This window comes from Triticum aestivum, chromosome 3D (assembly GCF_018294505.1).
Source record: "Triticum aestivum cultivar Chinese Spring chromosome 3D, IWGSC CS RefSeq v2.1, whole genome shotgun sequence".
Lineage (NCBI taxonomy): Eukaryota > Viridiplantae > Streptophyta > Magnoliopsida > Poales > Poaceae > Triticum > Triticum aestivum.
This window is the reverse complement of record NC_057802.1, coordinates 226,320,107-226,392,195: the sequence shown is the minus strand read 5'-3', so window position 1 is coordinate 226,392,195 and position 72,089 is coordinate 226,320,107. Positions and strand designations below refer to the sequence as shown.

At 46.7% G+C, this 72,089-nt stretch overlaps 1 protein-coding gene across 1 annotated transcript; it reads left to right on the top strand.

The window, feature by feature from the left end:
• The first annotated feature begins 35,879 nt into the window (after positions 1 to 35,879).
• Positions 35,880 to 52,496, top strand: LOC123078284 (gamma carbonic anhydrase 1, mitochondrial). Its single transcript, XM_044500740.1, has 5 exons — positions 35,880 to 36,183; positions 38,506 to 38,649; positions 48,263 to 48,388; positions 51,398 to 51,549; positions 51,901 to 52,496. The coding sequence occupies exons 1-5, from the start codon at positions 36,078 to 36,080 to the stop codon at positions 52,159 to 52,161; spliced, it is 789 nt and encodes a 262-aa protein (XP_044356675.1). The 5' UTR covers positions 35,880 to 36,077; the 3' UTR covers positions 52,162 to 52,496.
• Positions 52,497 to 72,089: the final 19,593 nt, after the last annotated feature.

Sequence of the window (72,089 nt, the reverse complement as noted above, 5' to 3'; positions counted from 1 at the left end):
CTTGATGAAACATAAAGTCTGAAACATTTGAAAAGTTCATATAATTTCAGAGTGAAGTGGAAAATCATCGTAACAAGAAAATAAAGTTTCTACGATCTGATCGTGGAGGAGAATATTTGAGTTACGAGTTTGGTCTTCATTTGAAACAATGCGGAATAGTTTCGCAACTCACGCCACCTGGAACACCACAGCGTAATGGTGTGTCCGGACGTCATAACCGTACTTTATTAGATATGGTGCGATCTATGATGTTTCTTACCAATCTACCACTATCGTTTTGGGGTTATGCATTAGAGACAGCTGCATTCACGTTAAAAAGGGCACCATCTAAATCCGTTGAGATGACACCTTATGAACTGTGGTTTGGCAAGAAACCAAAGTTGTCGTTTCTTAAAGTTTGGGGTTGCGATGCTTATGTGAAAAAGTTTCAACATGATAAGCTTGAACCCAAATCGGAGAAATGCGTCTTCATAGGATACCCAAAGGAGACTATTGGGTATATCTTCTATCACAGATCCGAAGGCAAATTCGTTGCTAAGAATGGATCCTTTCTAGAGAAGGAGTTTCTCTCGAAAGAAGTGAGTGGGAGGAAAGTAGAACTTGATGAGGTAACTGTACCTGCTCCCTTATTGGAAAGTAGTTCATCACAGAAACCGGTTCCTGTGACACCTACACCAATTAGTGAGGAAGCTAATGATAATGATCATGAAACTTCAGATCAAGTTAATACCGAACCTCGTAGGTCAACCAGAGTAAGATCCGCACCAGAGTGGTACGGTAATCCTGTTCTGGAGGTCATGTTACTTGACCATGACGAACCTACGAACTATGAGGAAGCGATGATGAGCCCAGATTCCGCAAATGGCTTGAGGCCATGAAATCTGAGATGGGATCCATGTATTGCCCGATGATTGGTGAGCCATTGAGATTAAATGGATCCTCAAGAGGAAGACGAACGCTGATAGTAGTGTTACTATCTACAAAGCTAGAATTGTCACAAAAAGGTTTTCGACAAGTTCAAGGTGTTGACTACGATGAGAGTTTCTCATTCGTATCTATGCTTAAGTCTGTCTGAATCATGTTAGCAATTGCCGCATTTTATGAAATCTGGCAAATGGATAAACAAAAGTGCATTCCTTAATGGATTTATTAAAGAAGAGTTGTATATGATGCAACAAGAAGGTTTTGTCAATCCTAAAGGTGCTAACAAAATATGCAAGCTCCAGCGATCCATCTATGGACTAGGGCAAGCATCTCAGAGTTGGAATATACGCTTTGATAAATTGATCAAAGCATATAGTTTTATACAGACTTGAGGTGAAGCCTGTATTTACAAGAAAGTGAGTGGGAGCACTACAACATTTCTGATAAGTATGTGTGAATGACATATTGTTGATCGGAAATACTGTAGAATTATTCTGCAAAGCATAAAGGAGTGTTTGAAAGGAGTTTTTCAAAGAAAGACCTCGGTGAAGCTGCTTACATATTGAGCATCAAGATCTATAGAGATAGATCAAGACGCTTGATAAGTTTTTTCAATGAGTACATACCTTGACAAGATTTTGAAGTAGTTCAAAATAGAACAGTCAAAGAAAGAGTTCTTGCCTTTGTTACAAGGTGTGAAATTGAGTAAGACTCAAAGCCCGACCACGGCAGAAGATAGAAAGAGAATGAAAGTCATTCCCTATGCCTCAGCCATAGGTTCTATAAAGTATGCCATGTTGTGTACCAGATCTATTGTATACCCTACACTGATTTTAGCAAGGGAGTACAATAGTGATCAAGGAGTAGATCACTGAACAGCGGTCAAAATTATCCTTAGTGGAATAAGGATATGTTTCTCGATTATGGAGGTGACAAAAGGTTCGTCGTAAAGGGTTACGTCGATACAAGTTTTGGCACTGACCCAGATGACTCTAAGTCTTAATCTGGATACATATTGAAAGTGGGAGCAATTAGCTAAAGTAGCTCCGTGCAGAGCATTGTAGACATAGAAATTTGCAAAATACATACGGATCTGAATATGGCAGACCCGTTGACTAAACTTCTCTCACAAGCAAAACATGATCACACCTTAGTACTCTTTGGGTGTTAATCACAAAGCGATGTGAACTAGATTATTAACTCTAGTAAACCCTTTAGGTATTGGTCACATGACGATGTGAACTATGGGTGTTAATCACATGGTGATGTGAACTATTGATGTTAAATCACATGGCGATGTGATCTAGATTATTGACTCTAGTGCAAGTGGGAGACTGAAGGAAATATGCCCTAGAGGCAATAATAAAGTTATTATTTATTTCCTTATTTCATGATAAATGTTTATTATTCATGCTAGAATTGTATTAACCGGAAACATAATACATGTGTGAGTACATAGACAAACAGAGTGTCACTAGTATGCCTCTACTTGACTAGCTCGTTGATCAAAGATGGTTATGTTTCCTAGCCATAGACATGAGTTGTCATTTGATTAACGGGGTCACATCATTAGGAGAATGATGTGATTGACTTGACCCATTCCGTTAGCTTAGCACTTGATCGTTTAGTATGTTGCTATTGCTTTCTTCATGACTTATACATGTTCCTATGACTATGAGATTATGCAACTCCCGTTTACCGGAGGAACACTTTGTGTGCTACCAAACGTCACAACGTAACTGGGTGATTATAAAGGTGCTCTACAGGTGTCTCCGAAGGTACTTGTTGGGTTGGCGTATTTCGAGATTAGGATTTGTCACTCCGATTGTCGGAGAGGTATCTCTGGGCCCTCTCGGTAATGCACATCACTATAAGCCTTGCAAGCATTGTGACTAATGAGTTAGTTGCGAGATGATGTATTACGGAACGAGTAAAGAGACTTGCCGGTAACGAGATTGAACTAGGTATTGAGATACCGACGATCAAATCTCGGGCAAGTAACATACCGATGACAAAGGGAACAACGTATGTTGTTATGCGGTTTGACCGATAAAGATCTTCGTAGAATATGTAGGAGCCAATATGAGCATCCAGGTTCCGCTATTGGTTATTGACCGGAGACGTGTCTCGGTCATGTCTACATAGTTCTCGAACCCGTAGGGTCCGCACGCTTAAAGTTCGGTGACGATTTGTATTATGAGTTTATGTGTTTTGATGTACCGAAGGTAGTTCGGAGTCCCGGATGAGATCGGGGACATGACGAGGAGTCTCGAAATGGTCGAGATGTAAAGATTGATATATTGGACGACTATATTCGGACATCGGAAAGGTTCCGAGTGATTCGGGTATTTTCGGAGTACCGGGGAGTTACGGGAATTCACCGGGAGAAGTATTGGGCCTTATTGGGCCATACGGGAATAGAGGAGAGAGGCCAAAAGGAAGGAGGCGCCCCCCCCCCCTCTGGTCCGAATTGGACAAGGGGTGCAGCCCCCTTTTCCTTCTCCCTCTCCTCCTCTTTCCTTCTCTCCTACTCCGGAAAGGAAAGGGGAATCCTACTAGGACTTGGGAGTCCTAGTAGGAATCCCCACACTTGGCGCGCCCCCTCTAGGGCCGGCCTTCCCTCCCTCCTTTATATACGGGGGCTGGGGGGCACCTCTAGAGACAACAATTGATCTCTTGATCTCTTAGCCGTGTGCGGTGCCCCCCTCCACCATATTCCACCTCGATCATATCGTAGCGGTGCTTAGGCGAAGCCCTGCGTCGGTAGCATCATCATCACCGTCACCACGCCATCGTGCTGATGGTGTTGGGAACGTAGTAATTTCAAAAAAATTCCTACGCACACGCAAGATCATGGTGATGCATAGCAACGAGAGGGGAGAGTGTTGTCTACGTACCCTCGTAGATCGTAAGCGGAAGCGTTATATCAACGCGGTTGATGTAGTCGTACGTCTTCACGATCCGACTGATCCAAGTACCGAAAGCACGACACCTCCGAGTTCTGCACACGTTCGGCTCGGTGACGTCCTCGCCTTCTTGATCCAGCAAGAGGGGCGAAGTAGTAGATGAGTTCCGGCAGCACGACGGCGTGGTGACGGTGTTGGTGAAGAACAATCTTCGCAGGGCTTCGCCTAAGCACTATGAAAACTATGAAGGAGGATAAACTAGAGGAGACGGGGTTGCCGGCACATGGCTTGGTGTTTCTTGATATGTCTTGGGTGCTAGCCCTACCCCTCTATTTATATGTTGAGCCTTGGGGTCGAAACTTGGAGTAAAAGCCTCCACAAAGTCGGTTTCACCCGAAAGGCAAGAGTCCTTCTCGGACTCCAGGGCCAGACGCCAGGGTTCCCGGCGTCTGGACCCAGACGCCAGGGACCCTGGCGTCTGGCCCCTGGACTCCGCAAAACTTCCTTTTGCGCTTTCCAAAAACCTCGTGGGCTTTCCCCTTTGGCCCAGATAAAGTGTTCTTGTGCCCAAACATTTCGCGAAACATCCGGAACCCCTTCCGATGGATTCCGGAACCTTTCCGGAGATCAAACACTACTATCCACATATCAATCTTTACTTCCGGACCATTCCGGAGTTCCTCGTCATATCCGTGATCTCATCCAAAACTCCGAACAACATTCGGTCGCCAACATACATAACTCATAGTACTATATCGTCAACGAACGTTAAGCGTGCGGACCCTACGGGTTCGAGAACTATGTAGACATGACCGAGACACCTCTCTGGTCAATAACCAATAGCGGTACCTGGATGCCCATATTGGCTCCTACATATTCTACGAAGATCTTTATCGGTCAGACCGCATAACAACATATGTTGTTCCCTTTGTCATCGGTATGTTACTTGCCCGAGATTCGATCGTCGGTATCTCAATACCTAGTTCAATCTCGTTACCGGCAAGTCTCTTTACTCGTTCTGTAATACATCATCCCGCAACTAACTCATTTGTTGCAATGCTTGCAAGGCTTATAGTGATGTGCATTACCGAGTGGGCCCAGAGATACCTCTCCGACATCGGAGTGACAAATCCTAATCTCGAAATACGCCAACCCAACAAGTACCTTCGGAAACACCTGTAGAGCACCTTTATAATCGCCCAGTTACGTTGTGACGTTTGGTAGCACACAAAGTGTTCCTCCGGTAAACGGGAGTTGCATAATCTCATAGTCATAGGAACATGTATAAGTCATGAAGAAAGCAATAGCAACATACTAAACGATCGAGTGCTAAGCTAACGGAATGGGTCAAGTCAATCACATCATTCTCCTAATGATGTGATCCCGTTAATCAAATGACAACTCATGTCTATGGCTAGGAAACATAACCATCTTTGATCAACGAGCTAGTCAAGTAGAGGCATACTAGTGACACTCTGTTTGTCTATGTATTCACACAAGTATTATGTTTCCAGTTAATACAATTCTAGCATGAATAATAAACATTTATCATGAAATAAGGAAATAAATAATAACTTTATTATTGCCTCTAGGGCATATTTCCTTCAGATGGAACTCTCCCTCAAAGCTCGGCTTGATCGGAGTTCGAGGGACGTCATCGAGTTGAACGTGTGCTGAACTCGGAGGTGCCGTACGTTCGGTACTTGGATCGGTCGGATTGTAAACACGTATGACTACATCAACCGCGTTGTGCTAATGCTTCCGCTTTCGGTCTACGAGGGTATGTGGACAACAATCTCCCCTCTCGTTGCTATGCATCACCATGATCTTGCGTGTGCGTAGGAATTTTTTTAAAATTACTACGTTCCCGAACAGGTGCTGCTCACCCCGCAAGCGAGGTGTTCGACGAAATGGCCGGAAGGTATGCGTCTTCGGTCATGGCGATTTCCTTTCATTTTCGCCATTATTCTCGATAGCTCATGACTTGTTATCGTTCACTATAGCGGTGGTTCGAACAATGCAACTACCGAGTTCGTGAACTTGTTGGACACCAACGCGGTTGACATTGATCAAGGCCCCTTCGCCGCATTCGACTACAATGAAACAGAGGGCGGCGTGGATGATCATTGTTGTGAGGAAGAATTGGAGGAGATCGAAGCGGAAGCGTATGTGCAATCGCAAACAAGAACTGGGAAAAGCCAAAGATCGAAGAACTACACGATCTTGGAAGATCAAGCTTTGATCAAAGCATGGAGTGCGGTGTCTCTTGATGCATGCACGGGTACTTCTCAAACCACCAAGAGATATTGGCAAAGGATCGAAGATCAATACTTCCGCATTGTCAAGGTCAAGATACGGTATAGCCGGATCATCAAGGTCAAGATCCAGCAAATCGATAGTTATCCCCACTCTCATCGAAAGATCAGGTCCGTCGTCACATCAAAGAGGATCGAATCAACTTGACGAGAAATGCACCGGATGAAAAGAGTTGACAACAAACAAAAACACCAGCATGATCCTAAAGAAAATTTGAAGGGGAAGAGCACTAGGATCAAAACACCTACGTCAAAATTCCTTACCAGAGCGACGAAGGGGATGAGGAGTAAAAACAATTCCTACTCTCTGATATAACTAGACTAAAAATAGTTTTCTTCTAGACTTGACAACGGCCATGCTACGAACAAAAAGGGGGCTCCTATGGTCGGTCGAGACTCTGATACCAACTTGTCATGCCCAATATGCGATCCAATCCGAGAGGAACTCGAAGGTCCCACCAAGGATAGAACCGCATATCGAAGACGCTTTGCAAGGTGGATATCATTACACCGTACCATTACACTACTAGGGAAAACCTTATACACAGAACTTCAGCAGTAGCGCTTGTTAAAAAAGCGCGCTACTGCTACACAGCAGTAGCGCGCGCGGAATAACCGCGCTGCAGATACATATATAGCAGTAGCGCGTCCCATTGTAAAAGCGCTACTACTAAAATTCCCACCACTAAGCCGATAGGCTACACATAGTAGTAGCGCTCTTTTAGAAACAGCGCTGCCGCTAATATTGTTGTAGCAGCGCGTTTATGTGTAAGGCGCTACTGCTAACGAAAATAAAATAAAATGAAAAAGAAGTAGAAAAGTAAATGAAAATGAAAGAAATAGAAAAAGGAGATAGGGAAAAAATAGAATGTAAAGAAAAATAAATGAAAAAGGGGAAAAAAGGAGAAAGGCATAGCAGTAGCGCGTTTCTGAAAACGCGCTATAGCTAACTTAGCTATAGCGCGTTTTCAGAAACGCGCTACCGTTATGTTTCACTTAACTAGCGCTTTCCCTCCCCCCCACCACTTCTCCCCCAAATCCCTCGCCCCACTTCGCCGCCGTCTCCCCAATTCGCCGTCGCCCCACTTCGTCGCCGTCTCCTGCCGGCGTGGACGCCCGCAACCTCACCGTCTCCCCCCGAGGCCGCCCTCATCCTCACCGCCGCCGCCCGAGGCCGCCCTCGACCTCACCCTCGCCGTCCTCGACCTCACCGCCGCCCGAGCCCGCCCAGGACCGCCGCTGCCCGTGCCCGAGCCCGCCCTCCTCGCCCCTGCCTCCGTCACCGAGCACCTCCCCGCCATCGTCTCTCCCCTCTCTGTAAGCCCCCCACCACTCCTCTCTCTCTCTGCATTTTAGAGCAAAAATTAGTAGAGCAAAAGTTAGTTTATAGCAAAAAATTTAGTTTAGAGCAAAAGATGTTAAGTAGTAGATGTTAGAGCAAAAATTAGTTTAGAGCAAAAAATTTGGTTTACAGCAAAAGTTATTTAGGGCAGTAGGGTTTAATTAGGGTTTTTGTTTTCATAGATGTTTTTTTAAGAAAAAAATGAGGAAAATGTTGTAGCAGTGCTGCTTGTAGTATATAGTGATACTAGTAGATGTTAATTAGGTTAGGGTAGTAGTGGTACTAGTAGATGTTAATTAGATGTTTTTTAGTTAGGGCAGTAGGGTTTTGCTAGGATAATTAGGTTAGTAGTGCTGCTAGTAGTAGTGGTACAGTAGGTTAATTAGGTGAAGTTAAATGAATAACCTAAATGAATGAAATTAGTAGTTAACTGAATTTTTTTCCTTTCATCATTATAGAGCACTAAAGTTAACTGAATTTTGTTCTATTAGTAGTTAAATGAATTTTCTTCTACACTTAGTTTTTGAATTAGCTTGTGAAATTTGGACATGTATATTTGGACATGTGGTTGCTCGTGTATATTTGGACATGTGTTGCGGTGTCGAAGATGGATATTTGAACACTGTTTCCAGGGAATGAAGCCGAGTGGCCTATGTTTTGCCGGAATGTTGATTCATTTCTGTTTTGGCAAATTTCAGGTTCTCGATTTGTCCACTTTTTAGCAAAAGTCATGCCAAAATTTTCCGTGAATTTCGGCATGACTTGTGCTACAAACTAGGACATATCGAGTGCCCGGGATTTGCCGCACCGGGAAGGAGTCAACGTTCCTGCAAAGCATAGGCCTTTTTTTATGTAATTATTCATTTTATTAGGTCTAGAATTAATCATAGGAAACATGGCTAGCAACGATGAAGGACAGGGTTTTGGTGACTGCGACAACGTCTACCTGGTGGCAGAAGAATTTTTTAGGGAAGCCGACGATCAAGAGTTGATGTTGTTGGGTCCACCTGTCACATCGGAGATTGAGACCGACATCGAGACCGGCGCTGATACTGAGACCGGCATCGAGACCGGCGCTGAGACTGAGACCGGCGCCGAGACTAGCGGAGCCGGTATAGAACCGAAAGCAATGAGGCAACAGCTTCCTAACAAGCTCAGGACTACAAGACTGGTGGTCACGGAGGTGGACGACGGCAATTTTGAGCCAAACGCGCCCGAGGAAGCGTGCGCGTGCTACGGCAATCAAATAGGCTGCATCATACGGACAACCGCCACCATCAACGATGAGAAACTAAAGAAGATAGATAATAAGAGGCCCTCCCTCCTAAAGAAGCTGCACCAGATATTCTTGTTCCCGGGCCGGAATGAAAAGGATTATAAAGATCCAGATAAGGACCCGGCAATGAAGAAGATAAAAACACGCCATGACCAAGTTTAGCGACGCGTTGACCGCCTGGAAATCAAGGGTGAAATATCGGATCGTCAACAAAAAGGAACCCTACTCCGAGATTGTAAAGGATAATCCGACAATCACGGCAGAGCACTTTCAAATATTCAAGGCGGCTTGCGAGGCCTAAGCTGCCAAAAAAAGTCGAAGTACATGAAGGAGCTTCAACAGAGGAACATTGGGTGCCACCACCTCGGAAGCCGTGGTTACGGCGGGAAGAGGTCCATATGGGCCGAGGACGCGGAAGCTGCGAGTCTGGGCATCCCAGACCCCTTGGCAGAGTTCACTGTCCCGCAGGAGCGTGACTGATAATCCCCAAGTGCAAGGAATCATCATAGCAATTTCCAAAGGTGGAAGTGATAAGTACGGAGTGTCGAACCCACAAGGAGCTAAAGGTAAGATCAATATTCTCTCAAGCCCTATCTGCCACTGATACGACTCTACGTACACCGAGCGTTTGCTTCCAACTAGCAACGAGAAATAGAACTATGTTGTGGGTATGAAGAGGATAACTTTGTATGATATCGGAGAGCTAAAATATAAAAGTAGGTGTTGTTATCATAAAGTTAGAATATATTACTAAAGATTATAAATAGCGAGTGTGGAATAATGGTGGGTCGATGTGCAGAATTGTCCTAGGCAATTGTTAACAAGACCGATAGTCGTCATTGCAATTTCATATGAGAGAGAGGCATAAGCTAACATACTTTCTCTACTTGGATCATATGCACTTATGATTGGAACTCTAGCAAGCATCCGCAACTACTAAAGATCATTAAGGTAAAACCCAACCATAGCATTAAAGCATCAAGTCCCCTTTTATCCCATACGCAACAACTCCCTTACTCGGGTTTAAGCTTCTGTCACTCTAGCAACCCACTATAAGCGAATCATGAACGTATTGCAACACCCTACAGCGGGGATCCCTCACGTTTGCGCGACACGGAGGGCACCATAGGACAGCACCAAAATAAAACATACAACTCGTACCAATCTAGATCATCAATCAACCCAAGGACAAAAGATATCTACTCAAAACATCATAGGATGGCAACACATCATTGGATCATAATATGTGGCATAAAGCACCATGTTCAAGTAGGGATTACAGCGGGGTGCGGGAGAGTGGACCGCGTAAAATAGATGAGGATGGTGATGATGATGGTGATGTTGATGAAGACGATCACCGCAGCGATGATTCCCCTCCCAATGGCACTCCGGTGGCACCGAGAGAGAGGAGGAGAGGTTCTCCCCCTTGTGCTTCCCTCCTCCATGGCCTCCCCCTAGATGGGGAAAGGTTCTCCATCTGGTCCTTGGCCTTCATGGCGATGATGGCCTCTCCGGGATACTCCTCCATGGCCACCGATGATGGTGGCCCCCTCCGGCAGGGTGCCAGAGAGGGCCTAGATTGATTTCTCGTGGCTACAGAGCCTTGCGGCGGCGGAACTTCCGATCTAGGTTAATTTTCCGAGGTTTCTGTATTTATAGGAATTTTTGGCGTCGGTCTCACATCAAGGAGGTGCCCGAGCTGTCCATGAGGCAGGCCCACGCGCCCAGGGGGTGGGCGCACCCCCCACCCTCGTGGGCAGCTCGGGACTATTCTGGCCCAACTTCGATGCTTCGTGGTCTTCTTTTGGTCCATAAAAAATCATCAAAAATTGGCACGTCAATTGGACTCCGTTTGGTATTCCTTTTCTGCAAAACTCAAAAACAAGGAGAAAACAGAAACTGGCACTGGGCTCTAGGTTAATAGGTTAGTCCCAAAAATCATATAAAATAGCATATAAATGCATATCAAACATCTAAGATGGATAATATAATAGCATGAATACTTCATAAATTATAGATACGTTGGAGACGTATCAGCATCCCCAAGCTTAATTCCTGCTCGTCCTCGAGTAGGTAAATGATAAAAGAAATAATTTATGAAGTGTGAATGCTAGCAGGTGCACAAGTTTGATCAATGATAATTTCAATCACCTTTTCTAGCATCATTATACGTCATAACAGTAGCTCATTTTCATAAAACTTTTCATGATCAAGTAACAAGCTATTCACATGTTAAAGTATAGATCATCAACTTTCTTCAAAACTAACAAACAATGTTCTTAGTCATCAAACAATTACAATTCATCTTATTTTCAGGAAGAGTCTATGTCAGAGCTTTGATTTAGCAAACTCCACATACTCAACTATCATGTAGTCTTTCACAATTGCTAACACTCACGTGATATTTATGGGTTCAAAGTTTTAATCAGACACAGAGAAAGATAGGGGCTTATAGATTCGCCTCCCAACCTTTTACCTCAAGGGTAATGTCAACAATAATAGTTCATGATGCCTTACATCCAATTGGATATATATATATATCAGAATCTTTCCAACACAATGTGCTTGCCAAAGGATAAAATGTAAAAAGAAAAGGTGAAAAATCACCATGACTCTTGCATAAGAGTAAGAGATAAAAGTAAAAGATAGGCCCTTCGCAGAGGGAAGCAGAGGTTGCCATGCGCTTTCAGGGTTGGATGCACAAAATCTTAATGCGAAAGAACGTCACTTTATATTGCCACTTGTGATATGGACCTTTATTATGCAGTCTGTCCCTTTTATTTCTTCCACATCACAAGATCGTATAAAGCTTATTTCCTCCACACTAATCAATCATACATATTTAGAGAGCAATTTTTATTGCTTGCACCGATGACAACTTACTTGAAGGATCTTACTCAATCCATAGGTAGGTATGGTGGACTCTCATGGCAAAACCAGGTTTAAGGGTATTTGGAAGCACAAGTAGTATCTCTACTTAGTGCAAAGAATTTGGCTAGCATGAGGGGGAAAGGCAAGCTCAACGTGTTGGGCGATCCATGACAATATACTTTATTTTAGATATAAGAAAACATAACCCATTACGTTGTCTTCCTTGTCCAACATCAACCTTTTAGCATGTCGTATTTTAATGAGTGCTCACAATTACAAAAGATGTCCAAGATAGTATATTTATATGTGAAATACCTCTTCCTTCAATATTCTTTCATGAATTGTTCAAGTGACCAATTCTACGTTTGCTAACTTTCAATAAGTTTACTACCTATACTTATTATGTGTGAAGTCATTACTCCCCATGTTGTAAGCATATAAAACATATATAAATTCAGATTTATGACATTCAATTTATTCAACCTTTTACTCATAGGATATACGTGAAGCACGTGAGTTATTAACAAACTACTCCCAACAGATACGAGTGAAGAACACTGAGTAGTCAAATAATTAGCTAGCCATGGGAGGATTCTTTTTCATTCAATAATTCAGATCCAATGATTTTATTCAAACAGCAAGTAAAATTGAAAATACGCTCCAAGCAAAACACATATCATGTGACGAATAAAAATATAGCTCCGCGTAAGGTATACCGATAGTTTTGAAGACGAAAAAGGGGATGCCTTCCGGGGCATCCCCAAGCTTAGGCGCTTGAGTCTTCCTTGAATATTACCTTGGGGTGCCTTGGGAATCCCCAAGCTTAGGGTCTTTCCTCTCCTTATTCTCCTCATATCGATATCTCACCCAAAGCTTGAAAACTTCAATCACACAAAACTTAGCAAAACTTCGTGAGATAGGTTAGTATGATAAAGAGTGAACCATCCACTTTGGTACTGTCTAAGACAAGGTTAATAATAGTTCTCACACAATGTCTACTGTACCATATCATTTCTACAATTTATATTGAGAAGTATAAGTCATAGAAACTAGAAAACAAGCAAACTATGCAATGAAAACAGAATCTGTCAGAAACAGAACAGTCTGTAATGATCTGAACATAAACCATACTTCTGCTACTCCAAAAATTATGAAATAAATTGGTGGACGTTAGGAATTTGTCTATTAAACTTCGGCAAAAAATAATCAACTCAAAAGCACTCTTCTGTAAAAAATGACAGCTAATCTCGTGAGCGCAAAGTTTCTGTTTTTTTACAGCTAGATCACATTAATCTTTCTCCCAAATCCTCCCAAAGGTCTTACTTGGCACTTTATTGAAACAAAAGCTATAAAACATGTTTAATAAAGTAGCTTAATCATGTAAACACACAAAAACAGTAAGGATAAATATTGGGTTGTCTCCCAACAAGCGCTTTTCTTTAGTGCCTTTTAGCTAGGCATGATGATTTCAATGATGCTCACATAATAGACAAGAATTGAAACACAAAGAGAGCATCTTGAAGAATATGACTAGCACATTTAAATCTAACCCACTTCCTATGCCTAGGGATTTTGTGAGCACACAACTTATGGGAACAAGAATCAACTAGCATAGGAAGGCAAAACAAGTATAACTTCAAAACTTTAAGCACATAGAGAGGAAACTTGATATTATTGCAACTCCTACAAGCATGTATTCCTCCCGCATAACAATTTTCAGTAGCATCATGAATAGAAGCTTTGTTCTCATAATCAATTGGAACCTCTTCCGAAATAGTGGAATCATTACTAGCTAAAGTTGACACTCTTCCAAATCCACTTTCATAAATATCACACTAAGATTCAACACCCTCCAAAATAGTGGGATCACTAATTCCTAAAGTTGACACTCTTCCAAACCCACTTTAAATGATGGTATTATTCATACTCCAAAATATATAAGTGAAGTTCATGGAGCATTCTACAATTAATATAGACTAACCAATATCCAAGCTCAAAATGTATAAGTGAAGCACATGAAGCATTCTATAAAACCATACTCAAAAGATTTAAGTGAAGCACAAAGAGCAATTCTATAAGATCATACTTAAAAGATTTAAGTGAATCACATGAATTATTCTATAAATAAATGAAGGTCTATCTCATGCTAGCATGGTTCTTAAAGGAAAAACAAAAACACAAAAGACACAAATCATGTGAACAAAGAAAAAACCGAGGTATACCGATATATATTGAAGAAGAAAGATGGGATGCCAACCGGGGCATCCCCAAGCTTAGATGCTTGAGTATCCTTTGAAATATTTACTTGGGGTGCCTTGGGCATGCCCAAGCTTGAACTCTTGCCTCTCTTTATTCTTCTCATATTTATAGCTCCTCGACCTTCGGGCACTTCATCCACACAAACTTTAACAAAAACTTGTGAGATCCGTTAGTGTAATAAAGCAAATCACTACCTTTAGGTACTGTAATGAACTCATTTTTTATTTATATTGGTGTTAAAACTACTGTATTCCAACTTCTCTATGGTTCATACTCCCTGATACTAGCCATAGATTCATCGAAATAAGCAAACAACACACGCAAAACAGAATCTGTTAAAAACAGAACAGTCTGTAGTAATCTGGAAGTTTGGTAAACTTATGTAACTCCTAAAATTATGAAATAAATATGAAAATTTGAAAAATCTGTACATAAGTAATGTGCAAAAAATTTCATACCCATTTTACTTTCCAGTAAAAAATTAAATTCACGCACTACAGCCAAAGTTTCTGTTTTTGTTCTGCACATAGTAAACAAGCAATCTAATCATCCTAAAACCAAAGCTTGGCACATTATTTTTATAATACAATGGATATATACATGGGGATAATTATTTACAGAGAAACTTCCATGAAAAATTCTATATTGTTTCCGTGAGCATGAACACAAGTGCTCAAGGTCGACCCTCACTTCTTCAATGCATAACTTTCCAATCACTTCTCTTTTTGAAAAACTTTTTAGGCATGAGAGGCAAGTAATTTTTTTTTGTATTTTCATTCTTTTAAAAAAATGTATGTTTCACCCACAACTAAACAGAAACAAAAAAGGTAAAACAAAATCTACTTAGTGAAGAAAGCAAACAAGCACACACGAGAATATCAACCCCACGCTATTGCTCCCCGACAACGGCGCCAGAAAAGAGCTTGATAATCCCCAAGTGCAAGGAATCATCATAGCAATTTCAAAAGGTGGAAGTGATAAGTATGGAGTGTCGAACCCACAAGGAGCTAAAGGTAAGATCAATATTCTCTCAAGCCCTATCTGCCACTGATACGACTCTACATACACCGAACGTTTGCTTCCAACTAGCAACGAGAAATAGAACTATGTTGTGGGTACGAAGAGGATAACTTTGTATGATATCGGAGAGATAAAATATAAAAGTAGGTGCTATTATCATAAATTTAGAATATATTACTAAAGATTATAAATAGCGAGTGTGGAATAATGGTGGATCGATGTGCAGAATTGTCCTAGGCAATTGTTAACAAGACCGATAGTCGTCATTGCAATTTCATATGAGGGAGAGGCATAAGCTAACATACTTTCTCTACTTGGATCATGTGCACTTATGATTGGAACTCTAGCAAGCATCCGCAACTACTAAAGATCATTAAGGTAAAACCCAACCATAGCATTAAAGCATCAAGTCCCCTTTTATCCCATACGCAACAACTCCCTTACTCGGGTTTAAGCTTCTATCGCTCTAGCAACCCACTATAAGCGAATCATGAACGTATTGCAACACCCTACAGCGGGAATCCCTCTCGTTTGCGCGACACGGAGGGCACCATAGGACAGCACAAAAATAAAACATACAACTCGTACCAATCTAGATCATCAATCAACCCAAGGACAAAAGATATCTACTCAAAACATCATAGGATGGCAACACATCATTGGATCATAATATGTGGCATAAAGCACCATGTTCAAGTAGGGATTTCAGCGGGGTGCGGGAGAGTGGACCGCGTAAAATAGATGAGGATGGTGATGATGATGGTGATGTTGATGAAGACGATCACCGCGGCGATGATTCCCCTCCCGATGGCACTCTGGCGCCACCGAGAGAGAGGAGGAGAGGTTCTCCCCCTTGTGCTTCCTCCTCCATGGCCTCCCCCTAGATGGGGAAAGGTTCTCCCTCTGGTCCTTGGCCTTCATGGCGATGATGGCCTCTCCGGGATACTCCTCCATGGCCACCGGTGATGGTGGCCCCCTCCGGCAGGGTGCCAGAGAGGGCCTAGATTGATTTCTCGTGGCTACAGAGGCTTGCGGCGGTGGAACTTCCGATCTAGGTTAATTTTCCGAGGTTTCTGTATTTATTGGAATTTTTGGCGTCGGTCTCACGTCAAGGAGGTGCCCGAGCTGTCCACGAGGCAGACCCACGCGCCCAGGGGGGTGGGCGCGCCCCCCACCCTCGTGGGCAGCTCGGGACTCTTCTAGCCCAATTCCGATGCTCCGTGGTCTTCTTTTGGTCCATAAAAAATCATCAAAATTGGCACGTCAATTGGACTCCGTTTGGTATTCCTTTTCTGCAAAACTCAAAAACAAGGAGAAAACAAAAACTGGCACTAGGCTCTAGGTTAACAGGTTAGTCCCAAAAATAATATAAAATAACATATAAACTCATATAAAACATCTAAGATGGATAATATAATAGCATGAATACTTCATAAATTATAGATACGTTGGAGACATATCAGTGACGTCCTCAGGGCCCGGCACCGTTGGGACCCAGTGAAGAAGGTTTTCGAGACGAACGTGGTCACGATGGAGTTCATGAGACTGCTGGTAATTTTAGTTTCTGATCAATTCGACTGCACATTAGTCATATTTGTAAACGATCCTTGTGCCTTTTGCAGAGAGAGCAGCACAGGATTGCGGCTGAAAGTGACTCGCCGTCTGAGGCGTTGGCGAGGCCCAAGTGGGACACTCCATTCAACCGGGCATTGAACATATTGAAAGGACTCCCGGTGGAGACTCGACCGTCATATGGACGCGTGCACGGTGTTGGAGACGGCGCCACGTGGAAGAAGTACTACCGTGAGACCACGGAGGAGAGAAAGGAAAGACGGAGGTTAACTGAAGAAAACATCGACAAGAAGGTTGAGATTGCGGTTGAGAAGAAATCATCTGAGACAGTCGCAACAGCGGTAGCTGCCGCAAAACAGGTGCTTGTAGATATGTCTACTACCTTGGTTCTGGCCGTTTTCAATTGGAGCAGGCAAAATCCAGAAAAAAAATGCAGCGGACTTTCCCCTTGCTGACTTCTTGGGGAGCAGCTCGACTAGCGTTGCACCAGCACCTGCTCCCGCACCGGCTCCTGCAGCTGCTCCCGCACTGGCTCCCGCACCTGCTCCGGCACCGGCTCTGGCACCGGACGTGCTCGGCGGTGCTTCGTCTTTGGCTGAGCTCGACGCCCTCACGGTATCTGTCACACCGGCCCCCTTCAATGAATGTATAATCTCACGTCTTCGTTACCTTTCGGATGTCTCACGTCGCAGACTTTTCTTTGCAGGCCGACGAAACACCGTGCACCATATTGTACACCATCGGCGACCAGAAGGTGGACGTGGGGAAGGCGACGATAATGGAGCCGAAGGAACCATTGTTCCACAGCCGGCCGATCCCCCCGGACATCTTCAAGGTTTCCGTGGCCAGTGTCAAACCGGGCCACGAGAATTTGGCTCCTCTGGTACTAGTGGGGGATGACGACGAGACCTCGCGGCGGCTTGGTGATTGTTGCAATGGGTGGGTCTTGTTGTGGCCAAAGAGTCTGCTTCGTCTGGAGGCGGCCGGGAGCACACCCACGAGCATGCAGTTAGGTATGAACATCAACACCTCACCTACCCAATTAGCGTCGGCTGTTGTCGTGGAATTGTCACGACAGATGTCCTAGTGCGAGGACTTAGTCGTGAGGCCAACGCATCTATGTGGTAGCTTGAGAGGGGTTGAGTGGAATCAAGGGACACAACACAAGACAAGAGTTTAGACAGCTTCGGGCCCCGGGAAACATCATCTGGTAACAACCCTACATGCTGTTTGTGGCTAGGTCTCATTATCATCACGAGGGAGTCGCCGTAAACCGGTTCTCCTAGTTATGTCTGGCCCTAAGATTATTTCTCTCTCCCTCTCGGGGTGCCCCGCCCCTCCTTATATAAGTGGAAGGGGCGGGTTACATGACTAGTCCTAATAGGATTAGGATTACTCAGTTACAAGTGGAGTCCTAGTCTTGTTTCCTTTGTAAGGGAATATTCCTTACGCTTTCCTCTTAAACCGGCCCGCCATATGAGCCGGCCTTCTGGGCCTTGGGCCTTGTTGTCCATCTGACCCGCCCGCCGGGTTACTAATGAGCTGCCAAGATCAGGTGGGTTATCTGTGAATCGCCAAGCTCCGGGCAGGTCACCAGTGAGTCGCCACGCTCCAGCCGGGTCATTCATCTAGCCGGGTTACACCGCGGGGTATATCCCCGACATTAGCCCCCAGTTTAATTTGGATTTATCCATGTTAAACTAATCTGCAATATAAACACAAGAACAAATTTGACAGGTTGTGCTCTGGGTTAAATATTTTGTAAGCCGGCACCTGATCATCCTTAAGTCCTTGTCATTTCCTCCTTCTAGAAAATCCAAGTTAATAGACCGGATTCATAATCAACTTGCTTGTAGAAGAAATATTATAAATAAAGAATCCATTAGTCGGCCTTCAATACTCTGACTTGACAAAAATATTGGTCTTCAAATATGCAACTGATATTCAGCCGGCTTTAAAATGTAGAACTTATCGAGCTATGATCTCCAAAATTGTCGGGTTATAATAACTGATGATTCCGGGTCATGATTGTTGCCGACGCCGGGTCATCATTATTGGTGACGCCGGGTTATGATTGTTGCAAACACCGGGTCAATCTGGTTTGCTCAAAACTGAAAATTTGAAGATATTTCTCCCTTATATCCATATTACTCGTAGCCCCCAAGTCTTGAGCAGAACAAAGTGATGACTTAAGACTTGCTTCAATATAAATGTTGCAACCTTTGAAGAAATCCAGGTTGTTCATCTCAATCACTAGTCAAAAACTGAATATTCCACATATGTAGCCCCCAAGTGCCGGGTTGTCATGCTTGCAACAGCCTCGGACTTGTAATTGTCTTATGCTCACAAAAACTTCAACCGGTGTAGCCCCCAAGGGCCGGGCCATTATGCAATAATGAGCAGGGACTTTATAGATGTAGATTTGAGCGGCAACGTGTAGCCCCCAAGGGCCGACTTAGTAAGATAATATTGAGCTGGGACTTTATATATACTTCTTTGAAAATAACATCATATGATGTAACCCCCATCATGGGGCTTGAACTCACGTCCACAAGGTTAAGAGCTTTGTGCTTTACCAACTAAGCAATAAACCTTTCAATATAATGGATTAAAGCTTGTGTACCTTAAATTTTCGACAGGAGCAATTGGTAGCCCCCAAGGGCCGGCTCATTACGATGTGATGAGTCGGGTCTTCAATAAGGCCAGTAAAAATGACTTTGCATTAGCCCCCAAGTGTCATGGTGCATGCTTGCCGCAACATGAGACTTGCATATTTGATATAATCTCAACTTGAATAATGTAGCCCCCAAGTGCCGGGTCGTAAGCCTGCAGCGACTCGGGACTATTCCCTCCATTGTAGAATAAATCATATCCATTCATAAAATAATAGCCATTGCGCTAAAGCGACTTTGAAAACCTCAATCATAATACTGGTTATTGATAACCATAATAAAAATCCAGCCATGTTGGCTATTAAAGATTTGAATAATATAACCCGGTTTGAAAACCGGTTCCTGTGATATTTGATCACACTGTTGGTTTACCAACCCAGTAGAATAAGGGTGATAACCCAAAACTTGAGCACTGGTAATTATCATATATTGCCGGCTTATGAATAAAGCCAGGCCGGGTTAATAAACACCGGATTTATCTCATACTGGCGACTTGTAGTCAAAAGCTAGGCCGGGTTAATAAACACCGGCGTATTGTGATGTATGATTCATAAGGCATTATAAGCCTTACTGGTTTTCAACCATGTATGACGATGTCATAAGAGAAAACGCAAAAAAGACTTTCAAATCAAATCAACATTAAATTTTTGAGGCTTTCATCGGCCGCCAAGCCAAAATTTCCTTCTTCAATGAAACTAGCATTAGCCACTGGAAGGTACGCGCTTTCTGTGAGCCGGCCCTCATTTACCCAATCGACATTTTAACCCGGATAAGTTCAGTTCTTTTTTAAGATAGACTTATCATGAGTACGCGGGGTTAGAGCGGCATCGTGCATCACAGGCCGATTTATCCAAGTTTCAAGGAAGGCGGCTTTATCAGCATGAGCTTCTCCTTGCTATCCGTAAGCCGTGCCCTCACATGACAAACCGGCGTTTTAACCATAACAAGTCCAGGGTCTTGTTGAGAAGATTGACTGTTAAGAGTTCGTTGGGTCAATCAGGATTACCTAATGGAGAAGCATCTGGCATACATGCAGGATAACCCGGGGTTTTAGGTGAATACACCTGGCTTCCAAGCCTGGTTTTTAAGCCTATCACAAGGGTTATAGCAACTCTTGTTCTTTAGAACAAAATAGCCCCCAAGCAATATTTCTGAGCTATGCTCAATGGGCACCTATGTTTGAGTTGTGCTTTTGCAACAGACTCTCTTTGGTCCCTTTAACCTGGGTAGCAAGCCCCCAAGTGTTTTGTAAGAATGGCATATAAGCCGGATTAAAGGGTAATCATAGCTTCGCTTCAATGAGCAGGAAGCCCCCATGTGATCAATAATATGATAAGCCAATAAGGCAGGATACCCATGTTTGAACCGCGCATCATGGCGACAGGTCCTCTTCGGCAACCTTTAACTTTTTGCAAGAGATAAATTCTTCTTGAACCAGGATTTTGAACCGGAAATTGAGAGCGTCAGAGCTTTGTAAGAGATAGATTTCCCTTGAGCCAGATTTTAAACCAGACATTTTGAGAGCTTCGGTGAGACTGATTTCCCTTGAGCCGGATATTAAACCAGTTATTGAGAGCTTCAACGCTTTGTGAAAAACAAATTTCTCTTGAACCGGATTTTGAACCGAAATCTTCATTTTGAGCCAGAAATTCTCTGGCGGCTTTTAAATTTTTCACCAATATGGTAGTAGCCTCCGGGACCGGGTTATCTTTTCCTCCAACGTCCCGGGGTTCTTGAATTCACTGAAAACCGGCAACATTTGCTGAATCATATCATTGTAGCCCCCGAGTCTCAAGGCGACTCGAGGAGTTTGTTTGAGATTCTCCATATTTGACCGTGATATAAACCGGCATATAGCTGAACAGCAGAATGTTGTAATATGTTAAAGTTGGAAGCAAGGTGGCGAGTTAACAATCTTCGTGACACTCATTATATATCCTTTGACGTTGATAACGCGATGTGAATCCACAGAAACTTGAGGTCGACCGTGGCGGGTTATAAATGACCCCGCATGATTTGTGTCAGTAATCCGGCCAGCGGTTCATCCCAGCTGGTTGTTTAACCAAAACGCAGTGATAGTGATTTGTACGCCTATCCAATGAACCATCTGGTGGAGGCAGAGGCTGACACTCTGACCTTCTTCAAAATCGTTGTAATAGACCGGGCAGCAGGAGCGGTGACTTGCACACACTTGTTAAGCAAACTTGTGCACATAGGTGCGGCCCGGTGTGTTGATGTAGACCAGACCGCGAGGGATGGACGGTAAAGACAACCGTAGCATCAGAGGCAGCACGGACAGATGAGTCGGCCGCGACATTATAAGCCGGTGCGGACGGGCAAGTCAATCGCAGGCGCAATTCCAGCGAGCTGATGTAGATTAAGCTGCACGGGCGGCGGCTTGCGCACACCCGTACAACAACAAGTGGGTGCGGATGCTAGCGCATGATGATGCTAACACATACTCCATCGGCATAGCCTGGCACCACCTTTATCATGAATCATTGTCCTGCACAAAATATATTGTGGACCAAAGTAATTGTTCTTTGATAAAAAACAATGTGTCGAGAAAATATACTTAGATGAATATCACCTGATTTATCCGCACGACCGATGATCCATAAGTAGCGTCGGGAGATAACCTTTGAGAATTTTGATCATTGTAATTTGATAACTGAATCTCTGAAGGTGCAGTTGAAAGTCTTGAAACCTCTTCTCTGTTCTCACACTTGGAGTCAAAGGAGACTTTGAGAAGGTTGACCATACACAATCTGCACTCCTTTTCTGATCATCTCACACAACCTACGTAACTCATGGATTTCCGTACTGCTTGCAAAAACTGAAAGGCCTTGCACGCAGCCATGTCATACAGTGCTTCAAACACCTCCAGCAATTGTAGAGACTCGTCAACAGCTGTAGCGTCGAAAAAATCAGTAGGCCGGCTCAATGTGCCCCCGCGGATACAGCAAGGGCGGTTCAAAGCATGGCAATAGGGGTGGCGGCTCTGTAGTTGTAGGCCGGTTCACCAGCGGACGAAATCGCGGTCGCAACAGCGAGGCCCGGCGGCGGTTTGGAGCGAGGCCAGGTGCGGTTTGGCGTTGACCCGCCATAGAGGAGGCGGCTCGTCGGCGGTTTGCTCGCTGCGGGCAACTCGGTCGGGGCGGCTCGTAGCGCTCGGAGGCCGGCGGTTTGGGAGGCTCGGCGGCCGGCGGCTCAAAAGTGCAGTGTTGGCGACAGCAAGGCCCATGGCTCGGAGATGCGAGACCGCGGCAGATGCGGGGACCGCAGCGGCAACACCGGCGGCGGTAGTGACTGGGTGTGAAGGACGGGAGCCGCTGGCCGGCGACTTGAAACAGGGCCGTCTTGCGGCAAAACTGCGGCAGCTCAAGGTGTAACCAGGCCGAACTTAAACAGGGCCGTCTTGCAGCAAAGCTGTGGCGGCTCAAGGCGGAGCCAAGGCGAGGATAGAGAACCGACGCGAGCGACTTGGCAGGCGAGCAGTTCAGCTTTGAAGACGACCGGCAGAGACGGCGACGTTCCGCGATTCAATAGGGTGGCTCGGATGGCTGTAGCAGAAGTGGAGGCAAGCAGGCCCATGGGGGTAGCTCCAGCAATTCAGAGCAATGGCGGAGCGAGGCGGGTCACAGCGTGGCGACTCAAAAGATGAACCTCAACAGTGGAAAAAGATTGCCACGATGACTTAAAAACAGTAGCTCAAAGGCGGTTCTGCTCCATGGAAACGAGTGGTGGACACTCAAGTGTGATAGCAGCACGTGAGAAGTACTGTTTGAACTAGTACTTTGACTGAGTCTTCTCATCAGGAAGCGGAGTAGCTAGAATTGATGGTGTAGCAGCAGCGTCACGACCGATCAATTGTCCTTGGGAGTTGTAGCGAACCCGGATACAGAAATCAGTTGACGCATCTAATTGGTGAAACAGTCTACAGCGGTTCGTACATCTAACACTCGGATACGCCGAGGAATCACCAAACTCGATCTCGGCGGCTTCCATCTTCTGTTGACCTCAGAGTAGAAAACGCCATAAATAAATTGTCTTGGACTCAGCGTATCCAAACGTCGGCGGACAGATCGCGTGCCAGAGCAACAGCACAGCGTGTAACATGGTTGATGTGAAATTTTCCACGCCGGCTTTTTGTCGAACCGGAAAATTGCAAACTTCTCAAACCCTAGAAAAGACCCCTCCAAGAACTCAACACCACCGTGTGCAGGCCCCACGGTGGGCACCAACTGTCGTTCCGCGATTCAACAGGGGGTGAGGAAAAGGCTCCATTAGTCGCTGGTGATGTCGCCATAGATGAGGATGAGGATGAGGATGACACTCAACAGTATGTCAATACTGGCGCCTACTTAGGGTTTGAGCGTCATGAGTCGGTGCCTGAATTGCCGTCTCCGGAGGCTGAACGTATTATGGACGACCTTCCGATAGTAAAGAAGTCTAGGAAGAGACCAAGGAAAGGCAAAAAAGCTGCTTCTATGATCCAGCCACCTCAGCAGCCTCGGGTTCAAGACCGTATAGATATCCCCGGTGCGGCAAAATGGCATATCCCCGATCAACCAATCCTACCTGAAGCAGCGCTAGGGCCAGATTCGGCGATCTAAGGAGACTTCATGACGATGTGCTGCGGATAGAGAAAGGCCTCATCGCCTCGAAAGATCCAGGATACCCACTCTACGTGGTTAACGTTCCGCGGCAATTGTCGTGCGTCGACACATTCCCCGCGGAGAAGTTCTTCCTTCAATTCGATTACATATTCGACATGTTTCACGTGAAGAAGCTGGATTTTACGTTTGTCTGCCTTTATGCCTTGCACATGAACTACCTCATCGGGGTTGAGCAGATACCTCATATCTGTGTCGCTGACCCGTACTTCATGCACGAGGGCTTCTTGCGAGTCTACGCAAAGCACCGTGAATACGCGAGGGAATACATCGTCAATTTCATGCTCGCCAATAAGGACAAGGAGGCGATTCTCGTGCCTTATCATCCCCTGTAAGTCATCCGCGCGGATATCCTTCCTTCAATTTCAATCATTCATTTGCATGGTGGAGGATAATTAATTTGAGGTGTACTTATTTTGCGCAGCGGCGGGCGCGCCGTCCTCATCATCCTCTACCCCCGATACTCCCACGCTCTATACTTGGACTCGTCGAAGAACATTAACAAAAAGGATTACACCCACGTCAAGTCTGTTCTCGACAGTGCTATGTATTACTACGACGCACGGGGTGGAGAGGTCAAGGACAAGAAGAGAAGGGACAGCAGGCCCGCCTTCGGCGATAAGACCGACTTCTGATGCATCCAGCAACCGAGTGATTCTCTTAATGATGGATTCTATGTCCTACACCACATGCTGGAGTACAGACGGGATCACGAGAACCTTCGCATGTCAGCTAGATCCGGCGATGCCCATATTCTGCAATGGGCAAAGAACTTAGGAGATATCAAGGATCATCGACTTCGAGCTGAGTTCTATCACATCCAGCGCGAACTTGCCCAAATCATCATGAAGGAGGTCGTCGGAAAAACAGGGATGTTCTACGAAGAAGGACAAATGTCGCGGGAAGACGTCCGAACACGGGTAGCCACTCAGCGTCTCGACCTGAAGCCTTTCACTAGGCTCAGGGACTATCTCCCTGACTTGGATGGATGGCACTACATGTTGGAGTGATTGTCGATACATGACAATGTGTCCGTTTAGTCCATACTTTCTGTATGACGAAACTTTGAGTTATGCACGACGAAACTTTATTTGTGATGTAATTTAACCGTCCTCCTCGACTAGCGACGATCACTCTAGTTAGGGCATTTTGGATACGATCAACTTTGTTATTTATGCTTATGATATGTTGCTTCTATTTTTGCCAAGTCTGTCTCTTTCTGTTGCTCAACTATATATGTTGCATATCATCGACTCATGTGACGATGCAGGTGCATAGATCATCGATGGCGAAGAAGTGCTACACTAGGAGTATACATACGACGAGTGGCCGGAGTGTCAGGCCCAGGTGTACCGGTTTCCGGTTTCCGAGCGACAGGCAGTAGTTAGTTTAGGTTCACGCTAATGCGAGAGAGGGATACGAACTCATGTACTGCATAGTTCCGCTCTCACTCAAAGTGATAGCTCTTCTCGCGTATATCATTTGTTTAGATGGATGACGATGTAGTTGCAAGTAATCGAGACTTGTATCGCTATTTTCGAGATGATGAAGATAGACCACTTTGTGTTGGATGATGATTATGATGATGACATGATTTGATGAGACTATTTGTATGTATATGCTATGATTACACTTGTATGTGTATGATATGCTAATATTATTGTATAAAGCCTATTCAAATACAAAACAAATATGCAGAAAAAAACAGAAACTAATTAAACTAGCAGTAGCGAGGGGAACAAAGTTAGCAATAGCGCTCCCTTACCAGTAGCGCTTCCTGCTAAAAAGCGCTGCAGATATTAGCAGCAGCGCTCTGCACTAAAGTGCGCTACTGCTAGCCATGCATAGCAGTAGCGTGGGACGACAGGCGCTACTGCTACACGTTAGCTGTAGCGCCTTATCAGTAGCGCGTCGTCCCGCGCTACTGATAGGCAAAATACCCGCGCTACTTCTAGGGTTTTCCCTAGTAGTGTTACATAATAAATGGGGATACATACAAAGGCATACAAATGCCACATGAATACATCAAACATCATACAGAAGAGAGGCATTCGACTACGGATGAAAACAAACGGAAAACAAGAACGACATCCACCCTACTAGCCCGGGCTGCCGGCCAGGAACCTAACCCCCGAACGAAGAAGAAGCAGAAGAACTCGAAAACAATCAAGCATCGCTCTCACGTCAGATCATTGCATAGCTTGTACCTTCAACTATTGTTGTAGTAATCTATGAGCCACAAGGACTCAGCAATCCCATTACCATGGGTATCAAGACTAGCAAAGCTTAATGGGTATGGAATGGATAAGTGGTGAGGTTGCAGCAGCACTAAGCATTATATGGTGGCTAACTTACGAGTACAAGAATAAGATGAGAAACTACGCAACGGTCGCAAACTAGTAATGATCAAGAAGTGATCCTGAACTACTTACGTTCAAACATAACCCAACTATGTTCTCTTCCGAACTTCGTCGAAAAGAGACAATCACGGTTACACGCGTGGTTTGTGTATTTTATTTCGGATCTGGTGTCAAGTTCTCTACAATCGGATATTAAAAACTCCCATCTGCCACATAACCGCGGGCACGGCTTTCGAAAGATCAAACCCTGCAGGGGTGTCCCAACTTAGCCCATGACAAGCTCTCACGATCAACGAAGGAAAATCCTCCTCCCGGAACAACTCGATCAAGCTCGGAATCCCGTTTCACAAGACATTTCGACAATGGTAAAACAAAACCAGCAAGACCTCCCGACGTGCTGACACCCTGATAGTGGCCGCACGTATCTCGTCTCAGGCCACGATCGGGTTGTCCAAACTTCCGGTAGGCCAAATCCAGAGTTGCCCCTGGCGGTCACCGGCGGTTGACAGGTTTGGACCAACACTCATGAGGAGCACTGGCCCGGGTCGTTAATTAAGAGTCCTCGGGTGCTAGCCGGTCCCTATGCAAGTTTTAGTTGTTTTTAGGAAAATGGTAAAACCAAAGTTGGACCTTGCTGGAAGAGTTTATTCAAAGCAAACTGTCAAGGGGGCCCATATACCCCAACCGTGTTAGGAACGCAAAATCAAGGAACATAACACCGGTATGACGGAAACTAGGGCGGCAAGAGTGGAACAAAACACCAGGCAAAAGGCCGAGCCTTCCACCCTTTACCAAGTATAAAGATGCATTAATTAAACAAGAGATATTGTGATATCCCAGGATATCCATGTCCCAACATGGAACAACCTGCAACTGCACCTGCAACTAACAACGCTATAAGAGGGGCCGAGCAAAGCGGTAACATAGCCACACAACGGTTTGCTGGGATGGTGGAAAAGGTTAGCGGCTAACATGGCAAATTGGGAGGCTTGACAAACAAGTGGTGGGTAGCGCAACATAGCGAAAGCATCGAGACAACTAGCATAGCAAAGATAGTAGTGGGATCCAAGGTTATGGTCATCTTGCCTGAAATCCCGCTAGGAAGAAGATCGAGTCCATGAAGTAGTCGAACCAACGTAGTCGAACGAATCCTCACGATCGCAACGAAATAGGAACTATCGAGAAGAAGCACAACCGGAAAGAAGCAAACACACGATAAACACGGCATTGATGCAAAATGCATACAAACATCAAGCACACAGACCCAAAATATGGATGCAACAATATATGAATCTACATGCAATTCGAAGCAAGTTTCATATAGAACATGATGAAAACGGAGCAACGGTTCAATACATACACTCAAAACAAGATATAACAACAATCTGCCTAAAACAGCAACTAGGCACATTACAAGCACCAAAACAACATGCTACAGGAACTATATGGCCACAAACTTGATATGCACTCAAAGTACGGATAACATGCTTCAAATGTCATTAAGGTTCATGTTCATAGGCATTAAGATTAAACCAACATGATCAATGGAAAAAAGCAACTTTACAACACAGATTGGTGAAAAACTGGGCATATACATGAGCAGAGTTAATACGATGGCATGTTGGAGGCATGAAACAAGTATGCTACAGTGCATGAACATGGCATCAAAAGGTATAGTATGCTATTACATATCATGGAGCTCAAATAACACAACGTGGCATATACATAGGAGCAACAGGTTCATGCCATTCATCAAGACAAGATGCAAACATTACATATCATGATTCTCAGACTTCATGAAAATCTGGGAATGCAAAATAGTAACATCATGATGCTGACTTCGGAGGCACATAACAGCAAGCATAGCAATTTTAATATTTATGCAAAAGATATGGGCATGTAGTGGACATGGCATACTACAACTTACTCCATGTGCACAATTCCATAAAATGAATAGATTAATTAGAATGAGCTTTGCAAAATGGAACATGTTGTTAACAAACTGACAATTATATTTTAAAGCAATTTGAAAGCATGAAAATGACAATCTACATTAGGCTAAAATTCCAAACAAGGGCATGGATTCATAGATCATAACATGGTCATCAAAACATGATTACTGAACATCTCCAGATTATGCATAGATTTGACGGTAGCATCAAGCAAACATGACATCACAATATAACAGATTCAGACTGCAGAATTTAATGTCTCTGAAAACAGCAAACAGTGAGTAGGCCACTTTGCAATCTCATGGCACTCATATCAAGACATATCACTGCATTAAATAAATACTACAAGTAAGCGGACATAAAAATGCACCAAACATGTGTTGCCAAGATGCTCATATGATGTATGCATTAAATCACACGAAAATAACAAAAGGGCAAGTTATATCAGTTTTTAGCAGTTAACATCAGCATGCACTTTTGCAACAGAGATTATGACATGTAGATGAATTCTAGCATGAATGCAATAACCAATTTAGATATATAATTTATCATCATAGGACAAGCATGCACCAAACTAGAGCCCACACAAAATGCATATATGATGGTTTTTATCTCTAGACTTGGCAGAAATCACATGGAGGCGGGATAACTAAAAGACGCTCAGGGCGATGTTTAAGCGGGCGCTCACCTAGCGGGCTCAGCCCAGGGGTGGTGGTGGATCGGGCCGGCGCGGCCGAGGCCGAGGCCCACGAGGAGGGGGGGTGTCCTGGTCGTGCTCTCGCCCGAGCGAGGGCAGGGCGCGACGGCGGTGACCAACGACGACGACGACCGGGATGGACGGCAACATGCGCAGGGGGGTCGGATCTGGGCGGCGGAGTGCTTCTCTGGCTGGATCTCACCGGGGATGGCCGGATCCGGTGGTCGAGCTCCATGGTAGCAGCTATGGTGGCCCTGGAGAGAGAGAAGAAGGTTAGGGGGAGAGCGTGGGAAGGAGAAGGCGGGAGAGGGGCGGGGCGGCGCTGGCCTGGGTCGCCGAAGATGGCTAGCTCCGGTAGGTGCTCGCTGGCGGGAGGCGAGGCGGGGTCGAGGTGGCGCGGAGCGGGCGACGAAGTGGAGGCGGGGCGCCTCGGGCGCGGGGCTCGGCTTCGGGCCCAGGGCGGCCCGGGGCGGGCTTGCCCTAGGCCTGGCGGGTCGCGGCGGCCGGGTGGAGGCCAGGGGCACATGGCGCGCCCTGGTTGGCTGCGGCCGGCGGCGGGGCTGACGTGGCGGCGGTGCATGGTGGTTCTGTCGGCGACAAGTGGCGGAGTGGAGGTGGCTGGGCATGGAAATGGAAGTGGGGGCGGCAGCTGCGAGGTGGAAGGAGGCTAGGGGGTAGGGATTGCCTAAAATGGCAGGGAGAGGTGTTTAAATAGGGTAGGGGCTAGGGTTTGAGGGATTTGGGGGGGGTCGAAGCCCTCTTATCGCGATCTGACGGTTCCGGTCGGAGGGGGGCTAGGTTGGGCCAGGTGGGCTGATTGTGGCTGTGTAAAGAAGGCCTTGGGCTTAAAGAGAGATGAGAAGGGAGGCCCGACAACAGGTTTTCGGATATCGAAAACGTTCGACATTCTGACAGGCTATAATGCCGCTATATGTTTAACGGTTGGGCTATCAAATGGACTCCGAATGCAATGAAATCTGGCGGGCCGTCTACCGACAACATAACAACAGTGCACGCCAACTTTCATCCCATTCCGAGAACATTTTTATGCCACTTATAAAATAATATTCGAAGGTGTCGCGGGCGCGTGCGTGTGTAGTTGGACTCAGAATGGACAACGGAGAGAACTGTCAGACCCGAACGGATGCAAGTTTTGAAAAACATGAAGATGAAATGCATATGATGACATGGCAAAGTGCAACATGCAAGCGAATGACATGGCAACGACGGTGAATAAACGGGAGACATTTGATGCATCGGTCTCGGGGTGTTACACCCCCGCCGGCGCGATTCCCCAGTCACACTTTTGTTTCTCACCACCGGTGAGTCCAATCCCGCCGCCGAACGCCACCATGTGGGAAGAAATGTGGAGATCCGGCCGTAGCTCCGACGGGCGGGATGTCACAGCCTGATTTTTGGCCCTTTCTTTTTCTTTTGATTTTCTGAGGTTTTTGCTTGAGATTTCTTTTTCCGTGGCTATGTGGTCTGGAAACTAAAGAAGATAACCTCTTCTTTCTTTCCAGAGTGGCTTGTCATCCTCAAACCCTTCCCAAGACCTTGCCATTTTCCTCCTAGCCCCAACCCCAATATTCTTTTCCTTGGGAATATTCCTTTTCTATTAAAGGAATAACCCAATTTGCCCTAGGTTGTGAAGCAACCTATATTTCTATCACTCCCAAAATTCCCAAATAATTCTCATAAATTGTTTGGATCATATCTTCCTCAAATATGGCAAAATATTTCATTGTCCATGTTCCTCATCATGCTCAATCAATTCATTTCCTATTCTGTCCTAAATGGCACATTGTGAAGCAAGTGCTATTTATATTTGCCCATTTGACACCAAACTTTTTGGACATCTTTTCTTGTCCAAATAATTGACCTCTGCCAAAATTCAACTTTATTTGCCTAGCCAAACTTCCTCAGTGATTTTTCAAAGTTCCTGTCTGAGGGAAGCCTTTGTGAAGGAAGTGCTGGCTAGGGTTATCCAAATGAGTTGAAATTTTGCACACTTCTTAATGTGCTCATATCAATGCCCTCCTCCAATTTTCAGCCCTGTCCAATCATCTATGCGAGCACATGATCAAATCTTTGTTTCTGGCTATATTTTCAGGTTATGAAGCAAGTATAATTTTTAATGCTTCATTAATTCTGAGAAATTACCAGATCATGCTCCTACCCATATAAGATCTCTCCACCAAATTTGGGATTATTTACTTAAGCCATTTGATCACCAAAATTATTGCAAGTTTCTGTCCAGAGGAGATGTTTGTGAAGCAAGTACCATTTTGGTTTATCCATTTGGTATGAAACTTTTACAGCATCTTCATATGGCCAAATAACGCTGCCTTGCAAAATTTGAGCTCAAGTTGATACTCCATGTGAGTGCATCATCATGCTCAAGTTTCTGGACCAATTTAAGCAGTTGTGAAGCAACTATGTTAAATCTTGGTCCATTTCCTTCCAGACTTCACAGGACTGTAGTCCTTCCTAACCTAAACACCCCAGACAACTCATTTGCCTCTTAACCTCACTCTATTGATCACTGCATAATGATCAAGTTTGCAACAACAAACTTCATAGCTCACTTACCATTTAACCAAAGAGTCTTTAACCAAGCTACCACCGCAGTTGAAACCTACCCTGGAGGGACTCCACCCCAGACATCTTTTGGCATAGCTTGTGGCACTGTGTGCACCAGTGCACGCGGTGACCACCGCTTTAGTGTGCAATGGTCGCGTCCAGAACGTCTTCTAGCTCCGGCCCCTCCCCCTCTCGTCGTCTTTGTGCTCCTGAGCATGTCCAACAGCTTCACCGCGTCGTCGCCGTCCTCCTGGAGCCATCTCTCCCTCCGTAAGCCTCTCCGTCAGCGCTCGTCGCCGCGCGCCCACGGGCGAGCTATAGCCGACAACACATTAATGGCGCTCGGCCTCTTCCTCTGCTCCCCCTTGGCTCCGGCCGCTCCGTGACCTTCTGTAGCTCGTCCGTTCCCTCCCTCGTCGCCTTCCCGCGCCCTCCCGTGATCCCTGGCCGTCGCCAGAGCGTGGCCGGACGCGAGCGGCGGCACCCGAGCCACGGCCACGCGTCCGCGGCCTCCCCTCCTCGGCCACACCTATATAAAGGCCTCCCCCGAGCCATTCGACCTCACCAGCCTCCTCACCGATCTCCTCTACGCCGCCTTGACCACCAAACCGAGCTCGAGGAGCTCCTGTTCCACTCCTCTGTCCGCCATTGCCGCCGTCGGGCCTCGCTCAAATTCGAGCTAGGCACAGCCCCTCCTCTCCTCCTTTCCACTCCAAAACTCCTCCTCCACTCCCGCAAGACCACCCGACCCTCGGCTCGTCGCCGGATCACCCGTAGGGCCATGCCCAACGCCAACTCGAGCCGCCGTCTGCCCTGTCTTCGGCCATCGCCTTGTAGTCCCTCCTCGGCGTCCCGAACCGGTCCATGAGGGTGTGGCGCCTCGCCCTGGTCCCGCCGTTGCCTTCCCCTTGGCCGGAGGTGGCCGAAGCCACGGGGGCCGGCGACGGCCACGCCTCTGCCTCATCCCTCCCCTGCGCCGCGTCGGGATGAAGGAGAAGGGAGCCAGGAGAGAGAGAGAGTCAGCGGGACCCACCAGTCAGCATCACAGGAGCCGGTCCCGCCGTGGCCACGCCATTTAAGTGGACGCGGTTTCTAGTAAGTACGCTTTCCCCTCTAGAAAACGTACTCTGGTGCTCTTCGGCTGGGGATACGCTTTCTCAACTCTGAAAGTGTATTCTACCGAAAGACGCTTTCTGTTAAACCACCAAGGACCTGCTTGTGACTATTCTTTTTGCAGATGGGTCCCTGGCAAAAAACCCCTCCTAACTTTTTGTCCGTAACTCCGATCGAGGTGAATCCAACGCCCACATCTTCGTCTCTTCGAGCCCAAACTTTTGGTATCATTTTCACTATGGTTTGACATAATGGAAATGACCATTTTGCTCTTACCCATAAACAGCCCCCTCCGAGAGAGAACTGTTTCCGGCGAATCTTTCCGCGATTGTTCCACACTTCTTCCCGGTGCCTTCTTCATCCCCAGGCAAGCCACAACCACCATTTGGTTTTAAACTTGAATCTTTAATAATTGTATGTTTGTTTTGCTACTGCTGTCGTTGTTTCGGTTATGCTTTTGGATCGGTGATTACCGTCATGCTATGTTTTCTTGCACTCTGTTATCATGTTCTACCTGCTAGTATTACTTTCATATTGGCCCTGCTTGGTAGTAGTACATGTTGGGTTGGTCATGTTCTTCGAGGCATGACTGTCGTCGGTTACCGAATACCGTTGATATGCATTGTTCCTTTGCTGTTAGTTGGTTAAGTGCTTACTCGGTTAGGTTATTGATGTGTTCTTGCATGGTACTTATTGTTGATGATAATGGTCCTGTTATGCTATGAGTAGTGTTGTACTTGTAATATTCATGCTCGTCATTTATGCCATGCTCAGTTGGATATGATTAATTGTTGATATGGTTGATAGTTATGTTGCACTCCCATGCTTATGTTGATATCATGCTCATGCATTGTAATTGCATCATGTTATTTTATCATGGCTCAGCATATTTGCATTCAAGTTTAACCGGATTAAATTGAACTTGAACAACTGTTGGCTGAGTCATGGTGCCACCATATTGAGCTGACCAGTGCAACCACATTTGCCTTTATGGAAAGGTCCTAACTGGGTCTATCGTCATGCCTCTTGCCCGTGCCTCCAACGAGGGAAGGTTATGCGCGGGCGCTACCTTGGCCGGGTAGGACGGCATAAGCCTTGTGTGCCCGAGATGTTTGCGCGCTTTTGTCCCCATTTGGGACCGTTTTTGTTTGCCACGACGGTGGCCGTTGATGCCTTTGGTAGGCACGGGGCCACCCATGACTTATCCCAGAGTGGAGTTTGTCGGAGTGGCCCGGAGAGTGTCATTGCAGTAGAGCGGTTTTGTCGGAACGCCGTTGGTCCACCCGAATGGGAGTGCGAGGCCATGGGTTCCGTGGTGTGGGTACAGAGTACTAACCTCTGCAGAGTGTACATTAAATCTATCGATAGCCGCGCCCGCGAATAAGGGCCCAGTTCGTAGTTGGTCACACTATGGGTCAACAGTATTAATAATAACTTGATTAATAACAACCCTGTTTTGATGATGAGATAAGTTGGTTATGTGATCCGTGAATGATCACCGTTTGGTTACGAGGTAACCCGTTGAGCCAAGAGTGGTTCCGTTTGTGATCCGTGAATGATCACCGCTTGATTACGAGGTAACCCGTTGAGCCAAGAGTGGTTCCGTTTGTGATCCGTGAATGATCACCGTGGTATCGAGGATACCGAGTTGTTGGATATTCGTGATGTTGTGCGAGAATCGTGGCTAAAGATCAAGCTTCTTGTGGTCATTTAATGATTACTACGGTATTGTTTATACCAAGCTTGATATGATCATGAGATGATCGTGTGATGTCCGAGGTTGGTAAGTGATGTATGTGAGGGTTACGAGGTAACCCGAACAGAGTAAGTTGGTGCATGGTAACGTCATCATGTTGCATGATAGTGTCATCATGTTTATATGTTCATGCCATGCTCGTATCGTTCTAGCTGTATCATGTTGTTCATGCCATGTTGTTCTGATAGTATCACGTTAATCCTTGTTAACCTGTAATTGCCATGTTGTTGTCTGTCTTGATTGCTTTGGTTGCTGTGAGCTTGCAAGTACATTCAATGTACTGACCTGGCGTGTCATGCCAGTTTGCAGGCCATGCCGGATTTGATTGCTTGTTTGCCGTGGATCCCTTGTTTGCGAGCTAGGATAAGCGTTCCAGCCAGAGTCCCTGCGGAGTGGAGTTCATCACCGTCGTCGCTGTTCCGCTGCTAGAGTTATTCCGCTGCATCGTGTTGTTCTACTGCTTGCATGGAGCAACCGTGGCAGGCGTAATTTCGTCGTGTCGATGTAATCCCTTGTATCCATACAGATTGTAATAAAGAGCTGATTTGTTCTATGCTAAGCAGTGCCGTATTCCAGAAGACTTCTCCTCGACCTCTGGGCTGGAATACGGGGCGTTCCGGTTTCTCTGAGCCGGAGTGCCACACGGGACGACCCCGAGCGCCAGCGGTGTGTCCGAGCGGATGGTGCGAGGAAGCGCGTGGTGAAGAAGTACACCAACCACAACCTCTAGCCGTCGGAGTCGCTCCTTCGCGAGACGGAGGAGTACGACCGTCGGCACGAGCTGATCTTCTTTGGCGCGGGCCCTTCTCCGCCGCGGGCAGCTCCGCCGTCGGGGGGTCGAGTCCCCGCACGCCGCTCCTCACACCGGTGAAAAAGGAGCCGATGGATCTCCCGGCCCTCCACGTGGTGAAGTGGGAGCTCGAGGCGGAGCCGGTGCTGTCGAGCGGTGGCGTCATCGGGCCAGCGGATTTCCTCCCCCAGGCCGAGGTGTACATCTTCGAGTGGGTAATCATGGCGCGCAGCGCGCGGAAGGAGGAGGAGGAGCAGCACCGACAATTCCTTGCGAACCTCGACGACGTTCTCCTCGAGCAGGGGCTCGCGAAGGAGAAGGAGTACGTCGACAACCAAGACGCATGGCGCCGCGAGAAGAAGGCGCAGGACGACATCTACGTTGACCTCGTCTCCGACAACGACGACTGAGGATGTCCACCGCCGCAGCGTCGCCATCGCACCCGGATGGCTCCGGCGAGCCAATTTTTGGCTGCAGGGTTACGGTGGTCGCCTATCCTCCTAGCCATTTAGTGTGATTTAGTGTATATATGAACTATGTATGGTGATCAATAACTATGAACTCGTTCTATTTCTTCCGCGAAGTCTTGATTTCAAAATTTACAATTTCATTTACGGTTTCTGTTCTTTGGCGGAGGTTTTCGGCCCGTATTCGAAGCAACAAGCGAATTGTAAACTGAGTTTACATGTCCGCATTTTGAGGGATCTGCTAGAGATGCTCTAACCTTTTGAGGCAGAACATGAAGAGCGCCCAAAGATAGTAGAAGCAGTCTTCAAGGGCAAAGCGGTCAATTCCGCGAGCGGCCGAAGAAGCGCCAGCGCTCTCCACAGGCCCAGTCCCCACTCTCTCCCTCCTGACCCCCTCAGCTCAGCTCCCGTCTCTCCTCGAGATCTCCCACGGGCCAAGGCCAGGAGCCAACAAACGCAAGGCCACCGCCGCCTCTGCGCCTCCGCAGTCGCCGTTCTGCGATCTTGCCCGCCGCCGCCCGGAGAGATGGCGAAGGCGTTTTACGCGGTGGGTTTCTGGATCCGGGAGACCGGTCAGGCCCTCGACCGCCTCGGCTGTCGCCTCCAGGGGAACTACTTCTTCCACGAGCAGAGTAAGCATAAACACCTTCCCTCGCCCCTAATAATCCTACCTTTCGCCCCTCCCTCGCCGATTTTTGCAGATACTTCGGGCATCGCGTGGATTTGGTCTTCTCTGGCGGTCCCAAATGAGTGAGCATTTCGGGATTGCCGCCTAGGGTTAGGGACGGTTCAGGAAATGTTACGGTCATGTGTGCCCCATTAGGTTGGGGTTGGCCTAGGGTTATGCATTCTTAGGTCATAGTGCATTCGTCGTTAATTCACACGCTAAGATTCGAATTCAAATCGACGTGTCTTTCTACGCGAGTTGCTCAGTTCATAGTGTGCTAAAATTATGGAGGTGGACAGTTGTATGGATTATGGATCACTCTTTGGTAGAACTGCTACTTACCCAATTATTTATACCAATGGGATATTAACTGAAAGTCCTGAATATGTCAAATTGCTATCCGCAATATCTATTATCGTTAGGTATTTGCCATGATATTGGGATGCTATACGAATAGCTGTAGCTCTGCATTCTTGAGCTCCGTTCTGCCCCCTTTATCGTTCTAGGCCTTTTTATTTACCATACCAGGTGAGCTGAAACTCGAGGAATTCCTGTCCAAGACGGGGGTTGTGGTTGGAGTTTAATAATGTTTTTGATAATTTGTTTGTTTCAAATAACTTATATCGCTATTGGTAAGATTTACCTTTATCTTTACAGATAGTCGGTCATGGCTTTTGAGATTTTACACGATGTCAACTAAAATTTTAGAAGTTCTAGAGCTGTCGATGATGGTTTCCTCCGACGAGTTGATGCTCACTAAGATGCTTGAAGATAATTTAATAGCTCCAGTTCTGTTATCATCGCCATGGACCATCCTACTCCATTTATTGTTTGAGGTTTTACTCATTCTGTTGCAAAATGTAGGACGTGTTTTTATCGGTTTAACACAAGAATTTGACCACAACAGTCACTCCATAAGTATGCAATGTTATATGATTTTTTGTACTCAAAATTATTTCCTTATAATTGTGATTTTGAATAACACAACCAAATTTTAACATACTAATTGTTCGTCAAAAGCCCCCTAGGTAGCTGGTGCTGCAGCTTGCTTGTTAGAATTATCTCTTGTCGCTATTGACTATTGCCCTGACCAGGGATCGCCATTTACATCTGTCTTTGATCCAAATAGAAATTAACACTGGTAGTTTGCTTTCAAAAGACTCTTAGTCTCCTGAATCTACAATACTCTAGTATGCAAGCAATTGTACCCTTAAATTATTAACTCTTTGAGTAAATTGCACAATAAACGTAGCATTTAAGCTATCCTTCCGCATAACACAATATCTTTGGCAATCTAGTATTGGATCTGACTTGCTTACAGCCCCCACTTGCAGCCATGTCTCAAAATGCTGGCTGGCCGTGGACTGTGGTGGTATCTGATGTGTCTCGTTGGAGTAGTCTCTCTGTTGCACTGCAGACCCCAAGACACGCTGTTCAATCTTAGCCTCTCAGGCTGCGCCAATCTCCCATGTCAACACTGTTGCCACCGTATCAGCCCAGAATCGTGCCTGTAGCTAGGTCTGTTCTGTCAGTAAGCTGGCCTACGCAGACAGTTTGTTTAGGTGATATAAAGCGCTTTCCGATGGCAGAAGATTGGCTGATTGTGGATGTATTTCTTAGAGGTTATGTTTTATACAAATGAGTTCGGTATACATGGTGAATTGTGCAATTTGCTCCGGTACTGTACCCGCTGCTCCCGAGAGTGACACAAATATGATTGGACACTTTTTGGTTCTGCACATTTCTCCCTAATCAATCTCATTATCCTTGGATGTGCATATGTTGTGTTCACCCCTTGCTTATATCTGATGATGTTCTTTTTGCTGTTTTCTGCTGGATTGTTTTTATATATTTGTAGGTTTAGTAATCCTGTATTAGCATTTTGATCGTGCATCTCCTGAATGATATCTAAGTATGTCACATTTCAGTAAAAAAGGCATTGACATTTTACTTACATCGACTATCTTCTTTGAGCACTTGATCTCTGATCAAGCTCATGAATTTGTGGTTCCTCTTCATGTCACACTCTGGATAAAATTATCCATCTGTAAGTTTTTTCTTCATCTGCATATTAGCTTTCTGTGGCTGTGAAGTGGTAGATAACTCGGAGACACTTTTTGATTACCTGATCTTCTGCATCCTTATCTTCAGGATGCTGCTTATGTTCTGCACTGCATCTAATTATTATGGCCACGTTTTATGTTGACATATGTTATAATTGTTTGTGCTGTTGTGAGCAACTACACCTATAAAAGTGCTAACATGATTTTGTTTTGAACCTTTCCAGTTTCAAGACATCGCACACTTATGAACATCTTTGACAAAGCCCCTCATGTTCACAAAGAGGCATTTGTCGCTCCAAGTGCATCCCTTATTGGCGATGTTGAAGTTGGGCAAGGGTCTTCAATTTGGTACGGATGCGTCTTAAGAGGTTTGTGCTCAATGTTCCAGTGAGCATCATTTTGATCTTCTTTGCTCAATTAACGCGTGCTTCCAAAGTGTGCCTGTATTCAGATTTGACTGTACCAAAATGTGTGATAGTAATCACCCCGTTGTGCTGCGTTTCTTTTCCAATAGTCTTCCGGCTCTTATCTTATGCAATTTACTTTCTAGTTCTGGTTCTATATTATTCTTGGCTAGCATATCTTTCGTTATTTGTTACTCCCTCCGTCCTAAAATAAGTGACTCAACTTTGTACTAACTTTAGTACAAAGTTGAGTCACTTAATTTGGGACGGAGGGAGTATTTCTATACATAAATAAATACATCATCCAAGACAAATAAGCAACAGTTCTGTGGTTAAATGCACCATGCATATCCATTTGCATCGTCTTGTTGCAGATAATGTTGAGAAGGGTGCGTTCATTGTACATTAGTTGTAGCCTTGTAGGTGCGGTGGGCATAGACAGTCCACGGTTTATTATTCCCTTAAATATGCAGTTGAATTTAACAAAATACCTAGCAGTATGAAGATTTCAAGAGATAGATCCCATGGATTTTAATAACTAGATATTAGACAGAGGATTGATTCGTAGCTCCACCAGTGGGTGATCATGATCATGTCTTTCCATCTCCATGTTTTTTTTGCCTTGCCACCTTATGCAAACGTTGACGCCTGAGTGCAGCTAGTTCTTTCTTTCACCAGATCTATTTGATCCATACTGGAATTTCTCAGTATACAAATAATTTAAATTCCCAACTTTAAGATTTGCTGTTTACTGAAAATTGCAAAAAAGGGAAACTACAAGGAGGATACGGCATGAAGGCCCACCTGTCATTTGCAGTAAAACGCAGATGATCTGTTGCTGTGTTGTATTGTAAACAAGAATATCGTTTGAAGAAAAAGGAAAGAGAGGGGCTCTCAGCTTACAATGAAGAGCAAGCAAGAAATGTGATCTTTCTTGTCCCTCGGCTCCCTTGCAAAAGCCATGATGCAAGTCCAATTTCAGGGGTTTGTTCATTGAACAATCATAGCAGCACGTTATCCGAGGAGGATAAATAGTGATGCTACTCTTCCTCACCAGTTCCATCAGTCCACTGCCTCTTTCTCTCCCATAACCTACAACTCTGACTGCAGTTTTGATTTTGTTCTTTGTGGTGCCTTGAAGGCGCCGCCATCGTGGTGCCTCACATGAGTTGATGATTCGGCACCGGGTTAGGTCTAGGCATGTTCATGACCCCCAGCGGCGTGCTTTCTTGGTGTTTGTATTTTGTGTGTGTTTCAATGCTTGTCTTCAGTGTGATACTCCATACTTGTGTTCCTTCATGCTGTTATGCTGCTTAGTCTAGGTTTCAAGTCTATCACTTAGGATGGATGGTGTTATCTCTCTCGTAACAGATGCCAATATCCTGCAGCAATGGTGACATAATATTATTGCGTGGACAACATCGTTGGCTGTGCTTCACCATCTTTCAGATTTAGCTATTTGTTGAGCTAATGTTTTCATAAGCACTAGAACTAATGCCATATCAATCCATGATCTTCTATGCTTCGTTATATCTACTTGTTACTACTTTCTCCAGTTTTATTATATAGCCCCCCACATATTTTGGGTCAAACTTTGACCATATGTTTAACTAACAAAATAGAGACAAGCCCACTTTTCAATCCTCAACTAACTAGATGGTTTAAGAATCAACCCTGAACTCATTAACCGGTTACTGCACGACCTCCAACTTATCCCATCGTCCCCCCTTAACCGAGCTGAAACTGTTTTTTTTTGCTCATGCGACTGGTATTTACCGAGTCGGCTGCCTCATTGGCATTGCAATTTGCCATGTCAGCTAGCTCACTAAAGGCACCGAGTCGGGGCGCCTCACTCCTCAACCCTTCACTCTATTACCCCAACGCTAGATGGTGGACTGACGAACAGTGGCGCTACACATCCGATAAGTGCTACCCTCTCCACCCCCTTGCCACGGCCCCAAACCAAGAGCATGGTGGGGCTTCAACGTCGGTGTTGTCCATGCGCGATGTTGAGCCGGTTCATCTCATGGTTGCTCACCCAGTACGCCATGGCGGGGTGCGCGGCGGCTAACGCGAGTCAGAAGAGGACGTCGGCAGCTATGACTAGAACGGTGGGGAGATGGAGTAGAGCGGGACCAACAAGAATGGAGAGTGTGGGCTGCTTCCCGCTCACGATTGAGCATTTCAACATGCCAAGAGGGGTTAGAGGAAGCTCTTGGAGGAAGGGACCAAGAGGAAGCCCCTCTTGATTTGCAAGGCCGCGGCGGTGTCCTCGGCCGGAGAGGAAGAAGGCTAGCATGGGAGAAATTGCAGCTCGGGGAGCTCGATTGAGAGTGATCGGAGTTCGGTGGCGAAGCGTGGCATGATCGGGTTGGCTTATTTGCAGGCAGTCGTCGGTGCGCCATTGGTGGCACGCATGATTGCATGTGGTAGGAAGCAGCGATGAGCGTTCTAAGTCTTGTGGCTTAGCGACGGTTCTAGAGGCTTGGTCGAGGCTAGGAAGGCTGTGAGGACCAAGTGGAGGAAGCCAATGCGGCGGGGCTGCAACATTGATGCTGCAATGTCTCACGCAATCGAGTTGTTCGACATGCTCTCCTGAGCTTTGGAGGAGAGAAATGGCGGGGAGAAAGAGGAGCAATGGAGGGGTGTAGTTGCAGGTTTCAGGGGAGGCTGAGGTGTGCCAGCACCAGTCTTGCCACACCCAAATGCCGGTTTGGCTGGGTGTTAGTGTAACTTCTGATCCGACAGTACTCTCGGAGGGGTATGGTGGATAGCTCAATTTGTTCGGAGGGATGTACAAGTGGCAGATCGGAATGGCTACACACAAGACACAAGGATTGGCCTAGGTTCGGGCTCTCTTTGATCTCTAGCCGACACAAGCAATACAACTCTCAGTAGACGACATAAGGATCTCACCAATGGCTCAAAAACCTTGCACGGTACATACCTAAGTATTAGTCAACACTCGAGACAACATAAAACAGCTCCTACATACACAACATAAAAAGAGCCACTAACTATAATATAAGACAACCAATACCTTGAGGCAAAGAGACATTTTTCCAATGGCCCCTCATGATTGTGGCATGAGTTAACTTTCCTTTCTTTGTTCTTGTGTGCTTGCATTCTTCCCAAGCATCACTACAAACCATTGCTCTTAATTCCTTCTTAGCAACCGAACTTTGCAAAGTAACAAATGCTGAAGCAAACCTTGTCACTCTTGGTCTCACAATGTCTCTCTCTTTTGTATAAGACCTTGTCAAGGACAATGTTTTATGATGTGCATAAAGGAAAAAATAATCAGCTCCTTTGATTTAGTGATTCTAACACCAAACTGTTTCAGACGATGTTGGACAAGCTTCTCTTCAATCGGTGCCCCCAACTCTATCTCGTATATCATCATTCCGTATCCGGTCCTTCCTTGTGTGGCCACACATCCATCTCAACATGCGCATCTCCGCCACACCTAACTGTTGAACATGTCACCTTTTAGTCAGCCAACACTCAGCGCCATACAACATTGCGGGTCGAACCGCCGTCCTATGGAACTTGCCTTTTAGCTTTTGTGGCACTCTCTTGTCACATAGAGTGCCAAAAGCTTGGTGCCATTTCATCCATCCGGCTTTGATTCGACGATTCACATCTTCATTGATATCCCCATCCTTTTGCAGCATAGACCCCAAATATCTAAAGGTGTACTTCTGAGGCACCACCTGCCCATCAAGCCTGACCTCCTCCCCCTCCTCGTGGAAGCAATTCAACATTGAATTGAAATTTTCTAGCACTGCCCATACACAAACAGATGGACAAATGGAAGTGGTGAACAAGTTTTTGGGTAATTTGATCCGTTGCATTTGTGGAGAAAGAAAGGGACAATGGGATTTGGCTTTATCTCCTGCAGAGTTCTCCTACAATAACTCCAAGCATAGGTCCACAGGAAGGAGTCCTTTTTCCATTGCCTGCACTAAATTTCCAACATATGTGGTGGACCTGGTGAAGCTACCATCAAGGGGAAACTCAAAATCAGCATTGTCCTTTGCTGATAATTACACTGAGTTATTTGAAGAGATTCGTGGTGTTTTGGAAGCACAAAATCAGAAATATAAACAACTTGCTGATTGCAAAAGGAGGCCAAAATCATTCCAAGTTGGTGATAAGGTGATGGTCTACCTTCGAAAAGAGAGGCTGCCTTTAGGTGTTAAAGGGAAGCTTAGGCAGCGAAGGTATGGGTCCTTCTCTATCATGAGGAAGATAAATGATAATGCCTATGTGATAGATCTTCCAAGCGACATGGGCATACCCAACACTTTCAATGTTGCGGACTTGTCGTGGTATTCTCACGGGGGGGGGGGGGGGGGGTGTGAGGCGACAGATGCCACAAGGGCTTTGTGTGAGGGTAAGACTGCTGCTGATAGGCCCGGGAGCGGGTATGCGAGTAGCACGCGCTAGTTTACCCAGGTTCGGGGCTCTCCGGAGAGATAATACCCCTACTCCTGCATGTCTGAGCATATATATCTGGGGTGTACATCGGGCAGTACAAAGTGCTCCTAGAGCTGTATCTGGGGGCAGTGCCATGGGCATCTGGCTCTGTATATGCATGCACCAGGCATGCTTTAGTGGCCGGCCATGAGCATGGCCGTATGTGGTGCTTGGGCATGCATGCCCGTGGGAATGGATGGATGGATGGCTAGCTAGCTCTCTTGCTAGCTAGCTTGCTTGTTGTGTGTACGTGTGAGTCCATCCATGGATGGATGGATGTGTGTCTCCTTTTATAGGAGAGGGTAGCTTTGTATCTAAGCTATGTGGAGGTATGGGAGCAAGGTATGGTGCATGTCATGCTTGTCCCCTAGGTCACTTCATGAATAGTGCCAGGGGACAAGTGACACTATACATGATGGTGTTGCGGTACGGTTGTCTTGTCCGCGGTATGGTCGTCTCGTCGGGGTCTTGTCGATGCCGGGTCGGACTGCAGTCGGCAGCCGGCTAGTCGATGCAGTCGGTCAGCTGGCAGCCGGCCGGGTGGAGCAGTCGGACTGAGGAGCCGGCAGGAGCGGCCGGGCAGTCGGACTGAGGGGCTTTGCTAGCCCCGATGTCTTGAAATATTGTCTCGTCGTCTTCGGGATACCCGTGTCCAATTACTCCGACAGGACTTGACTCTACCATCCAGAAGAAGTGCTCTATGAAGATAACTCGAGGGCGAGTTCCAAACAACCCGGGGAGAATGATGAGGAACAATAGATGAGAAAAATAGAAAAAGGAAACCACATGCTAGATCTGTTTGGCTACTTCTAGATACTTCCACTCTAGTGTAGTATTTCGTCTCTACCCTACCTACTGTTTTCTAGAGTCCTCTAGTTGTGAGTAGCTATGAGTATAATGGTGAATCTTAAGTAGTGTTCTCCGGAGTGTTCTAGCCATAAGTAGAAGTATGTGAAGGCTACCCAAAGCCCTATATAGAGGTCATCACCTATAGTTTGTACCCAGATGATGTACCCCCACTATCTATAATACTCCCTCCGTTCCAAATTAGTTGATTTGGATTTATCTAGATACGGATGTATCTAACACTAAAACATGTCTAGATATATCCGTATCTAGACAAATCTGAGTCAACTAATTTGGAACGGAGGGAGTAGAGCTTGGTGTTCTTATCTAAGATCTTGGAGTAGATCTTGTGCTCTAGGAGTTCTGGATTGAACTCCTGCTGCCATATTGGCCTACATTAGCCTCTAGAACGATATCTAGCGCAACACATTGAAGTAGTTCCTTCAACTCTAGTGCTGTACACTTTGTAGCAGCAAGGCGGAGTTGCTCCTCCACAACCTTGTGCTGCTTCACCACCATGTAACTTTTTACTTGACGTTTCACTTGACCAACATGTTGCTTCAATCTGCTTATCCTAATACCGATCTCCTTTCCACACAACCTGCATTTCACCCTCTGTAGATCAACAGGATCATACACGACTCCAAACTTCCGCCCCATGTCATCTGGATTTTTCTTTTAAATGTTGGAGCACTTGCTGCAGTTGAAGCAACCATAGATTGCTACAAAAATGAATGTTGCATACATATTAGTACACATACCAATCTATACAAGCATGTAAAATAAGAATACATCTATATGTTGTTCTACATACATATCAGTACACATGCCAATCTACAGATCTACATGCAAATAAATATATGACTTGCACATCTATATAGATTATAGAATAGCAACAGCAGCAGCAAGCCAGCAACATAGAGCATAAATCAGCAAGCTCATTTATATATGACCTGACAATATTGCCTGTACATGCAAGCAGAGCAGTGAGGAATAGCAACAACTCAATTTCAGCAGCAAACTAGCAACACCTCACAGTGGTGGGAGGCTACAAAGCATGGATATGGCAGAAACTGCCGAATTGCCGTCCTAGTACGGGGGGATACGGGGACGCGCGGATACGCCGGGATACACGTATCCCGCAGTATCCCATCTTTTCCGAATTAAAAAAAGGGGGAAAGAAATCGGGATACGGCAGGTACGGTGTGAACACGGTGGGGACTCGGGAGCCAGCCTCGCCGCCGCAGCCTAGGCTCGAGGCTGCAGCTGCCTGGACTCGCTTCTCTGGTCGCCGGCTCGCCGCCGCCGTTTCCCCCAAGCCCAGCTCTTCCCCCGACGAAGAATGTCCATCCAGCAGAGAGGAAGATGGCAAGGCGTTCGAGGACAAGGAAGAAGGACTGGGCGGAGAGAAAGATGGGGACTGCAGCCAGCAGCGAGGAAGAAGATATAAGTGGCGGCGCAATCTTTTCTTCTGCTCTCTGCAGCTCTCAGGCGGCTGGAGGAAACGAGAAGAGAACGGCTAGAGGAGCTGACTAGTCTAGGGTTTCAGGAACTGGACCTTATATGGGCTCTGAGTGGAGAGCTACATGGGCCTGAGTGGAGGGTTCGTATGGGACTATGGGCTGCCCCAAAGTCTTTTATCAATAGAAATGAGGCAACATATATCCAGTAATTCCTTTACAAAAAACATATATCCAGTACAAAATCTCTGATCTAAAAATTATCATTAAATCTTTATTACATGCTGTTATTTTTTCTATATATTGATATACCCTGCCATATCCCTGAATGGCTGTTTTTGAAAAATGCCGTATCCTGTATCCCGTGTCCCCGTATGCGTATCCCTGTCTTTGCGTCCCCGTGTCCGTGCTTTTTAGGTGGGAGGAGCAGCAACATACCTTTGCTGCTGGACGCCATGGACAGCGGCTGCTTGATTTGTGAGCGGGAGAGGGGAGCAGGACGAGCTGGAGCCGCAATTTCCCTAGCCCTAAGACGTGGGGCGACTGCAGATATGCACAGCAGCCCAATTAATCGCTGCTCCCTGGACTACTCGGTCTGACGGCCTGATTAATTGGCTGGGCGATAAATGCGGGGAATAGGGTGTTATGTTGACCATTGATTTTGGTAGTCAATTCTATGGTCAAATTTTGACCCCAATACGAGGGGGCTTATAAACCCAGACCGAGGAAGTAGTTGATAAAGCTGCTATGTGATCTGTTATCTTCCGAATCATTTTCCTCGTGCTGGTAGCTTAAAACACTAAGTTCTTTACTAGAATGTCACCGTGGCTATCCACTAGTTAGATGAATGCGTGTGCAACTAGCAGGGGGTGGTAGCACTACAATAATTTATGTTCACAGCTACTAACACAACAACTAAGAAATTTTCAGCAGGATGACAAATCGTTAACACTTGTGGGAATTTTTAAACATGTACCAGTAAGATCTAACTAAGAATTGAAGACCATGGATAGGAATAACACTAGTTCTAGTGCTCACTGCAAAAAAGTAATGGGCGGATGAACAAAAAATCTCACATAGCACAATCGCAGCATCTGAAAGATGGGGAGACACGCCGCAGTGATGTTGTTACGGAGAATAATATCTCCCACCTTCGTCGTAGGATACGTCTGTTCCTGTCCAGCATCTGTGGCTAGTCGAGCGATGCACTTGATACTCTGGTTTAAGTAACACCACTGCGAGTATCACATAGAAAAAATAAGAACACTGACATACCACTCTGTCGGAGGCTGCGCAGACTGTTGTACCCTACACGCCAACGGCGGAGCTAAGTAGGAGGCTGAGGGGGCCATGGCCCCCCAACCAAAGTGTAATTTTTTTACTAGGTAGTAATAGCCCTGCCTTGCAGGTTATAGATGGGCCATGCACGTACACATAGAAGGCCACAAGCCTCTGGCGAACCTGCTCGGGGCTCGGCTGCTTCGACTCTTTTTCCCCAAACACACTTGTCGCTCGGGCACGGCTGCTCGCCTCCGTTGCCTGCTGACCTGATCCATCCATGAAACAAGCTGCCGCACTGCCTCGACGCCGGCACCGACGAGATGATCGCCTCTGACCTGCATGCACTAAGGTCGTGAGGGAGGAACAAGGGGGCGCCTGAGACGGTCATCTTTGGCTCTTTGCCACTGGACAGTGGTCGTCGATGTCGGCCGGCCGGCTAGCCATCCCTCGTCGCTGGCCACACCCCATACGAATTTGTGTACTTAACTTTGTAAGTGCCATCCACCCAGCTCAAATACAACCCTAAACTCCTGGATGCTTCTCAGTGATGTGCTTCACTCAACCAGCCGACGGCGCCGTGACGGACAGCCTCGACCCCTCGACGTCGTCCGGCCGTTGCTGAGAAGGCGAGAGGGTTAAGAGGAGCTCCGCGTTTGGGCCGGTGGCAACGACTCCAGCGCCTGGGGGGATCAAGGGCTCGCCCAGTACGGCTGCCGCCGCCTGCAGAATTTGTCTGAATTCTGTAACACCAAAAGCGTTGCCTGTACATCAACACTGCTGTACAGTAGGAGTCAAAGTGGGTTTTCTTTTGTAGTTCCGTTGTGTGGTTTGATATAGTTGGGATTTTTTTTTTCTGTGATAGCACTACAATTTTTTCTCAGTTAGTTAGTGGTTGATTGAATTGGACTATGCACATTATAAATTTGTTCTCTCAGTAACAGTTGCTCCCTACAGATAATTTTTGTATTTTGGCCCCCCCAAACATATTTGTCTAGCTCCGCCACTGCTACACGCTGTAGCACCACCACCATAGGTATGCATCACCTGTCATAACTCTGCAGAGATCAGCCTAGGCACTGTGCTCTTATCTTCAGATGATAGAAGATATCGATTAAAATGGGATTGGTGAGGGAGATTAGTGCTCTCACTTATCCTCAAGGGGTCCCACAACTGAAAACTGATTAGTGCATTTTGTTCTTGCTCTTCGTTACAGGCAGTGCACTGACAGGTGTGCCTGCCGGAGAAGAAATAAGCTTTGACTGGCTGATGCAAGACACCAGTAAAGATGATTTTTACCATGAAGCAAATATTTTCATGGAATTTTGTTCTTGCGAAGAAAATGTTTTCATGGAATTGATATCTACAGCTGGAAACACCTTTTCTATTTTATGTATTGTTTACTAGTAGGTCCCAAGTTTATTTATATCCTTATGTATCATACTGTACTGTGAGTGTGTGACTTCAGTTGTTAGTCATGCTTCCTACAAGTTACTTAACATACTTGGTTACAGGTGATGCAAATAACGTTCAAGTTGGATCTGGGACCAATATACAGGACAATTCTGTTGTGCATGTGGCAAAATCTAATCTAAGTGGAAAAGTCTTTCCAACTATCATTGGAGACAATGTCACAGTAGGTAAAAATAGATTTACCTTCTGGTTCTTGTTTTAACCACTGATTTATTCCACAGCCTCACGATGTTCAATTGTTCATTATCTGCTTAGACCAAAGTCTAGTATAGTAAAATTGTTATTGATCTTTTTTGGGGTACTACTTTTCATCAGTATCCACAAATATTTTGTTATTGGAGCCCTAATTCTATGGTTAAAGTAAACTGGAAACAAACATACCAGACAGATATCATTCCGCTACCTTGTTTTTATTCCAACACAGTAGTATAGATAATTTTGAAGACAAGGTTGAGCAATTGAGCAGCAACAACAACAACAACAACAACAACAACAAAGCCTTTAATCCCAAACAAGTTGGGGTAGGCTAGAGGTGAAACCCATAAGATCTCGCGACCAATTCATGGTTCGGGCACATGGATAGCAAGCTTCCACGCACCCCTGTCCATAGCTAGTTCTTTGGTGATACTCCAATCCTTCACATCTCTCTTTACGGACTCCTCCCATGTCAAATTCGGTCTACCCCGACTTCTCTTGACATTCTCCGCACTCTTGAGCCGTCCGCTATGCACTGGAGCTTCTGGAGGCCTGCGCTGAATATGCCCAAACCATCTCAGATGATGTTGAACAAGCTTCTCTTCAATTGGTGCTACCCAACTCTATCTCGTATATCATCATTCCAGACTCGATCCTTCCTCGTGTGGCCACACATCCATCTCAACATACGCATCTCTGCCACACCTAATTGTTGAACATGTCTCCTTTTAGTCGGCCAACACTCCGCGCCATACAACATTGCGGGTCGAACCACCGTCCTGTAGAACTTGCCTTTTAGCTTTCGTGGCACTCTTTTGTCACATAGAATGCCAGAAGCTTGACGCCACTTCATCCATCCGACTTTGATTCGATGGTTCACATCTTCATCAATACCCCCATCCTTCTGCAACATTGACCCCAAATATCGAAAGGTGTCCTTCTGAGGCACCACATGCCCATCAAGGGTAACCTCCTCCTCACGCCTAGTAGTACTGAAACCGCACATCATGTACTCGGTTTAGTTCTACTAAGCCTAAACCCTTTCGATTCCAAGGTTTGTCTCCATAACTCACTTCCTATTTACCCCCGTCCGACTATCGTCGACTAGCACCACATCATCCGCAAAGAGCATACACCATGGGACATCTCGTTGTATATCTCTTGTGACCTCATCCATCACCAAGGCAGAAAGATAAGGGCTCAAAGCTGACCCCTGATGTAGTCCTATCTTAATCGGGAAGTCATCAGTGTCGACATCATTTGTTCGAACACTTGTCACAACATTAACGTGCATGCGCTTGATGAGGGTAATGTACTTTGCTGGGACTTTGTGTTTCTCCAAGGCCCACCACATGACATTCCATGGTATCTTATCATAGGCTTTCTCCAAGTCAATGAACACCATATGCAAGTCCTTCTTTTGCTCCCTGTATCTCTCCATAAGTTGTCGTACCAAGAAAATGGCTTCCATGGTCGACCTCCCAGGCATGAAACCAAACTGATTTTTGGTCACGCTTGTCATTCTTCTTAAGCGGTGCTCAATGACTCTCTCCCATAGCTTCATTGTATGGCTGATCAACTTAATTCCACGGTAATTAGTACAACTCCGAACACCCCCCTTGTTCTTGAAGATTGGTACTAATATACTCCATCTCCATTCTTCTGGCATCTTGTTTGCCCGAAAAATGGGTTGAAAAGCTTGGTTAGCCATACTATCGCTATGTCCCCAAGGCCTTTCCACACCTCAAATGGGGATACAATCAGGGCCCATCGCCTTGCCTCCTTTCATCCTTTTTAAAGCCTCCTTGACCTCAGACTCCTGGATTCGCCACACAAAACGCATGCTGGTCTCATCAAAGGAGTCGTCCAGTTCAATGGTAGAACTCTCATTCTCCTCATTGAACAACTTGTCGAAGTACTCCCACCATCTATGCTTAATCTCCTCGTCCTTCACCAGGAGTTGGTCTACTCCGTCCTTGATGCATTTGACTTGGCCAACATCCCTCGTCTTCCTCTCTCGGATCTTGGCCATCTTATAGATGTCCCTTTCGCCTTTCTTCGTGCCTAACCGGCGGTAGAGGTCCTCACCGATAGCTCGCTTTGCGGCCTTCTTCGCCATCTTGTACTTCTCTATGTTGTCTGCACTCCTATCCAGGTACAGGCATCTGAAACAATCTTTCTTCTCCTTAATCACCTTCTGGACATCATCATTCCACCACCAGGTATCCTTAGCTTCGCTTCTCCTTCCCCTGGACACTCCAAACTCCTCCGAGGCCACCTTACGGATGCAAGTCGCCATCTTCATCCACACATTGTTCGCATCCCCTCCTTCCTCCCAAGGGTCCTCCTTAATGACCTTCTCCTTGAACACCCGAGCTACCTCCCCTTTGAGCTTCCACCACTTTGTTCTAGCGACTTTCGCACGCTTATCCCGCTGGACACGAATCCGAAAGCGGAAGTCAGCAACCACCAGCTTATGTTGAGCGACAACACTCTCTCCAGGTATCACCTTACAATCTAGGCACGCACGCCTATCTTCTCTTCTCGAGAGGATGAAATCAATCTGGCTAGAGTGTTGGCCACTACTAAAAGTCACCAGATGTGATTCTCTCTTTTTGAAGAGGGTGTTAGCTACGATCATGTCGTAGGCTAGAGCAAAGCTTAAGACATCTTCTCCTTCTTGATTCCTGATGCCATAGCCAAAGCCCCCATGTACCCCTTCATGAGCTTTTGTGTAAAACCTTGGTAGAGTTAGCATGACATACATTTGTCAGAGGATATGCACCATCAATAAACATTTGTATTGGAAATTTAAACTCTGATATTGGTAATGATACCCATTGCCTCTCATCTTGCTCACTATCTGAAATGCCAAAACCAATCTGACACCAACCTGTTATCTGCTATCTAGGACCTTCATTCTCGTGTAAAATATTCACTGATATTCGGATAACATATATATTCCGAACTTTGTTTCGCAGGGCATAGTGCTGTATTACAAGGATGCACTGTTGAGGATGAAGCTTTTGTTGGTATGGGAGCTACCCTGTTAGATGGTGTTGTTGTGGAAAAGCATGGGATGGTTGCTGCTGGAGCCCTTGTAAGACAGAACACGAGGATCCCTTGTGGAGAGGTTGTGCTTTACTTGACCACTATTGTTTGGATTCTTATTTAGGTCATCTCAGACACGTTTTCTTATCTGGTTTTAATTAACTAACGGTTATTTATGATAAGGTATGTCTGAATCTGGATTAGCATGTGTTAAGAGAAGACCCCATTTTCTTAGATACAAAAACCCTTTCGACACTACTTGATATTGTGACATGGTTCATGATGCTTTTTTTGGGGGGTAATTGCATTTTGCAGTGACTTTGATGCCATGCATTTATGCATGGATGAAACAAAAAAAAAAAGCTTCATAACTCTTGTTTGATAATCTTATCTCAGCAAGTGCTCTGTTGTTGACTATCTCTGTTCAATTTAGGTATGGGGTGGAAACCCTGCAAAATTTCTGAGGAAGCTCACAGACGAGGAGATCGCTTTTATTGCGGAATCAGCTGCCAACTATTCCAACTTAGCCAAGGCACATGCTGTTGAGAATGCTAAATCCTTGGAAAAGATTGATTTTGAGAAAGTCCTGCGCAAGAAATTTGCTCACCAGGACGATGAACACGATTCCATGCTTAGTGTCACTCGAGAGGTCCCTCCAGAGCTGGCGCCCCCCAGTCCTACTCCTGCCCAATAAACTTTTCTTATCACCACCTTCAGTTTGCATTCTTATATCTCTATCTGTCCAGTGAGTTTGGCAGTTTACTTTTACTTCAGTAATTTTGGGTCGAGCAATGTTCTAAAGCTGACCATGTACTTCAGTTTCTGTATTCCATATGTTCAAGATCCATGGAACAAATAGATCCATTTCGCACAAATTTATGAGTAGCATGTGCTGCGTGCATAGTTTACTCTGGCTGAAATTGCGAGATGCATTGGAGGCAGCACATGAACTGTTGGCCTGTAGTTAAATGCTTAATTGAATAAATATTTGATAACAAAAAGTACTGAAGGATAAATTTTATTGATGAATTGGTTGGTGTTGGATTTATGCTTGTCTGTGCTGAAGTTTTTCTGAAAAAGGCATCCATTACGTTCGGTTTATGTACTCCTGTACTCTCTTTGATTCATATCAGTTGTCGTTGATTTAGTATAACTTTAGTACAAAAGCAGCGACAATTAATATGGATTGGAGGTAGTACAAGTATTTCTGAAACAACTGAATCTTCTGTTTCTCTTAGTTCTAGTACGGTAGCGTTCCCTGGTAACGGCCATGATGCATTGGATCTTTTTAGCCTCCTTATCTTGACAACGTTCAATACGAACGCTGGCGACCGGTCTGTTGCCTCCTTTTGGATTTCAAACACTTGGTGTATCAATCAATGGATCTTGGTGCAGCGGCTTTGGCATCTTTTCTTCATTTGTTCGGTGACATGGTTTTTTGTGCGGGGGACTGGTGGGGAAGAATTAGCCATGCCCGTGTGGTGCACTCTGCACCCTATTGATGCATTATGTTGAAGTTATCTACGTGGTAAGAGGAAGATCTATGTGTTAATTATTGGACGCCAATAACTGCCACACATGCGGACTACAAGTCGGTCATGCCGCATGATCCGTCTGGTGTTTCACCAAGCTAGCCCGCACGCCCGCCGTTCGGGCAAACACTTCAACACCCGCACGTCCGGGTGACCACCTGACAGCCCACACGTTCGGGCGTAAAACCCTGCTAGCCCGCACAACTAGTGAACACCTGCCCGCCCCATGAACTAGTTGGGTCCCCTGCGAGAAAGTCGCCACCCCAAGAAACCTCCCCTAACCCCTCTTCCAACGCCCACCTCTCGATCAGCCCCCCCCCCCCTCCATCCTCTGGTTTCTCAAGTTGCCATGGCAACCGCAGCAAACCCTAGCGTGATCTAGACGGAAAACAATGGCAACAAATTCCTGAAGGTGAGTAATTGCATGAATCCGGCCCTTCTCCTCTCCCCTCACCTTTCAATTTTTCCAACAAAATTTGACCCAAATGTGCGATTCAAAATTACCGTGCATGCCACCAACGAATCCTTGATTGAAATTGGATATGTTAAATTGCCATGCTTACTATCCTAAATTTGAGTTGCATCTTGAACCTTGGAGTTGCCGTTGATTTGATCTACTTGAAAGTCAGATCCAATTAGTGAAAAACAAGGGGGTGGGGGACAAGGGAAAATCAGAGTTTTTTCAGCAGGGGATTGTGAAAAGTTTTGCTGTACATGTTTGCTGTAAGTTGCCACCCGATTTTATAAGTTGTTGCCGCCAAATGCACCTACACTAGTACTTGCCATGTAACTACAGTGATAGTTGCCGCCCGTACTTCATGTAATTTGCCATGGCAATCTAACGGTGGTGGCCACCCCAAAACTATGTGGTTCACAAAGTTAATGTATGTTTGCAGAAAGGTTGCATTGAGAAACAGAGACACGACTTTCAACATTTTAGAGCATCTCCAGCAGCCCCCAACAGGCCCCCCAGGCGACTTTTTACGCGCCGGCGTCGAAAAAACGCCCCACTCGCGCCCCCAAGACACTGAAATCCGCCGGCTCGGTCCGTTTTTGGGCCCGGCGATCGCAGGCCGAACCCGGCGCACTGGGGGGGGGGGGGGGGCGCTCGGGGGCTCCGGCGCAAGGGAAAAACACGCTTGGCCCACACCGTCAGGCAAAAAGTCAAGCCAATTGTCCAGATTCGCCTCCCACCCCCTGCGCGCTCGGCCACCACCCTGCCGATCCCGGCGCCGCCCACCGCCCAACACCGCTAGATAGGCCTTTCCCCGCCGGAAAAAGAGAAGAGGTTTCGCCGCGGCAGCCTCTCCACCACCGTCCGGGCGATTTTTCCGGTGTTCCGGCCGCGCAGGGGCAGTATGCCGGCGGGTGTGCGCCCACCATGCTCGCAAGGTGGTTGGCGATTTGCCTGCTCGGCAATGGACTCGGATGACGAGGAGGCGCTCGCCGCGCTGCTGGAGGAGGAAGCCGATGCCGACGTCCAGGAAGCGGAACATCTCATGGTCCTCGCCGCCCTCGCTGGCCTGCTCGCGAGCAATGAAAAGCGGCGGCGAGGTGGCTCGGCGCCGGGGCGGATGAAAGCAAATAACCGGCATCGTCTGGAAGGCTACTGCATGCTCAACTCCGACTACTTCGCCGATGCTCCACTGCACGGCGACAAAGTATTTCGGCGCCGTTATCGGATGAGCCGAAAGCTTTTCCTCAGGATTGTGGATTCCATCCGGGAGTTCGACAACTAGTTCAAGTGCAAGAAGGATTGCACCGGCAAACTTGGATTCACCTCAATCCAGAAGTGCACGACAGCGATGAGGATGCTTGCATACGGAGCTCCCGGTGATTCACTCGACGACTATGGGCGCATGGCCGAGTCCACCACCATTGAGTGTTTCTACAAGTTCTGCACGTCAGTGGTCGTAGTGTTTGCACCGCAATACTTGCGAACACCCAATGCGGAAGACACTGCTCGGATCCTAGCACAGAATGCAGCAAGAGGATTTCCTGGGATGCTTGGAAGCATCGACTGCATGCATTGAAAATGGAAGAACTGCTCATTTGCTTGGCAGGGGATGTACAAAGGCGCCAAAGGCGATTGCAGTGTGGTACTTGAGGCGGTGGCCACACAGGACCTCTGGATTTGGCACTCCTTCTTTGGTATGCCAGGAACTCACAGTGACATCAACGTGCTGCAGTGCTCCCCTGTCTTTGCCAAGCTTGTTGAAGGTCATTCTCCTCACGGTGAACTTCGAGGTCGATGGGCAGCACTACAACAAGGGGTACTACCTAGCTGATGGCATCTATCCGAGATGGTCGACATTTGTGAAGACTATCTCAAATGTTGTGCCAGGAGGCAAGCGTCCCACTTTGCCAAGGTTCAGGAGGCTTGCAGGAAGGATGTCGAGCGGGCATTTGGTGTGCTCCAATCTCGATTTGCTGTTGTCCGGTACCCTGCTCAGACCTGGTCGAAAGATCAAATGTGGGAGATCATGACTTGCTGTGTCATCTTGCACAATATGATCATTGAGAGCGAGCATGAAGAGCCAGTGTTGGACACTAAACCATACTACAGGCAGGGTCCTCTTGCCGAAGTTGATCACCAGTTGCCGGCAACCTGGACTGCCTACCTCAATATGCGTCAGGAGATCCGAGACCCACAGGTGCATCAACAAATGCAGCAGGATCTGGTGGAGCATCTACGGAGGATCAAGGGCGACGCGTGATGAAATATGAGTTTTTATTTATTGAACTATATAATTTGTATTGAACTATTTGATTTCTATTGATTTTCTGTGATGAACTATGTGATAAAAAATTATTTATGTTGAGAATTCACACCGAACCACGCCGAATATGGGCCAATTCTCGCTGATATCGGGCCATTTTTCACCGAAAATGGGCCAAAAACTGGGCCGACATCGACGCGTGGGGGCGACGGCTGGGTGCCCAACCGCCCCCAGAGCCGATTATACCACCGGCTCGCCCCCAGGCGGCTATTTTTATGCCTCCTGGGGGGCCAACGGCTGGAGATGCTCTTAGTTGCCATGCTACGCTACGGATGCATGCCATTCTTAGATGGCAATGTAAAATTGCCATGTCTATTTTAGTTAAACTAACAAAGAGAAATGCGTACTCATGCATACCGTGATTGTTTCATTCTATAGGGGTAGAAAAACCGAGGGATAAGCAAAAGCAAGAAAAAGTCGAATGGATCCTGGAGACGGGTCTACTCCTTGGTTTTTTGGACCGTCACACGCACCCCTGTGGGATGCGCTAGAATACAATGAACTCATTTCAGCGGGGCCATTGCTACCACTACTACAACAATATGTAGACATCGGTACGATCCACCGAGAAAAAGGCAGATTTGCCATGTTTGTAGAAATAATGTGGCTTATGATACAACCACACCTTCAGGAGACCCGTGGCAAGCTGCACCACAAGGAACTACCAGTACTGCAGAATCAGGACACCAACTACAAGTATCACATATGGCGAATCAAGATATTGTGTACCAAAAATCATGTGAAAAAGTAACGTGACGATAACAAGTAGACCAATTTTTTTTCTGAACTCATAAAAACGATAAGAGCAACATGGATGATGAACTGTCAAACTTACAAATTTGTAAAATGCAGGAACGGCATGTAGAACATGGCACCAGCTCACAATGGGAGTCCTGCCATCAACATCTTATGCAGGTGAGACATGAAAAATTGCTCGCGCGCACAATATGTCAAAAAATATTCACAAAGTATTTGCTACATGACTGATCACTTACCAACTGAAGTTGCGATAACTTATCAAATGCATTTGCCAATCACTTGTCAAATTCATTTTCCATGTCTGATCAACTGCATTTTCCATGTCTGGTAAACTGCAGTTGCCATCTCTAATGAACTGCCATTGCCAGCACCTATCAACTGCATTTACAATGTTTGTTCAACTACAGTTGCCATCAGGGCCGGTCCTGAGATCTTGGGGGCCCGGGGCGAGACTTAAACTCGGGGCCCTTAATATGTATGCCATAACAATAGAAATGAATATATGTGAAATATTTATTGATAACACTTAAATGCATCTAAAATTAGTATGCATATGAAATAATTTATACATATTACCTTCAAATTTTCTTCTAACAATCCTCCATGCGAAGCAATTATGATGGGGTCGATGTCAATATTATCCAATAATTTCTTCTCGATGCAGAATGTTGCCGAATCATCTAACCTCTCTGAACCATTGTTTACCTCAAATAGTTCTTCAGCAATTTCAACTTTGAAAGCTAGTCACAGGCATAGTAAATAAGATGTGATAAGCAATGGAGATATTAGGGTAACAATCAACTTCTTGGACATGCTTGAAACTCCATAGCACACATTGCACCATCTGGCAAAGTTAATTTTAGTCTTCAATTCAAGAATAAGATCATATAACTCAACATCTCATGAACCATCAAGAGAGAAAGTTTCTGGAAATTTTGTGCATCACTCTTCAAGTTCAATATCATGCGACTTCATGGTCCGCCCGAGCTCAATCATAATCCGAATATATATCTTTAATCACCATGAGTTCTTTAAATCTACCTTTCAAAGAAGTGATCGCCATATCAACCAAAACAAAAGAAATATTTAACTTACCCCGCAAAAGAAGAAGAAGAAATATTTAACTTGAAAAGTCCTCTCAGCTTCTAGGATTTCTTCTTGATAATCACTTTCGCCATACATATTTCAGCACTGTGATTGTACAAGTCATCCACAACTTTCTTCCTTCCCCTTTTACCACTACCAGATGGATACTTTCTCCTGAACAGCATGATAAGACACAATGTTGAAAATAAATATAAAAAAGTACTTCAATTGACAATTGTCGAACAGTGCGATGTGCCGGCTGTTCATCTAGGAGACTAGGAAGTAGGAACTGTGGTATGAAATATAAGATATAAGATATACTTTAGGAGACATGATTTTCAACACCCAGGTGCCCCTACACCCACTATGCTCACCCAGACGGTCGAATTGTTAATGGACGGAGAGCAAAGTGATGTTGCGCCGACCACCGGGGAAATGAAATCGGCGGACGACCTGACTGTATTAGGAAGGAAAAATTGATTTAGGGGAAAAGGGAAAAGGAGCGCCATGCGCACAGTCGCAATTAGCCAAGAGGCAAGAGACAAGCGTCGGCGGCCGCTGGCAAATTGGAAAGCGCTGCATGAATGCGTGCGTGATGGAATGGAAGGGGATCAACCAGTTCCTTCTTTTGCGCAGTGCATGTAGTAACCTAAGGAAAGAATCGGAACTTCCTTCTTTTCTTCGTGCATGTACTAAATGGAACGAATCGATCGCTGGCTCGTCCTCCGTGTGACTCGCTGCGTGCATACGTTTTGTTGGGCCATAGGCCATAGCCTACGTGTATACCCGGGAGGGACCCCTCGATTTTGGGGGCCCGGGGCGGCCGCCCCCCCGGCCCTCCCCAGGGCCGGCCCTGGTTGCCATGTCTTATCAACTGCATTTGCCATGTCTGTTCAAACTGCATTTGCCATGAATTATCAAATGCATTTGCCGTGCCTTAAAAACTATAGTTGACATCGAAGTGCATTTGCCATCACGTATGAAATTCATTTGCCATGTCCCATCATCTGCATTTGCCATGTCTGGTAAAGTGCATTTGCCATCTCTGATCAACTGGATTTGCCATCACTTATCAACTGTATTTACGAAAAATGCCTCTTCAACTGCAGTTGCCATGACTTATCAACTGCATTTGCCATGTCTGTTTCAAACTATATTTTCCATCAATTTTCAAATGCATTTTCCATGTCTTAACAACTATAGTTGACATGTCACTACTGCAGGATGCTGCTAACGCGACACTACGATCAGAGACCCTTTCATGAAACTGTGTGCGATGCATTAATCGCAAACAATAAAAAACGTCAAAAAAGGTGCAAACGTTTGCGATGGCGGAGCCATCAAACACGGTTCAGATTTTAGTTGCGTGTGCGATGCAGGGCACACAGTTAATCCATTCGAACTATTTGCGATGAGGCAGAACAACAGAAATGGGCAGCCATATATCAATGTGTGTGCGATATATGGCATACAATTCGCTCTGATGAACTGTTTGCTATTAGGGAGTGCAATAGAAATGGTTAGCCAGATCAAGGTGTGTGTGATATACGGCATACGGTTCACTCGGACGAACTGTTTTCGATTAGGGAACACAACAGAAATGGTTCAACTTAATAAGATGTGTGTGATACGTGGCAAACAGCCGACTCAGATGAACGGAGCACGCCGTGGCCGCCACAATGGCGAGCCAAACGCTCGGACGGACGCGAGCAGAGAGCACCGCGGCCGCCTCAACGGCGAGCAACCACGTGGTCAACCTTCTGCCATTAATAAATTTTGACCTTGTTTCTCATCACATTGCAGATTACAACGCAATAAGTAATTGCAAATCTGTTCACACCTATCAAACTAATATGTGTTCACACTTAGCACCGGGCTATAAAAACTACCCTCTCAAAAATTACTTCACAGTTCCTCTCCTCATCACCCACAAAACTGGTCTTTCCTGTCAAGTCATTCCGCCATGACCGGTAGGAGGAGTTTAGGGTGGACATACAACCAGGCAGCAAAGACCAAGGCCGCAGAAGCACTAGAGAGGTCCCCCCGCGAAGCCACAACCGCATCAGAGATGTCCCGACGCGCCGCGGAGCCCTCGAATGAGCTCTCACGGGCACGCGAGGGCTCTCACAAGCGCACTCACGGTGTCGGCCATCGCGACGAGCTGGCGTTCCTGAAGTCCTTGGCCGGCGACGATGACATTCTCGCTAGCGTCACTAAGCAGCAGGAGCTGGTCGACAGCTTGATGAAGCTGCTCAAGATCAGTGATGCCTCGGTTGACAAGGCGACCGGCCTCGTCGAGCAACTCATGGCTGACAATGTGAAGCTCCTCAAGGCGCTCGCCGAGAAGGAGGAGGAGGCCGCCGGCTGGAAGATGCTGCATGAGTAGAGCAGTGCCTCGGGGATGACGCTGGCAGCGGTCGTCTAGGAACTGATGGGTGACTTGAGGAAGCTCCGTATCGAGCGTGAGCAGGAGGTGGAGGAATCTGTGGCTGCTTTCAAGCAAAGTCGTGAGGAATTGAAGAAGGAGCTGGAGGATGTCGTCGCCCAGCGATCCATCGACGAGTAGAGACAGTAGCGACCCAGATCGTTGTCTGCAATTTCCTTCTTCTCTTGCTCCCGTGTCTTCCGGGCGTTGCCGCATGTGGCATTTTAAATTATCCGGAATATGTAAGACAATTATTATCTGCACCATTGTAAATTTTTCGTCGTATTATCCGTTGCCATTTTATTTGTGGTCGTATTATCCGTTGCCCTATGTGGCAATTTAAATTAGGCCGGAATACGAGTTGAAAACACGAACAAAGCAAATGCTGCCATGGGATCACAAGCAAACACCCTCCGTCTAGGTGCTTTAATTAACCCATTAATGGAGAAGTTGTGAGCGAGGCAGGCGGCAACTGGTGCATGGAGGTCAAAGAGCTCGCTTCCCGGTGAGCATGGGTGGCCTTGCTGGTCGCACGTGTCCCGTCGAGCCTGCGAGGTGGACAGGATGCACGCGTCTAGTCGAGCCTGCGCGGGGGACTGCTCGCATGCGTCTCGTCGAGCCTGCACGGTGGACTTCTCGCGCTCGTCCCGTCTAATCAAACAGCTGCACGCACGCCACCGAGTATGGTTAAATTTAGACACGGTTAATATAATACAACCATTTGCGATATTAACGTGTCAACTTTTTGTTTCAAAAAGGACTTTGTTGGCTACTAATGTGTGCGCCTCTTCTCAAACTGGACGATTTTTTTACCACAACATATATGTGCCATGTCATGAAACCATGCCAAGTTTCATGTTTTTTGGGTGAGTTTTTGATTTACTGGTATTTAAAAACCGAGATTCTCAATGTTTCAGGACGACGGCAAGTTTGTAATTCATTTCCATTCCTTAAATGAGACCTAAACATGCACCCAATGACACATGTACGATTTCCCACCCATTTTGCTTCACTGGAGCATGTGCTTGTAGTTCAAATTTGAATTATGGACTACATTAAATGCATAGAAAACTTAATTAGTAATATATAAAATGGTCAAACGAACCCTGAACAGTTTCAAATTTCAGCACGACACTCCTGTTATTCTATGTTGCGTATAGAAAACAAAGTTCAAGGCGAGAAGAGGCAGCGATTATCGTTTCGCCCACAAGAGGGGCGTGTTTCCCTATCGGAACCACGAGGGTTGCGACAGGCTCTGGTTTGTAAGAGGCTTGTAATATAGCTTCGCCCAAATTGGACAATTATATGTACCATGTAGTGACACCATGACAAGTTTCATGATTTCCTGGTGAGTTTTGGATTTACAGAGATTTAAAAACCGAGATTCGTAATGTTTGTGGCCAAGCTAGGACGTCGAGACGGTTGAATTCATTCCCATTCGTTCCATGGGACCTAAACATGCACCCCCAGGAAACATGTACGTTTTTTCTAGCCATTTTGGTGCACTGGAGCATGTATTTGTAGTTTGGATTTGAATTAAGGACATTAAATGCCTAGAAAACTCAATTAATGAATAAAAAAGGTAAAACGAACCCTGAATAATTTCAAAGTTCAGCGTGAATCTCCTGTTGTTCCGTGTTGCGTGTAGAAGAAAAATACGAGGCTAGAAGAGGGAGCGATTATCGTTTGGCCCACAAGGGGATACGTTGCCCTATCAAAACCACAAGGGTTCTTCGACAGGCTTCGGTTTGTAAGAGGTTTGTAATAAAGCTTGTCCCAAATTGGCAATGTTTTTACCATGACATATATGCGCCATGACGTGACACCATGCCACCTTTGATGACTTTCTGGTGAGTTTTGGATTTAAAACCGAGATTCGAAATGTTTGAGGACGAGCCAGGACACCGGTACGGTTGTAATTCGTTCCCATTCCTGGCATGGGACCTAAACATGCACCCAAGGACACATGTATAATTTTTCTAGCCATTTTGGTGAACTGGAGCATGTATTTGTAGTTCAGATTTGAATTATGGACATTAAATGCCTAGGAAACTCAATTAGTGTATAAAAAGGCCAAACAAACCCTGAATAAGTTTAAATTTCAGCACGGATATCATGTCGTTCCATGTTGCCCGTAGAAGAAAATACAAGGCGAAAAGAGGCAGTGATTACGTTTCGCCCACAAGGGGAACACATTTCCCTATCGGAACCATGAGGCTTCTTTGAGAGAAGCTCCGGTTTGTAAGAGGTTTGTAATAAAGCTTGGCCCAAATTGGACAATGTTTTTACCACGACATATATGTGCCATGACGTGACACCATGCCACCTTTGATGACTTTCTGGTGAGTTTAGGATTTACGGGGATTTAAAAACCAAGATTCCAAATGTTTGAGGACGAGCCAGGACGCGGGTACGGTTGTAATTCGTTCCCATTCCTGGCATGGGACCTAAACATGCAGCCAAGGACACATGTATAAATTTTCTAGCCATTTTGGTGAACATTAAATGCCTAGGAAACTCAATTACTGTATAAAAAGGCCAAACGAACCCTGAATACATTTAAATTTCAGCATGGATATCATGTCGTTCCATATTGCACGTAGAAGAAAATACAAGGCGAAAAGAGGCAGTGATTACGTTTCGCCCACAAGGGGGACACGTTTCCCTATCGGAACCACGAGGCTTCTTTGAGAGAAGCTCCAGTTTGTAAGAGGCTTGTAATAAAACTTGCGCCATAATGGACGAAAAAAATTCCTCGACATATATGTGCCATGTCGTGACACCATGCCAGGTTTCACGATTTTCGGGTGAGTTTTGGATTTACGGGGATTTAAAAATCGAGATTCTTCTCAGAAAATGTTTTCAAATAGCACACGGTTCACTCACGAAAGCAGTGTGCCAACCAAACCGTGGCCGATGCCCCCTCCCCCGCCCCCTTGTTGCGCGCGATCTGAGTGATGCATTCCGATTGGCCAGAACCCAAACCCCACGGATCGTACGTGTGCACCGTTGGATGCTCCCAAATCGAACGACAACCCTGAGCCCTTTCGACAGCACATGCAGTACATGGGTAAGCACTATGCGCATGCGTCGTGCTAGCTCACGCTTCCTTCTGTACTAGGTTTTCTAAACATGCTACCGTTTCTAGCCACTCCTCTCATCGGTTTCCCGCCTCTTCTCCCATCGTTTTCCCGCTACCAGTGTCAGTGCTCATTGAAGGCTAGCGGCGACACACCGGCCATGTAAATATCCCACACAGTTTCTAAAAGGACAAATGTATGTGATAGGAGGGAGTAGGTCCCATAGGGTGACCAGCGTGAAACGCCTTAATGGCAAGGAGGCAATTCTTATCAGTAAGGGGCGGCTTCCCATCCGCTAGCCTAGTCGAATAGAACGCAGAAGTTAAGCGTGCTCGGGCTGGAGTAGTCCAAGGATGGGTGACTGTCGGTTTCAAAACCGGCCGATCTCGGGTAGGGGGTACCGAACTATGCGTGCGTCTGATGATCGAAGGTAACAGGAGGCGGGGGACACGATGTTTACCCAGGTTCGGGCCCTCTTAATGGAGGTAATAACCTAGTTCCTGCTTGATTGACTTTAATGAGTATAGGGGTTACAAGAGTTGATCTACCTCAAGATCGTGATGGATAAACCCTAGATGTCTAGCCTGTATGATCGTGATCGCCTCTACGGACTAAACCCTCCGGTTTATATAGACACCGGAGAGGGCCAGGGTTGTACAAAGTCGGTTTACAGAGAAAGGAAACTATACGACTAGCCGCCAAGCTTGCTATCCACGCCAAGGTGAGCCCCATTCGGACACGGGGAAAGGCCTTCTATCTTGTACCTACCTCCTGCTCAGGCCCTGCGCGTGGGCAAACACCTGCCAACCACGAGTCAAGGACACGATGCCTGCGGCGGTGACCTCGACCCCAGCCCATGAGGCCCTGCTGCAGCAGTCGTCAGCTTGCAACCAGAGGCCGTCAAGCCCCATGGGCGGCAGCTCACCCGCAAAGAAGCACGGGAGTGGGAGCCAGGTGCCAGCAGGCCTCTCCGACCACACGACAAACTCTGGGAACAAGCCCGTCGAGTGGAAGCGCGGCCGAGGAGGTCGGGCGACCACGGCGCGCCTTCCCTCATTGTCGTGGAATTGTCACGGCAAATGTCTTAGTGTGAGGACTTAGTCATGAGGCCAACGCATCTATGTGGTAGCTTGAAGGGGTTGGTCAGAATCGAGAGACGCGAGGCGGATCAACACACAAGACAAGGATTTAGATAGCTTCAGGCCCCGGGAAACATCATCCGGTAATAGCCCTACATGCTGTTTGTGGCTAGGTCTCATTATGCTCATGAGGGAGTCGCCGGTAAACCGGCTCTCCTCTAATTGTGTCTTGCCCTGCCCCTCCTTATATATGTTGAAGGGGCGGGTTACATGACTAGTCCTAGTAGGATTAAGATTACTCTATTACAAGTGAAGTCCTAGTCTTGCTTCCTTTGTAGGAGAATATTCCTTATGCCTTTCCTCTTAAGCCGGCCTACCATAACGTAAGCCGGCCTTCTGGGCCTTGAGCCACCTGGGCCCCCGGGACTTGTCGCTCCTCTGATCCGCTTGCCAGGTCACCCATAAGTCGCCAGGCTCGGGCGGGTCACTTAGTGAGTCGCCAAGTCCGGCCGGGTTATACATCCGGCCGGGTCATACCGCGGGGTATATCCCCGGCATTAGCCCCCAAGTTTAATTTGGATTTATCCATGTTAAACTGATCTACAACATAAACACAAGAACAAATTGACAGATTGTACTCCAGGTTAAATATCTTGTAAGCCGACACTTGATCATCCTTAAGTCCTTGTCATCTCCTCCTTCTGGAAAGTCCGGGTCAATATACCAACTTCATAATCAATTTGCTTGTAGAAGAAATATTGTAAATAAAGAATCCATTCGAGTCGGCCTTCAATGCTGTGACTTGACAAAAATATTGGTCTTGAAATATTCAACAGATATTCAGTCGACTTGAAAATGTAGAACTTGCCGAGCTATGATTTGCAAAATTGCCGGGTTATAAAAACCGATGGTTCCGGGTCACGACTGTTTATAGACGCCGGGTCATGATTGTTGCCAACGCCGGGTCATAATTATTGATGACGTCGGGTTATGATTGTTGCAGACACCGGGTCATGATGATTGGTGACGCCTGGTCAATCTGGTTTGCTCAAAACTGAGAATTTGAAAATATTTCTCCTTATATCCGTGTTACCTGTAGCACCCAAGTCTTGAGCAGAGCAAAATGATGACTTAAGACTTGCTTCAATATAAATATTACCACTTTGAAGAAATCTATATTGTTCATCTCAATCACTAGTCATAACTGAGTATTCCTCATATGTAGCCCCCAAGTGCCGGGTTGTCATGCTTGCAGCAACCTGGGACTTGTAATTGCCTTATGCTCATAAAAACTTCAACCAATGTAGCCCCCAAGGGCCGGGTCATTATGCAATAATGAGCAGGGACTTTGTAGATATGATTATACTTCATTGAAAATAACATCATATGATGTAACTCCACCATGGGGCTTGAACCCACGACCACAAGGTTAAGAGCCTTGTGCTTTACCAACTGAGCAGTGGATCCTTTAATATAATGGATTAAGACTTGTGTACCTTAAATTTTTGTCAGGAGAAATTGGTAGCCCCCAAGGGCCGGCTCATTATGATGTGATGAGTCGGGTCTTCAATAAGGCTAGTAAAAATGACTTTGCATTAGCCCCCAAGTGTCATGGTGCATGCTTGCAGCGACATGAAACTTGCATATTTGATGTAATTTCAACTTGAATAATGTAGCCCCCAAGGGCCGGGTCGTAGCCTGCAGCGACTCGGGACTACTCCCTCCATTGTAGAATAAATCATATAAAATAATAGCCATTGCGCTAAAGCGACTTTGAAAACCTAAATCATAATATTGGTTATTGATAACCATAATAAAAATCCAGCCATGTTGGCTATTAAAGATTTGAATAATATACCCAATGATTTATAAGCGCATGATTCCATTGGGCAATCCAAATATATACTGGCGACTTATAGTCCAAAGCCAGGCCGGGTTAACAAACACCGGATAATTTCTCATCATATACTGGCGACTTATCGTCTTAAAGCCATGCCCGGTTAATAAACACCGGATATTATTTTATCTCATACTGGCGACTTATAGTCGAAAGCCAAGCCGGGTTAAATTTAAACCATACTTATACTTAGACCTGGACAAAAAGCTTCAAGACAAAAACAAAGATTGTTTTCAAAAAACTTAAACCAAATATAAAGAAAAATTTGAGGCTTCTGATTTGAATACGATCAGTAAACCGGACCAAAGGGGTTAAGCTAGGATTCGAATACGATCATGTAGCCCCCAGTGGCTTTGGCGTTGCGCCGATCAAGAGGGTACCGGCAACTATGTTCTCTTTGGTTCGAATACAACCTATGTTTGAACAGGAAGCCCCCAAATGACCTTGAATTTTTTAACGACTCTGATTCGAATACGATCAAAGTCGGACCCAAAAGAGGTTAACCTATTATTCGAATACGATCAAGAAGCCCCCTAGTGAGTTTGGCATTGTGCCGATCAAGAGGGTACTGACAACTATGTTCTCTTTGGTTCAAATACGACCTATGTTTGAATAGGAAGCCCCCAAGTGACCATATAAGTTTTGGCATTGCGCCGATCAAGATGGTACATACAGCTATGCTCGATGAGCAGGAAGCCCCCAAGTGACCATAATAAGATAAGCCGTAAGGCAGGATACCCATGTTTGAACCGCGCATCATGGCAGCAAGTTCTCTTTGGCAACCTTTAATTTGTCTGAGAACTCGAACTTGCGAGAGATTAATTCTTTTTGAACCAGAACTTTAAACCGGATTTGAAAGCTTCAAACTTTGTGGGAGACAGATTGTCCTTGAGCCGGATTGTGAACCGGATATTGAGAGTTTCAAAGCTTTGTGGTAGATAAGTTTCCCTTTAACTGGATTTTGAACCAGAATCCTCATTTTGAGTTGGAAATCTTCTGACGGCCTTTAAATTTTCACCAATATGGAGGTAGCCTCCGGGACCGGGTTATCTTCCCTCCAATAATCCGGAGTTCTTGAGCCTGCTGAAACTGGCAAGATTTGTTGAGTCATGTCATTGTAGCCCCCGAATCTCAAGACTACTTGAGGAGTTGGCTTGAGACTCTCCATGCTTGACCACAACATAAGAGGTGTATTGTTGGCGTTGATAATGCGATGTGAATCCACAGAAGGTTGAGGTGGCTGCGGTGGGTTATAAATGATCCCGTATGAGCCGTGTCAGCAACTCGGCCAATGGTTCCTCCCAACTGGCTGTTTGAAGTTAACCAAACTGTAGTGGCGGCGACTTGTGCGCATGCCCATTGAGCCATCCAGTGCAGACGGCGGCTGATAATACATGATAATTTGCCTCCAATTTGTTGGAAGAAAACCGGGCTACCCAAGCAGTGACTTGCTCATACTCAATAAACAACTCATGCAGACAGGTGCGGCACGGTGTGCTGATGTAGACCAAGCCGGGAGAGATGGACAACAAAGACAACCGCAACATCAGAGGCGATATAGATAAATGAGTCGGCCACGGCGTTGTAAGCCGGTGCAGTCTGGTGAACCGGTCGCGGGGGCGGACGAGTGAGTTGTCTGCGGTGTTGTAAACCGGTGCAGACGGGAGAGTCGGCAGCAGCGTTGTAAGCCGGCGCGGACGGGCGAGTTAGCCACATCATGTTGACGTAAACTGGTCTGCAGAATGACGGCTTGCACATATATTCATCGAGCTTGATGGTATGGTCAGATGCTAGCGCATTATAATGGTGGCGCGAGCTATACATCCATGACACGGCCATAGCTTTTGCAATGAATAATTTCTCCTGCATAGGTAATATCGCAAGCTGGAGTAATTTGTTCTTTTAAAGAATAAAAAATGTATCAATAAAAATTGATTGGACAGATTTCACCTTGATATGTTAGGCCGAAAATTATCAGCCACGGTGTTCAAGATCACGACGGTGAAGCTGAAATCAACCACGAGTGAGTCGTCCGCTGAAACGGACAGATGAGCCGGCCACGGCGTTGTAAGCCGGTGCGGGCGGGCGAGTCGATCGCAGGTGTTGTAGGCCGGCGCAGACGGGTGAATCGGCCGCAGGTGCGGACGGATGTAAACCGAACAGCGGGGGCGGTGACTTGTACGCGTATCCGTCAAGCAACATGACACGGACGAACGCCAGTGCAGAGTTATACTGGTGCGCACTCCATATCCGTTGTACAACACCCTTGTCCTGAATGACTATCCTGCGTATAAAAGGGAAAATAGCACCTGATATTTGTTATCGGGTGAACACGGACACTGGCGCCGTATGATGCTGGATGTAGTTAGACAGATTGTTGTCTGAGTACTGGTACTCCCGTACAATGGCCTTCACAAGGATAGCAATAAGTGCCTTGCTTTAATCCTTGCGCAATTTTTGTTCTGGCGGCTCACGGGTTGAACGGATAGGACAAAGGGCATGCAGCACCCTGCCGTGCACGCGGGAAGCACTGCTGCGCTCCTCTCTTCGAGGTTTGACCCTGGACGGCGTGCACCAGCAGATAAAACAAGCAGCTGGGCCCAGCCATCCCACGCGACATTAGATTGGTATAAACAACTTTTTTTATCTGGACTCCGGGTCTTTGAAGAGTACGATAATAGTTCAAATCCCTTAAGCCTTTGTGATGGCACATCAGTCCGATTTTGTATTGTACTAGTAGTGCAATCTGTACATAGCCGGCTTTATCTCCTTTTCCTTGATCCACCTGAATATCCTCTCAACCGATGTAGCAGCCGTGCCCGCACATGATCCATCGGCGGTCGTCGCAATTTTTTTCTCTCCTGCAACAGCAGCATAGCACGTGCGGTCGGTGACGTGCACGCTTGGGCCTCCGGCCATGCTTTTTGTTTCTTCTTCTATACAATGACATGTAGTAGCACCAGCAGCTATGGTTTGGAAGTAGTATAATCAGCGGCAACAAAACACGCGGATATCGACGCGTTGATCAAACCGGAACGCTGCCTTGGGACTTAATTCAATATCTCCTTTGGTCTATAGAATAGTATTCAGACTACCGCAACGGGATTTTCTTGACCGTCTTAGATTGGCAACTTGCGGCTGTCCACGGAAACAATCTGGCTGGTGAATCATCAGGTGTCGGATGTGGGGTTCCGGCAAAACCTTTAAGGTTCGAACTCTGGGGTGCGCGCGAAGTTCTTTTCCTCCTACCGATCCACGCCCTAGCTCGCTAAGATCTCACAGACGAACTCGCAACACAGAAAGACACGAGGTTTATACTGGTTCGGGCCACCGTCGTGGTGTAATACCCTACTCCAGTGTGGTGGTGGTGGATTGCCTCTTGGGCTGATGTTGAACAGTACAAGGGGAAGAACAACCTCCTGAGGTTGAGGTGTTCTTGTGCTCTGTGGACTTGTGGATGAGAACTCTATCAGTTCACCCTTGGTTCATTCCACAGTTCAACCTCTGGTTCCCCCTTTCAACCTGTCTCTACTGTGGTGGCTAGCTCTACTTATATAGGCCCTGGTCCTCTCCCCAAATATTGAGCGGGAAGGAAGCCAACAATGTCGGGCGAATTTGAAAGGGGACAACGAGTACAAGCTATCCTGACAAAAGCGGCCTTCGCCTGCAAAAGGCTCTAGTGATGACACCGTCTTGGGCTCCATGGTGACCTCCATCTTGCCGTCCTGCTGGTCTTGGTCTCGTTGCACCAATGTGGAAACCTTTTCCTGATTCCTCGGTACTCCTCGCCTGCGCTTGCCTCCTTAGCACCAAAGAGGAAACAAGGACACTGCGCGCCCTGGCGCCCACCTGGCGCCTGCCTGGTGTCGATCGTCATGGCTCACGTCACAAGAGAGCCTCATGAGGTTTGCCCTGCCTTGATATCTCCGCTCCTCGTGAGCCTGCCTGGCTAGACCGCTCCTGAGGAGGTCTTGCGTCGTCCGCCCCGCGAGGCTTGGCCCCTCGCGAGGGTCTTGATTGCCTTGTCGATGAAGATGGGTCGTACAGCCCGCTAGCTTAGCCACGCCGTGGGCCGCAGGTAGGCAAGTCTGGGGACCCCCGTTCCCAGAACGCCGACAATAGCCCCCGGGCCCAAGGCGCGCTCGGGCTTGGCTTCGAGGCGAAGCCAAGGGTCAAGTACGGAGCACCGCGGGCCCCAAAAGCCTGCGGCCTCGGTTGACGCGTGGCGGTTGATCGGACGTGGGCGTCTCCGCTTCCCCACACTGCCTCGGCAACTGCACGACTTGACAAGTCCCTGCGACATGCAAGGAAAACCATCATTACCTGTGATCGTGGGGGGCGCCGGTTGGCCTCCTCTCGCTATAAATGGGGAAGGGGGTGGAGCCCCCGTCGCTCATCTCTTCCTTCCTTCACTCGCTTCTTCTCCTCTGCTTGCAACAATGGCGCCCATCCGAAGGTTCTCCACTGAAGAGAAGGGAAAGGCTCCCCGCGAAGATCCGGGCCTCTCCCGCCGAAGAAGAGGTCGGTCCATCATCGCGACGAGACGGCAATGCAGGTGGTGACGAGGCCTTGGTGCGAGCGGCCTCCTCCAGGGTATCCGCTACCCTTGTATGCCCGAGCCGAGGGCTCAGGAGGGCGGATCGATGAGCGGCGCCGCCCGCGCCGCGCCCGTGGTTGCCGTGCGACGACGACGCGTGCGGTCGCTCCGGGAGTCCATGCTGCAGACTCCTCGCGCGAGCTTGTGCTATGGGCGCCGATGCCCCCAAGCTCTTGGATCTGCTTCCCGCGGTTCTTCTCCGACGTGATGCCGCCGAGGGGGGCCCTCGAGCTTTGGTTGCAGCACGCCGACTGGGGCGAGATTGAAGCGGTCCCTGCCGGCAAAATCTTCATGACCCGCGACTGGGGCGAGGTCGCGCGGGTTTGTCGTGCGAGGGATGCTCTCGCGATCCACTGCGAGTATGACGGCACCACCACGCTCTTCTTCAAGGTCTTCAACGCGGAGTGCCGCCGCCTAGAGTGTTGCCCTAGAGGGGAGCGCCAGGTTGACGCGCGCTCCGCTCGTGGCTACTCCAGCAGCAGCAGCCCCTGGGAGTCCAGAAGCTCTTCCGAGCCTTATGAGACTCCGGAGACAAGCGACGACAGCTACGTGCCTCCGAGCTCTCACCGGGCTCGGAGCAGGGCTGCGGGGTCCAGTCGACGTTGTCGCTGATCTGGATGAGGTTGGCGCCGGCCTCCCGTGGCCCACTGTTGATTATGGCGTCTGCCACGGGAGGGTGTAGATAGGATTCCCCCTAGTTCTTGCTGTTGTTTCCTGCGAAGGATCATGAGGTACCCCGTGGGGGCGTGTAAGGATCTGTGATGCCCTTTTGTGTATATCTTCCTTATTATGAAAATTTGCGAGCGCATGTCCTGTCAAGGCTCGGTCTCCCCTTTCCAACCTCGCGATAGCTTGTTGCTCTATGCTGACAGGTCTCAGTCCCCAGGCAAGCTACAGTCGTTGCTGGTATGCCAAGTCGCGTGCCGTGGTCAAGGCCAGGAGGTGTGCGGCCCGAGGTCCGGTAAGAGCCCCTGAGGTGCGATGCTCAGGAGGTCCCCTTTAGCGCTCAAGCAGCTACGGCAAGGTAAGAAAGGGAGGCGACGTGGCCGCGACAGAGCTGCGATTGTTGGAACACGCGGTACGCTACGCTAGCGCCAAATAAAATTTTCTACCGCGCACCCAAGATCATGCTGCTGGAAATAGATCACGGGATCGGGTTTACCACTAGACGTGTAGTCACCACAGCGGAAGTAGAGTTTGTGATGCGTGTAGCCGATCTCCCGGGCCGTCTCCTCCTCGCGTTGCCGATCTCCCGCGAACAGCGAAGACCCGTGAACGGTGATCTCCCGCGAACGGCACCTCGCGGTTCCCTCGAACGGTTCGTCCAAGCACCGCAAATGTGATGCCTCCAAGGTATCCACACGTACGGGGAGCAGCGTCGAGCGGC

Bases quoted from the DNA above. Each gene is read 5' to 3' on its own strand.
- LOC123078284 (XM_044500740.1), top strand. From the start codon at position 36,078: ATGGCGAAGGCGTTTTACGCGGTGGGTTTCTGGATCCGGGAGACCGGT. The intron at 38,650-48,262 runs GTTTGTGCTCAA...ACTTGGTTACAG, and splicing joins GTACGGATGCGTCTTAAGAG to GTGATGCAAATAACGTTCAA. The intron at 51,550-51,900 runs GTTGTGCTTTAC...TGTTCAATTTAG, and splicing joins CGAGGATCCCTTGTGGAGAG to GTATGGGGTGGAAACCCTGC.